The following is a 72,089-nucleotide window of genomic DNA, read 5'->3' as shown; positions in this document are numbered from 1 at the left end:
TAATAATAATAATAATAATAATAATAATAATAATAATAATAATAATAATAATAATAATAATAATAATAAAACTGTGTGAGAAGCACAATAGGCCAAAGTAGATTAAGTAATCTGAATATAAAATCCATTCCCCAACTACCAAAACGAAAATATTCAGTAAACAGCCCAGACGTTACTTCAGCCGAACTGATGGGACATATAGACATGCGCGTTCTTCTGGGGATTATTTGAACTACTTTCAAAGTGAATACTAGATAGTCAGTGTTTCACGGAGTAGTGTTAGGCACATAGGTCACATTTTCAAATTAAACCGAAGTTTTACATTTTAGGCACTTTGGATTTTATATGCAGTCTACAAATGTGGACGAAGCTGAAAATAAATGGATATACAGGAATTTGTAAAGGATTTTGCCGACAGGAAAGCAAGAAAGAAACCATTCAATTAATTCCTGCTACTCTTCATGAAGACTGACGTCACTGACTGCAAAGAGGTAAGTCCATTTTCCATTTTGAAGCCCAATGAATAAATTATATGTATAACAAAGTGGTTTCCATTTATGAATATTTAGGCGTAGTGGTTGTGCATATAACTCATTAATCACAGATACAGGGAAGTATGGTTATTTATTATGTTACCTATCATTGCACAAAAAGTGTTGTTAAGTCTTGGGCCCTGGATATTCACTTGCGAGGGATCCATAAAACATAGTTACGCCAGAATCCAGGCTATGACAGATATTACTATAAACTTTCAAAAAATATATAAATAGTATCTTCAATTATTTTTGTCACTCAAGAAACTGGAAAACGCGCTAGTTTTGTATAATATACTTCACAAGATGTACTGTTTAATAAAGTGTTAAGCGATATTGTTCGTTATTCAAATCCACAATATTCACTTGACATGTTTCTTGCTTGGCATACATTTCGCTAAATGTAGGGAGAGACTGTTGGCAATTTAGAATACGTAAAATACGTGTCTTAAGGTAGGAAGAGGAGTTCAAAATTTAAAGTATCTCAGAAACGCCTCAAGTTGGTGAATAGTTTCCTAAGGTAGGAAGGGGAGTTCAAAATTTAAAGTATCTCAGAAACACCTCAAGTTGGTGAATACCGTCCAGTCTGTTAAGGGAACCGACACTTACGCTGGTTCTTGATATGATTGACAATTCATTTAATACAGACTAGGCAAAATCTTTTGGCAACACTGTGGATACAGTTCCGTTACATGCTCCTGCTATACGTTGTCAGAAGATGTCTGTCGTATTGTTAAATTTAAGTTCGAGAATAATAAAAAAAGAAGAAAAAGGAAATACAAACATAAAAAGATGGAGGGATTGAAAGCACATTATACAAAAATATGGAAGAAAAAGAAGAAAAATCAATTCTTTTTCCTATTTTCTTCGACATATTTTTTCGTATATTTCCCCCCCTTTTTCTTCGATATTCTGTCGGAGACTGAACTGAGCTTACATATAGGAAGCCTTATGAAATGTCAAGTTTATGAGTAATATGAAGGAGGGTGAAAATTGTAGAAGCTATAAATTAATGCTGTTTTATTATGCCAGTGGTATTGTTTTACATTCTTCAGGATTTTTTCCAACCATTTGCATGGAATTTAATTTCGTTTAAAATGTTCCTCTTTGTGGTTAAATAATGGAAATAGAAAGAGAAAGAATGTGTGTGTGTTAGTGTGAGGGAGAGAGAGAGAGAGAGAAAGAGAAAGAGACCAGAAGAAAAAGATATTTCCAATCCCTATCTTACACAAACTCAACTCTATCTGAAGGCATGGTATAGATGAATTCTTTCTCGGAATAGAAATCAGTTGGAGAAAGTTCAGCTAACATCAATACTATATTGTATATACGTGTTTCCTTACACGTTGATTTGTCAGGAAGTCAGGGTATCTGTTTGCGTTCTTATTTCTAATTAGATAGATTTCGGGTTCGAATCTGGGATTGTGACCAACAATTCGGGATGGGATTTTCCATTAGTTCTATCATACGAATTTCGGAATGGTGTCTTCAAGTACACGATCTGATCGACTTTCTTGCACTTTATTTCTCATTGTTGTTCTTGCTGTTATATTTTTGGTACTTAAAGATTGCAGCATCGGATATTTCCTTTAGAATTCCTAAGGAATACAATGCCTCAGTTGTATTGAACTCAACTGTTTCTAATTTGATACTTGACTAAATTTCCTTGTAGTAAACATAATCATTTCCGTGGGTTTTCTCATAGCTCCCCTGTTTTCTCCTACTAATTCTTTCGTCGGCTCCTGCCCTCTTTCTATTTTCTTCTATCAATTCTTTTTCTCCTACTATTTCTCTACATCAACTCCTTTCTCCTACTACTTCTTTCCTCAATTCTTCTCTAACTACTTCCTTTCATCAACTTTTCTCGCTATTAGTTCCTTCTATATACTATTTGCTTCTGTTTCTTCTTTCCATAAACTTCTTTCCTCCTATTACTTTCATTCATTAACTTTTTCCAAGAGCGTCTCTGTCAGGAGGCAAGGGGATGCATCCCCCACCATTTTACCTAGAAGAGGAAATAGGAGAAATACATGAGTGTTATAAGACTTTTTACAAAGAGTTAATACTTCATTAGCTAAAAGAAATCTAACTAAATATATGAGAACTATAGAACTATACTGGTGCATTCAAGAACACCAGACAGGAATTGACGGAACTGGTAGAAAATTACCCTTGATAAAGCTTAGGCCTGGAGACCTAGATGGCTAGAGCAGATGGCGTATACGGCGAAGGGTATAGGGACGCACGATATGCTACGGGAAAATGGAGTTCACAAAGTATCCAAATAAGTTTGGACGACGACATCACGGATACATAACGTGCTAATCATATTCTCTTGAATGAAAACCTGCGACCTGGATCAAATGTTATAAAGTGAAATTTACACAGAACCATCCCTATACCTAAGATAGAAACTACTCTCATCGTTGAATTTGCCACCGTAGTCTCTTCCAATACAATGCAAAACTTTCTTGGTTATGATAACGTGTCAGGAGAATTTTGCGAAAGTAACTTAGGATGATAGATCAATATTCAATAATCGACTTTTAGTGTTTGTGCGCTCACTGTGTTTCGTGTTTGAAGAACTGAGAACTATGATGTCCACTGTCCTGTCAGTTAGAGTGGGCTGAGTTATCCTTCTTTCCAGGAACACTTCGGTACGTCGCTGAAGCACTGAAGAGGGCATGTCGGTTAAGGAAAACCTTTGCTTACCATCGTGTAACAACCAGTGAACCACTAAACGTTATAAACGAAAGAGCAATTCAACGAACGATGATATGACTTCTCATGCCTCAGCATATTGTTACACTCAAAGATACTTAATTGCACAATGCATGTTCGCTGGCGTTGTCCTCGGAATGTTTCACAATTAATTACATTCATCTTGTCTGACAACCTTTGTACCAGTAACAGCATGGTCTGTACAAACACTACGATCAGTCTCCGTTTACGGTTCCCGGTGTGCTGGAACCTTCAAACGTACATGAGCAAATCACCTGGGTATACATATTTTGTGGCACGAATTTCGTTCGAAAAGGGTAACGTACTGTATACTGGCAGATCTATAATATGTTAATACCTGTAACTTAGTTAACAATCATACGGAGCAAACAAAAAATCCTCTTCAAATATGAAAAATATTATATGGACAAAGAAGTAAAAGAGTTGAGCAGTTATGATTTGGAAGAGACAGCACAAAGATGCAATTAGTCTCCATCGAAACGTAGATGAGATCATCGCAGACAAAAAGAATTGTTGATTTAGAAAAGGCTTCTAAGTGTTTAAAGGTAGTCTGAAAGACGCTTGCGCTAAAATGGAATATCAGAGTCGGTGGAGGCTCATATACGAACCAACCATTAAAAGTTGGAGTACAAGACCTAACATAGGATAGTGATTTTGGAAGAGATCTTCGTAAAAAATTTTGCTTTTGAGTGACATTATTTATTATCTAGAACATCGAAGGAGAGTTTGATCAGGGAGCAAGTTAATTTGATAGGAACCGGAAGGACTAATATATTTGCTTTTCAGACGATATAGATGTGGATTCATTGCGGAATCTGAAGTGAAAATTAATATGGTGTCATTGAAGATAAATAAAATTGTGAAAATGTGAAAAGAAACTGGAAATAAATCAATTACTAATCAAGACGTCGCAGGAAACCTGCAAGGCACCCATAGGATGGTTTCCACCACACAATCACCTAATCCGTATATTTACCTGTTTCTGCTATACTTAAAGGTGAGGAAAGTATGTGGATATTGCAACTAGATTATTAATTTTTCTTTCATTTTTATCAAACTACTTTTTTGATCTAATGACTAACGTCATAAACATCTAAGTCCTCATATATCAAAAGGTCAATTTAGCGGACAAATAATATGAAAAAAAAAATGAAATATAAGGTTGGAAATGTTATATTTTACAGGAAAGAGATGAAGTTTTATTACAGACTTTTTAGGCTTCCATTTTAGTTTCTTTCGCAGAGCCACTAGTCGTCGTTGAAACTCAACAAAAGTTGAAAAAAATCGAAAAAAAAGAGAAGGCTTGGCACCATTTTAGTGCAACGTTCTCAGTCTTAGAGATAGTTATCAATTATTCTAAAGCTGTCTGGTTACTCTTAGAAAAGACGTCATCGCGCTTAAAACTAGAGGAACTTTTATGTAGAATTTATTTGGAGTGGAAGTGCAAGTATATATATATATATACGCTTTCTTCAGTTGCATTTAATGTCCTCTCTTTTTACCTTCCTTTTACTGAGTTAAAAGTAGAACTACGAGAGTTCTACCTTCTTTGTTGTCCATCGCCGGAGGAAATTGTACACTAATGATACTTCCTCAAAACAAACACATACCCATATATACTGTATATATATATCGAGAAAGAGAGAGAGAGAGAGAGAGAGAGAGAGAGGAAGAAACAGAAACAAGAAAAGGAGCTAGATAAAGATGGAAAGAGAAAGAAAGATAGAAAGCTATGCCAAATATAAAGCTGTTTAGTGCTACTTGCAAACTTCGCCCCAGAAAGTTATTCCAACTGGAAAATAGTTCTAGTAAAGTAAAATCTTCAGTTCAGTTTAAGCGACAGCGATATGTAGCAAACAATTACAACGGAAAAGGTCTAATTTTTAAAGCAATAAGTAGCACACAATTACAATTGAAAGGGTCTAATTTTCAATAGCAATATGTAACACACAACTACAATGGAAAAGGTTTAATTTTCAATAACAATATGTAGCGCATACTTACAAAAAGAAAAGGCGTTTAATTTTTAACGCCAGTATGTGGTACATAATTACTAACAGATACCAATTTTCAACAGCAATATGTGTTTTCCGTGGTAACGGATCTGAAATTATTTGTTAAGTATCAAAATATAAGATCGAGCACATATTGAATTGCTCATAAGAATGAAAATGATAGAAAGAATTTATTATCGAGTAAGTGATTATAGTCGTTGGCTGTTCTGTTGTTTTGCTTTTCTGTAAGAAGGGGAATGAAATAAATACTAAATTTTTAAGAAAAATGAAATGAAATCTTTGAGTTTTACGTCCCACAGTTATGCCGGTTAGGCTAAAGGAGACGGTGATTATGAGAAATGAATGAAATGGTGGAATGAAGAAAGTGGGAGGAAACGGGAGCACCCCGAGAAAACCCACGAGCACGGTGTTTGTCCACCACAAAGTCCACACGGCGCGAACTGGGATCGAACCAGGGACCCCAAGCACCGGAGCTGAACGCTCTACCACTGAGCCACCGCGCACCCCTAAATTTTTAAGAAAACTAAAATCAAACGTTGGAGACTGGTCAATGATGGATTAAGCGAGAGTTCCCTACTTATGAGTAGTATTTGGTGCATAAATTTTGTGTTGTTAGTTTTAAGTTTCTTATGTTGTATGTATATTTATGTCTTGTTTCGAAACCATGGCAACCAATAGCCAAACTGTTGTTAAACAAAGCGAACTTGAAGTACCATGTACACAGTGTACATTAAGCGGTAAGGAAAAAAGATCCCGCGTTTCCCGTAGGCTGGTAAGATGCCACGAGTGAGGGACAAAATGGACCCATTTTACTTGTACCAATTTAGATGACACACTAGAAAATGAAGAAAAATCAAGAACCGAGAAGTAGTGAAATATTGCAATGACTATGTCGAAAAATTAAACCAGTCTCGCTACCCGATGGATGCTTTGACTGTAAGAGAAACCGAGCATCCTGATTCTGATGGGGAACGAGAGTATATCACGCCAAAGAATCGAGGCCAGATATCTCCGTTGGACATATCCTACCTCGAAGATAATGAAAAGTACGGGGATCATATCGGAAACTTTCCGCATAACCTGGGTAGTGACGGAACCGTAACAGGTCAGAAAGAATATGTTGGTCCCTCGGGCGGAATCGATATGTCGGTTTTGACGAATTTGTTTGATAACTTTGAAAGAAAACTTGACCATATGAATAGTAGTATGAACGAAAAACTTTTAGATAAGCACATTTATGGTTAAATTCGCACAACTTATGAAATAAACAAGAAACGAGAATTTCTCAAGTCCAGAAGGATCTTCGACGGGGAGAGCACGATTACAGAAGTATTAGAAACACTAGTTGAGTTTTAGAATTCGTAAAGGAGGGATGGAATCAGAATGTAATTATACAGTAGGATTTCAGTTTACTGGTGTGAGGATAGATTTAGTAATACATTAGGGTTACGTTGACCTGTCTTAAACCCATGCTGCATGCAGTTAGTGTAATACAGCTAATGTTAATTTTTACATATGTTACTCAAGAGTGTCACACAGATTGAAAAGAATATCCAACACTCAGTGGTATTTTCTAACATTTACATTTTATATTTATCGGATATTTCGGAACCGTGGCAACCAAGGACTGTTCAGGGTAATGTACTAAGACCCTTTATACATATTTAACTACTCACTTCAATATTATACATTTTATTTCAATATTATATTCACATTCCACACATATTCATATCTCAACACACACACACACACACACACACACACACACACACACATACATACATATATATATATATATATATATATATATATATATATATATATATATATATATTCATTAATTATTCAATCTTTCAAATTAATAAACCCGACAAATTGAATTTGTAAGTTGCAACACTTTACATACAAGATCCGTCCTATAGTACTAATTCAAATTAACTAATTTCCCGCGCATAACGATAAAATTCATATTTTCAAGTATTCTATTTAAAATAGTGGACATTCGATGTACAAGGCAGGTACGTAAACATAAAAATATAGATATAAATGAAGCTAAACATATTGATAATACTCTTGGGCCTAAACAACTACGACAACCATTACCTTGAGCGTTACCAATCGAAACAAAGGTAGGAATAGTTAATAATTTGTCGGAAGATTTTACACGGATGATAATGGAAGGAAACGAAAGCAAAATTAATTGTAGACTGGACCACCGCTCGCTATTGCAGTATCTCAATATGGTGGAAAACATCTACTTCATACTTCACATCAATGAATACCTCTACGAATCGTGTCTCGCGATGTCTCAGTTGGTAATTCAGGTTCAAACGATACATTTCAAATGATTGATATATTTCAAGTTCAAAACTCGGGGAGGGGGAAGATTAAAAATTTTAAAAAACCTTGAAGAAGAGAATAGAGGAATAGATAGAGAAGAGCGAGAGAAAAGCGGTGCCAAAGAAATAATCTAGGATACTAAAATTACAAAGATAAGTTGTCGAGTTTCAACATACAACAATCCACAGCCAAATATACTTTTATATGCCGAAAATGGTTGGCCTACTAAAATGCGTAGCATAAATAAATATCTCCAAACCCACAGCTAGACCGTGTCCAGAGCGACATTTTCACAAAGACAATGGTTTTGTGGAAATTTCACTTCGAGCTGTATCCGGCTGAGACCTTGGAGACTCCGACACTACCGGAAAGTCACTGTGATTTCTTTATTTAGGATTTAAGAAAAATATCCGACCTCTCAGAAACTGAGAAGAGTTCTGTGGAAAGTATGGAAAACTAGACTAAAGTCAATAAAACAGAAGAAATCCTAACAGGGATTTACCAAATCAAAAACTAAATGAAAATAGGTTTTGTACTAGTAAGTTGTCTGCCAAATCTTATTAGTAGCTACTAATCCGCAAGGGTGCCAACCTTGAGGCCTCAACTAATTCAAACACTATATACTAGGAATGAAAGAAGTGAAAATTTATGGGTATTTGGGTTTAGACACCTTGGTAAAGTAATATAAGAGTTTAGCCTACTTTAATAGATTTACAAGATTATTTGATCCTGTCCACTTTGCCACCTCTACAAACAATAATGAACTTGGTTTGGTCGGGTGACATGAAAAAAAATAAAGTTGCAGAGTATTATCATAGATGCAAGCCAAATACATACATTTAAACTGTACCAATTCTGCAAACAGCTATTCTGTTACGTCTTTAACTGCGAAATATCTGGGATCGTTTGCTATATGGCTATCGTTTGTATTGTCAGGCCGGTTGATCAATTAATCGGTATATTTACTATGGAAATGTCGAGCCACTAAGTGAAAATACCATCCATCGTTTTTACTTGTACGTATCGCACCACTCATATAAAATCCTAACGTGAGAATTAATGCATATATAATGTATAGTTCGTAGCAAACTTTACCACTGGGCACATATACACATGGGCATCCTATTGTTTAATCATACTCTTTACTATACACATTTATATATTAATAATATAATCATTATTCACTTATTTATTTATTTATTTATTTTTCTCTACGGCATCGCTTTATTTTTAGACACCCTATACTTTCTCCATAAGCCCAAGACTGTTCAAAGCAGTCTAACCAACTACTTTAAAATAAACAATTACCATAATTCATTAATTAACACGTGTGATCCTATATGAACTGAATATGAATTTCTTTTGTAACATACTACGGTATAATTCACTTCACAGCGTCAAAATTATTCTGTATGCAATGAAAGTTCAATGTTCTGAATAGCATGCAACTATCTATCAGAAAACTGTCAACAATGCAATTGCTCACAGAAAGCAACAGATAAAGATGATTCGCAAATGCAGCCTGGCGACAAAAATAATGTCATATAGACAAAACTTCGAGTTAAGTTGAAACGCGAAATTTATTATTATTAATATTCTGATTACTAAGTTATAAAATTATCCTGCTTTTTCAGAAAGGTAGCTTGCGATGTGAGTTACCTAAAAATCCATTTTTATGGGTTTAAACTAATATTTACTCATAGTTAATCGCAAAGGAAAAGTCAATTTCGTATAAACGAGATCACTAAGTATTAGAGTAACAGAACACTAGCAACGAATAATATTAAATTCGGACGCGGTGGCGCTAGTAGTACGAAAACAACCTGTGCACAACTGAATATTCTTTGCACTGCTAATCATGTTTTTGCACTATTATTGTTAAATTTAAGCCATGTACTATGTAATTACAATACGGAAATACTATGAAATTCTTCACTAAGGAGTAACGTACTTATTATGACGGACCAAAGATATAAATAAAGAAAGAATAATACACTGTCCATCAATAAATATAACATACTTTCACTCACACCTTACTCCTAAAAGTCTACATACTCAATTATACACATGCACATTGCATTCCACATACCCAAGAACGCAAATACTAATACATATTATCACACCATTTAACTATATATGAACCAAACAAGATTTTTGAATTTCACCCAATCGGCTCTATGAACTAAAAAGGGGTAAACGAAATAATCAGAGCCAAGTAGCCCTTCTACCAACTAAATCATGTTTTCAGGATACTATTAATGTTACTGAAAGTACATATCAAAACTGCTAATGGCAAGGGTCCCTTTCCTGAAGGGTAAGAACCCTAACGAAAAATCGTTCAACCCATTTCGGTTGGAGGCTTGAGTCAATTCAGGAGTAAATGAGAGCCCCCTTTTTACGTTTACACTACCATAATAATAATTACCCTAACTACAGTAAAATTATATACCACCATGTTAAAAAAATCACATATATGACGCACAAATATATACACTACCCAGATATATAAATGCACACGCTGTGGCAACCCTAAACTGAACTTTGGGAGGGGAGAAAGGGAGATTTAAATGTTTTAAATTACTGAAACATAGATTTTGAAGATTCGCAACACTAAAATCCAAGCGCTTTAATGCTACTCCTGTCCACAACTATTCATATCGACAAACATGGCGTCTTCTGAATCGAATTCTCTATCTTAATATCTCTGACTGTTTTCACTGTTTTGCTGCTGAAATTAACTATTTCGAGCTCCCTTCTGCTTCCTCAATTGTTCATTTCTTAAATAAATCTAGTTTTACCTGGTTTTTGCTGCTTTTCCTGCTAAATATCCCAAAAGTTGAACGAGCTGAGAATACGTGCTGTGGCTTGGTGCATGTCCGGGTTGAGAATGAGGATTATCGCGTCTTGATATGAAAGCATCAGAAAATAGTTCAATCAGAACAGAGAGATTTGGCGGCGGAAAATTACAAAGCGAATGAAAAATAGCAAAAACTGGATAAAATCGGATCTTGGTAGGATATGGGCATCTCAGAGGGACGAAGGGGGTCTAAATTATTCTCCCGAAAATCAGATTGGTGGATAATTTCAAGAATTTCTGTCCAATTGTGGGCCTATATTTTCGTATAGCATTAAGATGATAATTTCAATACTCATCCATCTGAAATGTCCATATACAGGACTCATAATAAAATAATGTATAAATAAAGATATTATCCCCCAAAATATAATTTCTACTAGATTATTCAAAGCTTCCTCATTAATTTTGGTTTGAATAAGGGATAAATGAATATACTACACGGACCGAAGTTATATTTACAAAATCACATAGTACAGTGGGTTCAAAAATTATTAGACCCCTAGAAACAAAATTTCCATTATCTGTAATAGTACATTACATATGTAGCACACAATTATAACAGAAAAGATCTAATTTTGAACTATTATCTTGTATTTAATAATAGTAAAACCAATAATTCTTTCTAGTCATTAAGTATCGTCCTACGTGTGATATTACGAACATGAGAATAAAGTAAAAGTAATGAAAGTAGTGTTTCGCAAACCAGTTGACATTCATATTTATTAATACATATGCAAATTACCATTACCATTGTTATTATTTATTACAACTTGCTGTCACGCTTATGGCGTCACAATATTTGGTTACAAAAGAAACAATTGTCTCAAACCTGAAGACAAACAAGGTAAGTCGTTATTACCTCAGACATTTAGAAAAATAAAGGCAAGAATTTATAACAGTTTCACAGCTTGTTACCATTTTTGTTCAAAAATACCATTGTGACCATATCACTAATCACAAAGAAGAAAACAGCAGGTTATGGAATAGGATATGGAATAGTAGTTTATTCCCCTGTGTTGTGTGCTGTACTCTTGCGGGGATAAGCGAAACTATGTTCTCGAAGAAGCTTCATGACGTGGCAGTATTGCGCTAGTTGTTACTGGTGGATATCTCGCTGCAGTTCATCTCTTTTAAATTTGCGCATCCGAAAAACTTTTGCAGGTAAGTTTTCGTTACTTTTTTTCGTAGAATGATTTTGCAAATTAAATGCCGAATTCTATAGTAGTGTGTGCGCCTTATGTTGTGTTTCTAGGGAACAGAACGAAATGTCTCGTTGTGTGTACGATTTATTTGATGTGTGTGTTTTACAAAATGGCCATGAGAGGGGGTTATGGGATACTTCTATTATTCATAATTAATGTCCGGATTTGTATGTAATTACATATTTTTTCCTTCATATGTAGATTCGTCAAATCCTTAAACGTTTGTGATTCACACCTGTAGGGTGCTTCAACTCAAGTTTCATATTACATATTTTAACATATTTTGACCAATATTACATATTTCTGTGGTTTCTACAGTTATTTTACATAAAACTGCCTTAAAATGTTGCGTTTACTGAAATTTTAATTTAAAATAAAAAAACTCTCCAATTGTGCAAGGCTTACATCTAGATTCAATTTTGTCATGTCTATCTTTTCGTTTCTTTACCGAAAGAGAAATCTCTCTCTCTCTCTCTCTTTTATTTGTGAAACCATGATCACAGAATTTTCGCCGATAACAAAAGAAATATAAGAAGAAACGTAAAAATCCTCCCTCTGGAGTATATTAACAGCGCCCTTTATTCTCAACACTGGAGGAAGACAGATTACGTGCCTGAGAGGTGACTGGCCAGGAAATTCCTAAAATGAAGTCTATTTGATTGTTATCGGAGGTCGGACGGGGAAAAAGATGAAAGCAAACACTGCAATTCATGTTAAAACTGTATGCTAGTGTGCTCTCAGGAATTTACTGCAAGAGTTCATTCCAAGAAGCTGGCGACAATGGTAATATCCTAGCATTTAACCTAAGCTTTCAAAGAACTTCGATTGTTCAACTGAATGACAGGAGGACAGTACTGTAGTATTGCAGTTGGAAAACGCACGTGTTCTGTATTGATCGTAGAAGTTAGAAATGGCTCCGGTTGGCTCAACTTTATCCGCAAAATTGCGGTCGTGGGTAACTATCTATTAGGCGTTTATTACGGACGGTTGGCGTTGTGCCAAGTGTGTGATAAAAAAAATGTTCAATGAGATCTCAGTTAGAACAACGTGTACAAAGTGCACTCCATGCAACAAATAAAAATTTTCGAACTGCAAGAAAACAAGTACCCTTGACACAAATGCATCAAGATACTTCAGTGAGTGAGTTTTTCAAAGACTTGTGCCAAGCAATGATAGCAGCAAGCATTCCTTGAAACAAAGTTCAAGTGCCAAAATACCATGCTTTTCCGGAGAAGTACTGCGGGCGTCGAATTCCTGACGAATCCGTTATAGGGACGCTATAGATACCATTAGGGCAGAAATAGGTAGTTCAAATATATTTGGATTTCTGTGGACGAAACAACAGATGTTTTAGGACGTTATGTAGCAAATTTAATGATTGGAAAGTTAAGTGAAGACGCTCCATCTAAATCCTATCTTATTGCGAGTAAATTGCTGGAACGCACGAATCATTCCACGATTGCTCGCTTTGTAAATGATGGTCTTAAAGTGTTGTGGCCGGGAGGAGTTCAGGAAGAAAAAGTCCTTGTTCTCTATTCAGACAGTGCAGCGTACATGTTAAAAGCGGCTAGAGCACTTACAGTTTTTTTTACCCTCACTTAATTCATTTCACCTGTATGGCCCAGCTCTTCAGTGTGTTGCTAAAGAGGTGAGAGACAACTTTTGCGAAGTAAATCAACTAGTTCCTTCCACGAAAAAATGTTTGTTAAAGCGCCACAAAGTGTTCAAGTTTACAGAGATCAACTGTCAAACGTGCCACTTCCTCCGGAGCCTGTGCTAACGCGATGGGGCACTTGGATACAGGCAGTACATTTCTACAACGAATATTTTCAAAAAATTAAGCCTGTTGTTCATTCATTTCCATCGGAGTCTGCTGTGTCGGTTGGCATTAATCAGAAACTGTTTAATGACTCAAAAGTAGCATGTGATATCGCATACATAGACAACAATTTTGGTTGGCTACCTACAAGCATTAGAAAGCTAGAGACTGTTGGGCGGCCTCTTCCGGAATCCATGGAAATCATAGAGAATGCAAAGAGACTGCTGCAAGGTGTGTGTGGAGATGTGGGAGAAAACGTTCGAAAGATACTAAATGCAGTGCTGGAAAGAAACGCGTGTTACGACAGCCTATTGGCAGTGTGAGATTCTCAGTGATGACACAAGAACCTCCTGAAGATATTTCCCCCAACTACATCTCCCTGTTGAAATACGCTCCTCTTACCCCATGCGATGTGGAGAAATCATTCTCTGCATACAAGAATATTTTATCCGATCGCAGACAAAATTTTACTTCTGATCATTTGGAAATGTACCTTGTAACCCATTGTGCAACAACACACAGTTGAAATGCAGGCACACCTTTTGTAAGTACTTTATTTCAAATTAAAAATGTTCATTAGTGGAAATATTCTTCAATATTAGTTCAGCTGGTATTGTTTAAAAGATATAGAACTGCTTTCCCCTGTATGAAATAAATATATATAAAACAATACATTTCGTCTTAAGTTGCTTTTAGTATTTAAATTTGTATATTGCATATAATTCATTTTAAGATTGGGCTGTGGTGACGGATGCGCATTTAGTGTAAAAGGTTCTAGATTTGAAACGGGACCACACCACACCACATGAGATTTCTGACGTACCAATGCCGTATGCATTGCTTTTCTCGGGGCTTTCCTATTTCTCTCTAGCCGATTCACACCTTCCTTCATTCGCGTCTGATTTTTATTATCCTGCAATCAGTCACGTCAGTGACGCATGGCTGTCTCAGCTGTTGAAGCATTTCACTTCATTGGGAGACTTGCATTAAGCAGGATAAAGTGTAGTAGATTTTCCTTTTTATTTTCATAATTCATTTAAATATTGCATAGTCATACGCGTGTTAATATTACGTTTTCATAAATATGTAACATATGTAATATTACATATTCTTATATAATATTACATATTTCTTACATTTTTAAACGATTTTTGTTACATATTTAGGGGGTTGATATTACATAAAAATCCGGATTCTATTCATAATCCATACTCATCCCTGCTGTATGAAATGGATAGGCATAATAATAGACCTCAGCATAGGTTTGTGAGTCCAGTACGACATTGTAAAGAAATTAAGATGATGAATAATCTAATAGTATATATGAATAGATCTATTACAGCTAAATCAGTGCAATGTTTATTAGAATTTATACTCAAACGAAAAGAGGTTCCACTGGTTTTGTTTCTGCAGATCACGAAGTTATATCCACGTCCGTTGGGTGTCCTCCTCTGCAAGATAGTTCGGAGCAGACGACAATGAACCTGATGCGGCAGAACCGATTCCAGGTTAGTAGATAAAATAGAGTAGTCTCGGTCTAGTTTAGAAAGACTAGATATAATAGAGGTTTATATATTGCCTTCAGCCATTTCATAGAAACATACAGCTGTAATTTATTAGTATAGACGTTGTTTTCTTCATGCCAGGAAACCTTTTGCAACATAAAACTGGCAATTGCCAAGGACAAAATCGGCTCACAGTTTAACTTGGATTTCAACAAAATGTGAACTTTACAGTAGGTAGCTATTCTACATATTTCTGGATGTATAGATTATAGACTAGTCTAGTAGAAACAGTAAATTAGATTGGATTATTTTGGTCGTTAAAACTGCTCATGAACAGTTTACTCACTAATGAATCACTTTGCTGAAAGCGATTCTCTCTTATTTATAGGACCATCGACAAGCTCATCTATTACTCCGTATGACATTTCACCACCATTATTGCAGAAAGACAAACTATCTATACGCGGACGTCCAAGGGTCTCAGTTCATGTTCTGACTTCTTCACCATACAAAGAACACGTAACACTTTCTCGTGAGGAACGAGAATCCAGGCGTGGCGCTAAGTGTCTTTCTAAATGGCGTGCTCCTCCGAAGAAGGCGCAGAAGTTAATGGAACTATCTTCATCTACTGACTCTAGTAGTGAATCTGGTAATCGGCATCTTCAAAATTCCAGTGATGGACAGGTCGTGGCTCCATGCATCAAAGCAGAAGGTGAAGATGTTAAGTTTATCTTTTGTGACAGTAGATTTTCGGATGATGTTCGTGGAGAAGTGTGGGTTAAGTGTGAGACTTCCACAATGTGGGCTCATTAAGAATGTTCTGAGTCCAATAAGGACATCTATATATGCGATTTCTGCAAGTGACAACGTGAAGAGTATATGAGTTGCAAAAACCTGCACAATGTATGCGTACTTTTTCTAGAAAGTCATCAATTTCTAATGGACTTCGCTACTATTCCATATACCCTCCTGTGTTCCATATCCCCTACCTTTTTCTACATTTAGTACTTTTACTTTTAGGTTCTTCCTATGTCTGTTAGGAACTTGTAGTTGTCCTATTATAATCCTCATTAAATATCCTTCAAGCCTATATAGCAACAATTTATTTAACATGCATCGTCGGACAGTTATTTTCACATATGTAAATGATATTCCATAACCCCCTGTTTTCCTCTACTATAATTTGGACGAAGTTGAAGCTGCTGTTTTAAGAAAAGACTAGGCAAATAGTCTAAGAATGAAATAAAATGCAGTTGTTAACTATGATGGAGGCCATCATTCTCGTCTCTTTAATCTAAAGCTGTAGACAGATGATTAAAACACAAGTACTGCTTTCCACATCCGAAGTGATGATTTAAAACGGAAGTGAAGACAGTGTTACGTAACACTACACCTTTTATACTAAGTGTTTATGTATGGCTTAGTGGGTCAATCTTAGATGTACGTATTCTCAGCAGGCACAAAAATATATGTCTAGCCTGCCCAATTCTTAGTCAGTCAATTAACTGCTAGAATTACTGTCCTTAAGCAAAAAGATGCCTCTTTATGTAGGCAAAGAGACTACAAAAAGTGAAATAGTGAAAACTCGCTTTCGTCACCTGTAAAGTGATTTTCATATTTTCTTTATCTTAAATTAATATTTTATTTCCATTCTTTGTTATATTACAAAACAATCGGTACATACCAGAAAATATCATTAAGAGTCTTCATCCCGGCAAAATTAAAATACCGCTAATTTTACTGTAATTATGTGATATCTTCAAATAGATAAAAGATAATTGAAATATGGAACAAGAGTGCCCTAGACGGTTCATTCCCGTTGTGCCTACTTCCCGTTCTGCCTACAGACCCTCCAACACTTTAAAGAAAATATTTTTAATTATCTTATCTCTAGGCAGAACGGTAATTCCCGTTGTGCCTACTTCCCGTTGTGCCTACTCTTTCGAGACGGGGAATTATGTGCAGGGAGGAATTTTTGTAGGGAATATTTCTTTAGTATTTCTAAAAGCTTCTGTAAAAACAACCACCACCTCTACAAGTTTCATCATACATGGAAAATTGGTTGACTCAGTTGCTAGAATGTTAGACATTGTATGTGAAACAAACATTAAAAAAAAAAAAAAAAAAGATCTAATATCAAGCAAACTGTTTTTTTTTTCAACTGAATCAATTTTCCATTTTCCTGTAGGAATTAAAAAGAAATAATATTCATATTTACTAAAGTAGATGCAAACAACCCTGCTAATAACAGAACTATATCCCAGCAATTTTTCCCAGAAGAAAAAGTAGAATAACATCTAAAATTTATGATGAAACTTGAAGAAATAGTTATTCTTCTTACATAATTTCTTAGAATTACGAAACAGATTATTGCGAATGCAAGACAAAACCCATGGAAAATTTCTGATAAAACTGACAAAATTCAAGGAACAGAATCATAGTTGCAGTTTAATAAAGAGATTTTTTTTTTCAGCGGCCATGCATCTAACATGTTATATATAATTCTTCACTTTATTGAAATAACATTTTCTAAATACTGAAAACCCAACGAAACACATAAGACTGTTATAGTAATCAGATGCGTAGCTAGAGGGGAACGAGCGGGGCTGTTGCCCTGAGCGCTAATAGTAGGGGTCGCCGAACAAGCAAGAAGAAAGAAAAAATATGGGAAGTCAGTAAACGACGCGTCGCCCTGAAAACGTATTGGCGTCCGATTAAATCAATATTGTTAGTTTGCAAAGAAATAGATATGATAAAAATTTTCTTGCTTGCTCCGCTCGCAACATAAACGTTTCAATAAGAATCACAACAAGCTTTTACTTATTACGTTAAAAAGTTATTATATATGATTTGTTAGTGTCAGTGTGATAAGCAAGGTGCCTAGTAATGACTTATAGTCTACACAGGAGTGTTTTCAAAATCAGAAACGGTCAAAGTATGAAATACGTGTTCGGCGTTTTGTTGGTGATGAGTTTGCTTAGATAATCACGCTTCTCTACCCAATCGGATTACTCACGACGGTGAGAATGAAAACTCTGAGAAATTCGCAAAGAAGGCTCCTTCTGAATTTCCATTACATTTCACAGAATATTTTTACCGTAAAATAATCGAAATTAAAATGCTATTTGTGTGGTCACATACAGAATAAAATCACAGATATTTACGATTATTAGGAAGGCTGGAACCACGTGTAATAGGCTTGATGGCTTACATAGATGTGGTTGCATACTGTTTACATTTTGAACAACGATTATGAGATCTTTATTTAAATTACATTGGGTATATTGAAGATATGTGGTATTTAGTATTTACATTGACAGTATAAATGAAATGAAATGAAATTTTTAAGTTTTACGTCCTACGGTAATGCTGGCTAGGCTAAAGGAGACGGTGATGATGAGAAATGAATGAAATAGTGGAAAGTAGGAGAAAACGGTAGAACACCGAGAAAACCAACGCACACGGTGTTTGTCCACCACAAAGCTCACCTGGCTCGAGCTGGGATCGAACCATGGACCCCATGCACCAGAGGTGAACGCTCTACCCCTGAGCCATTGCGGTCCCATTTTTTTCTTTTTTTACAATATAAGTACGACATATTGCGTGTAATACAGAATCATGTATAGAGGACAAAGCACCTGATCATATATAGAGGTGATGCCGGAAAAAGATCTGTGATGTAGAAGACAAAGGCTTTTTTTAGAAAAAGAAAAGAGACCGAATTATGCATCTTCTTGCATTGTTTGTTTAATATATGGCCAAATATATTTTGAGGATGTGAACTGTAGCACCTATTACGTACTGCGAGCCTTAGAATGTTGGAGATGAACTACTGGAAAACTGAATAAAATTTTGTTGTGAAATGACTTGATATTAGACCGAAATAAGTTTATTTTCTTGTAACTGAATCAATTAATTTTCCATTTCTCTGTAAGTATTAAAAAAACACATCTCTACTAAAGTAGACGTGAATAACGCTGCTAATAACAAAACTGTACCTAGTCATTTTTTTCTGAGAAGAGCAAGTAAGATAACATTTAAAATATATGATGAAATTTAAAGGAATAGTTATTCTTCTTACAGAATCTATTAGAATTACTAAAGAAAAAATCCCTAGAAAAGATCCCTCCCTGCACATAATTCCCCGTCTCGAAAGAGTAGGCAGAACGGGAAGTAGGCACAACGGGAATTACCGTTCTGCCTACAGATAAGATCATTAAAAATATTTTCTACAAAGTGCTGGAGGGCCTGTAGGCATAACGGGAAGTAGGCACAACGGGAAGACAGTATTATTTTGCGTGAGGTACCGTTATCACAAGTCACCTAGTGGCTTTCCGTTTTCAGCTGTTTAGAAACGCGAAAATAAATGCCGATTTTCAAAATGGCTCGAAATCGAAAGCAGATAAGTGAGTCGTGATAACGGTTTCACATGTAAAATAATATTGTCTAGAGCGCTTTTGTTCGACATTTCGATTATCTTTTATCTATTTGAAGATATCACATAATTACTGTAAAATTAGCTGTATTTTAATTTCGCCGGGACTCTTAAGGAGCCTATTAGTGAAGATTTTTTTTTTTAATTTTTAAACAAAAATCGTCTTAAATTTTCATAAGAATGTACTCAACAAATTCCTGAAATTGGAAGAAAGCTATGTTTTTAATAGACTTTCAAGAGTTTCATTTCAGAGTGTGAAACTACAGTAAACTCCCAAAGTATGTGAATTCGATACTCAAATTTGAAGTGATACACCTATAACTACTGGTTGCAATAGAATAATAAGATCAACGATAGAACTTGTTTCTCGGATGTCAAATCCATATCAGGAAGCAATTACTCGCTAGCTGGTACAATTTGGGCTGTACGGAGATTAATATTGAAACCAGAAGTGCTAATTGATGTTTATCACTTATGGCCATAGTAAAGGAATAAAATCAGAGGTGAAATATATATTCTTGCGCTATTGAATTAGTATAAGAATTTGCTTGGCGACATCTATTTCCATTTTATTCACTCTGCGAACAGTATTGTAACCAGAAATCATAGATTTTAATAACCTCTGGTTTAAACACATAGATAAAAGTGAAAATACGTGTGCTTTACTAATCAACTGCAAAGTCCATACACCCCACTCTAATTATCTTCAAAATTTCTGCAAGACAACTTAATGAATATTGTTGCATTTTTTGTACTTATGTTTAATATATATAAATGATGAAAGTCAGAGAATGCCATCCCTGAATATATATTACTTACGTAAAAAAAAAAAAAAAAAAAAAAAAAAAAAAAAAAAAAAAAAAAACTGTGGTGTGTCTACAACCCACTGTGTGAATAGAGGGAGGGTTAGTGGTAGATAGTATAGGATTCATGGAAGAAAAATCAAATTTCCTCTTGGAAGTACAAACCACTTCCGAGGAAAGCATAGACGAAACCAAGTACGCTGTAACTATGTAAGCAGAGGCAGCTCCAGAGGGAAGTCACACTAATAAAAGTTACTTTTATCGCTTGAAATTATGTAATGGGAAATGAAAGAAATCTTTGACCTTTCCACAATTATGCCTATTAGGCTAAGGGAGACGATGATTAAGGAAAGTGAACGATAATGGAAGAATTGGTGGAATGAGAAAGTGGGAGGAAACGGGAGTACCCCGAGAAAACTCACGAGCATGATGTTGTCCACCACCAACTTACTTGGACGGGAATCGAACCAGGGACCCGACACAGCGGACGTACGCCCTCTACCGCTTGAAACTGAAGGAAGAAAGATTATCTTAAGTATTAATTGTTGTATTTCCACTTATTTTCCACTTTTAATTTCAAACGTAAAAACTTTACTTTTTATCTGTGTGACTTCCCTCATGAACCACCTCTGCATGCTAGACAGTATCAATGTGTACAAATCGTGGTCATGAAAATAACGCAGAGGAAGTACATGCATTATGAAGTAAGAAGGAAATCTGGAAGGAAATTATCTAAGAACTTACATTAGTAGCGGAAGATGTATATTTGTAGGGTGAGTTCGCCAATAGTCGACCGCTGAAAAAAAATCTTACTTCTAAACACTTACAAAAACGTGATGACTTCATAATATTTGACAAAAGTGAATTGTTTGCTTTGTTTGGATTCTTTTCTACCATATCATGTGTTGACTGTTACTTTTAAAATTTTGCAGTGACATAAAAGTACGTTTTACGAAAACTCATCAAAATTCCCACTTATCGACCATCGTCGCTCAGTAGTCGACCGACTTCATGCTATCAGTCGACCGCGCGCAATTTCTATCGTTTCTATTGCGTAGAAGGAATTGATTACCTCAGATGATGTTTGGAAATTGAATTATTCGTGAGATTTGAACTTAACAAAACGATTATACAGATTTTATTTAATTTTCTTTAAGGCTTTCTCCTTAGTGATTATAAATGAAAGAATCAGGCTATTAGGAATTGATGCACAGCTAACTTTATTTGGAACAATGGATTTGAATATTAAATGATTCTTCCACGTGAAACAAGACTTCTCTCCTGCGTTATCTTATCACTTATATTACGGCTTTACAAATTCTAAACAAAGTATTAGTCATTGATAATTCAGGAAAGCCTAAGTGTTCACGTTTCCCTCATGTGAAATAGATTTCTCTCTGTGTTACTTGCGCACATTGTTAGGTTTCACTTATGAGTTACTTGAGCACACTGAGTTATTTTCTCATGTAATAACAGTAAATTTCCTGATTGTTTGTTCAAATAATTTATATGGTACAATCCACACACAGAAACAGCTTACCTGCACGAACTTGCCATATAGCCAGATAAATCGGTACGTCGAAGATGGAACCATTTATCTCACTGATCGCAACCCACTGGTTTATCCCCACTTTTCAAGGCAGAATCGTTAATTATCACTCCATCTTGCGCATATGGCTCCATTGCCATAGTCAATTACATCTTCTTCATTGTGATGTTCTCCTACAACAGTAGTGGTCGTCTTCTTCGATCTTTGGATTTTCCACCTTGTTCCTCTTTTTTGCAGTTCTTTAATCTCTTTTGTGTCTCTTTCCCTCCTCTAGTTTCTTATGCTCTTGTTTAGCAGTCGGTATTCAGCGATACTCTTCTGAGCTAATTGCAAACGGTATCTTCTCTACTTTCCTCTTAGGCTTTTTGACTGGACTCTTGGGATAACACATATATTTTTTAAAAGTTGTCGTTAGTTTTAGTCTGATAGTTTTAGGTGTTGTTGCGATGTTCTTCTGACTTGATTCAGTTGGTCCAGCAACAGCATCGCTTTCAATGTCCTTTGTTTTTTGCTGTGCTTCTGATATAAAAACTAGAGCTTCAGTAGGGTTTTTTTTGGGAGGGGGGGAGAATAAGTATGTAGCAGAATATCCTTAATAGGTTCACTTTCATTCATTGGAGTTAATGTGTTACCTTTCTTCTCATTTGATGGCACAAAATCTGGAATAGAAGCTTCCTTTCTCAGAATAATTAAAAGCCTCTTTAATTCTGTTGTTGGAGCAGACATAACTAATTCTTGGTTTGGAACAATATTGATTTCCTCTTTCTTCTGTGCTGCAATGGCTTCGGATTCCTCAGGTCTCGTTGGTAGAATATGTACTATATTCACTCTGTTTTCAGTTGTTACGCTTGGATTGGCTTCAGCAGCCAATGACTGCAGATGATCACTTAGTCTATCCGTCCTAACACTAAGAGTAGCTTGAGACACGTATTCATTGTTATCATCAACAACAGGGATTTCACCAACTACAACTTCGTCATCTACTGGTAAACTGGTACTTTTATCATCAGTTTGTAGTGCTTCGTCCATTGGCTCTTCTCCTGGAAGTTTCAAAACTTCAAGTACTGTGTTGAAGTCAACCGTTGCCTTTTGAAGTTCATCCTTGTACACAGTAATAACATTTCTTGCAATAAGGAGATCTTTACTAACGTTTAGCTGAGTGGAAGTACTCTATGTTTTTGCACACACTTTTGATGCATTTTGTGTAGTTACCGGCGTCCGGATTGAAAGGATACAGTCCACATTTGCGAAATTAATTCTTTATTCTGGACGGTGTCTCTGCAATAATTGGTGGAAACTGAACTCTTGTAATGGAAGATAAATTATATTCCATTAGATAGCTGCGGATAACGAATTTCCAATTTGTTTTTAACACCTTAAAGACGGACACATCGCATAGTTGCAAATAGTGATGCACACGAGACGAGTCGAGACAGGATTTTCCTGACAAAATTAGAGTCGAGACACGGCTCTTCCAATAGAAAAATATACATTTTTCGAGTCGAGACAGAACTTTTACAGCACATTTTCGAGACGAGGCAGCCACAAATCTTGTCTCGTGCGCATCCCTAGTTGCAAAATATGTGTTGCAAGAGGGCACAGCGCATACAATATGATCTCTTTATTGTCACAACATTTGCTTACTTCATAATTTAAGTGAGTTTTGTGACCATCGATGAAAAGTATTACAGGCTTAGTACACCGTAATCTAATAGCAATTTATTGAAAGTATTGGCGACCCACTCAAAGGATGTCTCGCAAATTATTAGCACAGATTCGGATCGCTCTATCACAATCGACCAGGGAATATTTGACACAACATTTCTGGGTGCTCGCGACTTGTATGGATAAACAATCACTGAGTAACTGTTTCTCCCGGAGCACTAAATGTCCCTAGAAAAGTAAGAGTTTCCTTTTCCTTATCTTGAACCTCATAAATATTTTCCCAGCCTTTTGGTCCCAAAATTTTCCCAGATGATGGAAATTGAAAAGAATATTCATACGCATTAAAAATTCTACGTGGATCTTCTAAAATGAAAAGATTATTCGTACTGTTAAGGTAGGTCTTACAATCATGGCACGCGTGCAAGCCATTAGACCAGCGAGGAAGGCTTCTTGTTCTCGCGTAAAAAACTTGGTTTCACATTGAAATAGAAAATTTGTCAGAAAAAGAAACTTTCACTAATGTTACTGAACAAATTCCAGTTAGCAAAACGCGAAACACGGTATGAAACAGTGTGGTCGACATGTGGCAAGAAATATTCCAATAGTCGACCAACATGAGAAACAGGCGATCAATTTTTAGAATATGTCACGAAATCAAAAATGTTATATATGTATGTTGAAATACAGACCTTAATACCATACTGGGAATAATTTGAAGCAATTTGGAGCACTCTCAAATAATCCAATAATCGACCACCCTTGATCAACAATTGGTTTGTATAGGAAAGAAAAAATGCCAAATTCCTACCACATTTTAACGCGTATTCTTTCATTTAATACTTTCCAGTTATTGACAAATTATGCTGATACAGCTTCTAGACTAACTTAGTTATGTAACAAAAACATTTCTTACCTCACGCACTATCTATAACCTCAGAAAAACGAAAAGCAACAGGAAACAAGATTCTCATTACACGCTGTCGCAAACTGCGCACTTGAATCGAAATTCTACAGATACGTCGGAATCTATTGGTCAAAGACGACCAGCTAGCCAAGGGAAAGTGAAACAATGAATGCCTTTGGTAGTGTATGATGCAAGCTTTATCATGAATTACTTTTCGCTCCAAAAGACCATTAGATATATTTTATATACACAATAATAAGCAAAAATGGTCGACTATTGGATGGCGGTCGACTAGTGGCGAAATCACCCTATGTTATTTTCTCCCTCCACAATTCTTGTAAACAAGTATTTCATAAATGCTAATCACTAAATCCATATCACTAATACGCACCTAGAAAAAAAATGTATAGGCAAGTGGTTTGAGGATTCCAGTCATTGAATTGGTGATTCAGTATATGGGATACTAGAGATATGAGAAAGCGTTATTCCTTGTTTCTATGCATGCAGTATTTTTTCCTGCTTTCATAAGCTTTCTTCCATCAATACAACGCTTCCTGTTACACTTTACGGAACCTGAACAAAACCTGTTTGGCAAGTTCTGGACGTTGCCAAGTTTCAGCAAAGTTTCTGCGAAGTGTTAAGGTTTCTCAGTGTCACTGTTCATGGCCAACAGACCTCAAACATGAAAAAGAAAATAATATAAAAAAGAGAGAATATCTACAAAACTTGGTCCAGAACTTTTGGCGTCAGTTGCAAAACCTGCTGCAAGAGTTTCAACCCTTTCTCTCTCTCCTTCCGACGTACAAAACCGAAGAGTCATTCCAACTTTCTGGTTCAGGATCGTTTCACCCTTCTATTGAAACGACAACCACTACCGGAAAAGGACAAGCAAGCTCTTTTCTTCTTTCCCTAGAAACAAAACTTCAATTTTCTTTGAGATGTGCCGACGTGTCACCTGCTTTTAAGTTTACGCCATAGTAAAGGACAGAAGGTGAAGATATTTTGTTTTACCACAACGAATTCTAACGAATTTTTAAAATTATTATTATTATTATTTCTATTTATTATTATTATTATTATTATTATTATTATTATTATTATTATTATTATTATTATTATTATTATTATTATTATTATTATTATTATTATTATTATTATTATGTACAGTACAAAATCTTCGTTTTATATGACAATGAATATCTCTTACAGGTTCACAAATAACGATTGTTGAGTTTTCGCTTTAGCTACTGTGGTTAATTATTTGAGTATAAAACCTATCCTGTGGAGAAGAATAAAAGATATTTATCGTATGTTATTCTCAATGATTTACTTTCGAACAGTTATGCAATGGAGCTAATAGCAAGTATCCATATGTCAATAAGAAAATATATTCCACGACGTTTCTGAGAAACACACTACAAACTAAATAGTACATAATAGCAATTCTCTTTCATATTCAAACAGAATACGATTCTAGAAGTACTTATTCTATTTATGCTTAGTACTCATATAAACGTTATTTACTGCAAAATATTCACATTTAGCGTCAAAAATAAATCTCATGCACAACGTTGCTGAGACACTACAAATTGAATACTGTCTCATAGGAATCATGTTGATTTTTTTTTTCAGTTGCCGCCATTATTATTCAATTTTGTCCTGGAATACGCTATAAAGAAAATCAAAGATAGCAACCAGGTCCTAGAGTTGAATGTTATTCACCAGGTTATGGCGTGTGAGGATGATGTAAATTTAATAGGGGATGATAGGAGAACAAAAGAAAGAAATGCAGAGCTCTTATTAAACGCTTGCAGGGACATGGGTTTAGAAGAAATGCTGAGGAAACTAAATACATTGAAGTTCGTCTGGATCGTAATACGGCAAATGATGAATGCGCTAAAATATCATATAATACTTTTGGTGAAGTAAATACGTTCAAATATCTAGGATCAATATTTACAGATGAAACCCATATTCACGAAGAAATTAAATGTCGACTAAAAGCAGGGAATTCATGTTATTATTCAGTTCAAAATCTCTTGTCGCGAATTCTGTCTAGGATTTTGTAACTTAAAATATAAATAAAACGATAATCATGCCTGTTGTTCTGTATAGTTGCGAAACATGGTCACTTACTCTGAGGGAAGAACGTAGACTGAAAGTGTTTGAGAACAAGATCCTGAGACAAATATTCGGACCCAAGTGAAACGGAAATGGGAAATGGCGGAAACTTCATAACGAGGAACTACATAATTTATACAGTTTACCAAACGTTGTTAGGGTCATCAAGTCTAGGAGGCTCAGGTAGGCTTTCAAAGTTTTAACTTGAAGACCAATGGCAAAACGACCAATAGGAAGACCTAGGCGCAGATGGGAGGATAATGTTAACATGGATCTCGCAGATATAGGAATACAAAGTAGAAACTGGGTCCAATAGAAGTCAATGGAGAGCTTTCGTGATCGCGGCATTGAACCTCCGGATTCCATAGGCCATAGACTTAGTTATTTATTTTCCACACAATCATCAAACTTAAAATTAAAAATTGTATGCAACTCCTACTTATAATTTGACACTTCCACTTATACATGTGTCTTCCTAATAAATAACTTTCATTAGGAAGAATGGACGTTTCGACGTAAAGATTGGTATATCTAGACCGAACCAGCTTCACACATAAATATCCTTATACGAAACGCCCGTTCACGGAAACAATCGTATCCCCTACCAGGGTTATTATTGTTCTTATTGCGTTGAAATGAAAATACGATAAATGAGACTCCTCTGATGTTACTTTCTATCACATCTTCCCTCCCTCTCTTACTTTCTATCATATTTTCAAATCATTCCCTACTTTTCATAACATCTTTTCCTCTTCTTTTACTTTCTATAACAGCTTTTCCTTCTCTTTTACTTTCTATCACATCTTCCCTTTCTCTCTTACTTTCTACCTTATTTCCAACTAATGTCCTACTTTCTCTAACATCTTCTCCCTCTCTTTTGCTTTCTATAACAGCTTTCCCCCCTCTTTTACCTTTCTACCATATCTTCTCTTCCTCTCTTACTTTCTGCAATATCTTCAACTGATTTCCTACATCCTATAACATCTTATTCTCCTCTTTTACTTTCTATAATAGCTTTTCCTCCTCTTTTATTTTTTATCACATCTTCCCTTCCTCTCATACTTTCTACCGTATCTTCAAATCATTTCCTACTTTCTATAATATCTTCTCCTCTTTTACTTTCTATAATAGTTTTTTCTCCGGTTTTACTTTCTATCACATCTTCCCTTCCTCTCTTACTTTCTACCTTATCTTCAACTCATTTCCTACTTTCTATAACATCTTCTCTTGCTCTTCTACTTTCTATATTAGTGTTTCCTTCTCTTTTCCTTTCCATCACATCTTCCCTTTCTCTCTTACTTTTTACCATATCTTCAATTCATTTCATACTTTGTATAACATATTCCCCTTCTCGTTTACTTTCTATAAAAGGTTTTTCTCCTTTATTACTTGCTATCACAACTTCTCTTCGTTTCTTACTTTCTGTAACTTCTTCCTCTCTTCCCTTACTTTCCATATTACATCCCTAATGAAACAATTTCTTTAGTAATACTCTAACAATTTCTCCTCTTTTAAACTGTTTCAAATATTCCTCTCTTCTATCCCCAACTTTGCTAGAACTTCCCCATTGATACTTTCCCCTGTATTCTTCATCACACTAATATTACTCATATTTTTTCTTTTACATTTATTAGAACTACGACTGATAACCTCCGGAAATCCTTGAGGTTAAGTTCCAGTCCTTGGCAGGGTTTCTTTAATCTTAATCAGTATTATAATATAAATCATTTTTATAGCTGTTATTTTTTTACTACAATTTCAATTAACTATCATTTAATTTATTATTAATTTTACATTATCTTTCATCAAGAAGACACATACATAATACAACCTAATGACGTAATATGATTATGATAGATGGCTCTTCACACAAGCTTTCGCTTGTGAGTGAGAAACCATCTTCATAAAGTATATATGATTGAAATTTTATCATTTTTTCCTCTTTTTTCTCTTTTTCTTCCTTCTCTCCTCCATTTCTTTTTTTAAATAAACCCCCCAGTAGTTGTAGATAAGCATTTTTCAAGTGACGTTAGTCGATTATTTACTAATTTAATACGTTAACGCTCTTAAGTCATCATTCTTTATTTTCTTTAACCAATTAGTTATTAGTATTTTTAATCTATGCATTTTTCCTTCTTCCCTAATTTCTTTCGGAGTATTATTATAAAGTTTCGGAGCCAAATAATATGTTTGATTTTGTGATATACCCTTATTTACTTTTATTGTTTCAAGATCTTTTTGGGTTACTTTTCTTGTTCCATACCCATGAGAAATTTTATTCTATTCATTTTCATGTTTTTTTTTTACATAGAGTAGGACTGCTTTTATATATAATTTTTCAATAGTTAAGACTGAAAATTCTCTATGCAGGTTTTCTAGACTGTCTTCTTTGTTTTTATTTAAACATATTCTTATAATATTATTTTGCTGAACTTTTAAAGGTCTTATATGCGTCTCATAGGCCGATCCCCAACTTAAGATACCATACTGTAATATATTTTGTGTTAGTGCATAATATACCATACGTAAAACTTTTAATTCTAAACACCCTCTTAATTGTACAAATTTATACAGCAATTTTCTTAATGTCTTGGCTACATGTTGAATATGCGATGTCCACTTTAAATGTTTATCAATTTTCACTCCTAAATAATTTTGTTCAGTTACTTTATTTATTGTATTACAGTTACAGTCTAAAGTATTAATACAGTTATGATATTTTAAGACAAAATTTTGTGGCTGTCCAGTTATTGTTGGTGAGAAAGCAATATAATTGGTTTTCGTTAAGTTTAGTACCAAGGAATTTTGTTCAAGCCATTGTTTTACTTTCTTTAATGTTATTTCCGCTTTTTTTATAAGTTTCTTCCCACTTTTTCCCTGTTATTGTTATAGTGGTGTCGTCTGCAAAAGATTGAATATAGCCTATATTGTACAAATCATTTATATAAATTATAAATAAAATTGGACCTAATACTGATCCTTGTGGTACTCCATAGCTAACCTGTGTTAAGTCACTCATAAAATTTCCAATTTTAACAGCTTGCAATCTATTACTTAAATAACTAGTAAACCACGAGAGTACTACACCTCTTACTCCATAATGTTCTCGCTTAGTTAACAATATATTATGAGATATTGTATCGAATGCTTTGGTTAAGTCCAAAAATATTGTTATCACTTTTTCATTATGATCCATGTAATTTGTTGTTTTTTCCGTTCGTTTATAAATCGCATCAGATGTACTTCTCTCTTTTCTGAAACTAAACTGGTTTAATGCAAGTATGTTATTAGTTTCAAGAAAGGAAACTAATTTCTTTTTAATACATTTTTCTAATATTTTAGCACAATTACTAAGTAGCGATATTGGTCTATAGTTATTGAGATCCTTTCTTGACCCTTTTTTCTATACTGGTTTCACGAGTGCTAGTTTAAGTTGATCAGGGAAAATACCTGTTTCTAAACTCATATTATATATATGCAACAGTGGTTTAGTTATTTCTTATTTTACATTTTTCAATATTTTAGCAGTTATTTAATCTAGTCCTGGAGCCGATTTTGCTTTTAGTTGGTATATGTAAAATGAGATTTCTTGTTCCGTAATAGGCGTAAAAAACATACTGTTTTTAGCTTTGTTTCCTAGATTTTCATTTATTTTGGTTAAATTTACATTTTTACTAACCTTTCACCTATATTGCAGAAATATTTGTTGAATGTGTCAACTACTAGTTTAGGATATTGCTGAAAGTTAATGTTACCCGTAGCCGTTTGTATTACTTTAATGTCCATGCTATTGTTTTCTTTTTTGTCAATAATGTTTGATATTACATTCCATAATTTACCTGTATTGTTTTCACAATTAACAATCTGCTTTTTATAGTACTCATTTTTTACCAGTTGAGTTACCTTATTTATATATTTTTATAGTGTTCTTTTATTTCTAGATTATCTTTATTTTTTATTACAAGTTTGCTTAATTTGTCTCTTTCTCGTATATGTAATAACAATTCGCCAGTTATCCATGGCTTTAACTTACGATATTTTGGGATAGTTTTTTCAATTTTTATTTGTGAAGTTTTAATACATTTTTGTAATGTCGAAATAAAAGCTGAAGTAGCTAAATTTACATCCAAACTTTGATACACATTCAACCAACTACACTTCTGTATTTCTTTTTTAGTCTTCGGTAATCTATAATAGTTCGATTTTTGTTTGTTATTGATTTATCGGCAATTTCCATATTTAAGTTAACACTAGTAATATAATGATCTGTAATTGCCGTATGCAATGTTGCTGCAGTGACATTTTGATTATATTTTTACCTTAAAAAGATATGATCTATACATGTTTTAGTTGTTTCAGTTACTCTTGTATAATTATTTATACATGAAATATACCCGTTTTTATGAAGTATGTTTAAGTAGTTGTCTACATTTTCGTCGTACCTATTACTTAATATGTCAAAATTTAAGTCTCCAATAACCAACCCATTTGTTTTGATATTTTTAAGTTCATTTTCGAAGGAGCGTAAGAATTCTCCTTCATTACCACTTGGCGTTCTATAAATACACATTAAGTTTTAGTTTTCTTTGCCATATGAAATATTTAAACTTAGGCCATAAGCATCATTTAATTCTTATTCTGTAATATTCTCAATACTAACATTATTATTTATAAATACCATTACACCATCTGCTTTATTTAGAGATCGTTTTGTGAAGAAATAATGATAATTTTTTAAATTTATTTCATATTGATTATGCCATGTTTCGGAGAGAACTAATACATGCAAATTAAATTCTAAATTTTGTAATAAAATTAAAAGCTCATCCCAATTTTTACGAACACTTCTATATTAAGATTCAAGATGTTGATACCAATTTTATCTTTAAACACATTATTAAATAAAGTAACAGTTTGGCATACATTAGTTTCGATATTTTGTTGAGTATTTATATCTTCAATTATAGAACAAGTTTCAAACATTTATTTAACCCTTCCTACAATTCTTACTACCTTTTTTTGCTGAAAATTACGCCAATTTATCAACATCTTCTAGGCTACGTAATATAAAAACATCTTTATCTCCCTCTCTTTTACGCAACTTTATGCTACCTGTACTATGTACCCACAGGAAGGCATAATTCTTTTCGCTTTTAATTTTCCTGGCTTTTCCAAATACCTTTCTGCGGTTTAGAGTTGGACTTTGATTGATATAGATGGGTTCATTATGGTTATATTCTAAGTGGGTACAATTGAGATTCCTCTTTACTTTACGTTTCTGGAGGAAATTTTCTTTAACCTCTCTCCGAACAAACTTAACCATTATTGTTCCTGATGTTTGGTGAGGAGCTTTCTTTACTCTATGGCATACATCTATCATTTCTCTTTCAATGTTTAAGTCTAAAACACGGCCCAACTGTTTTACAACTTCATATGTATCTTCGTTCGTTTTTTCTGGTACACACTGTATTTCTAGCGTGTTTCGCCTTCCATACTGATCGAGCTCATCTAATCTCATCTCAGTGTTTAGTAGCTGCTTTTTGAGAGCGATGTTTTCTTCATTCAGCCATTCAATAGTAGCAAGGCACGCAGAAATGCTTTCTGATTGTTTTTTGATGATGTCTGCATTTTCATCCAGTTTCTGATGCGCCAGGTCAAGAGACTTTCCAAGTTCACGCTCAAGGTCGGTGTTGTTTTTCTTAATCACGGAGATATCATCTTTTAGTTCTTTTAACAGTTTATAAATGTCTTCGTTAGATGGAAGCACTTCATTCTGTTCTGAATTGGTATTACGCCTAGCTTTTATGCAACCTTTACACTTCGAAGGCAAATTTGATTGTTTCATATATTCCACGTCACTTTCTTTTAACTGCGAACATTTTAGGTGGGTCCAGTTTAGACACTCAGTGCACTGAATTTTGGAGGTAACGTCTTGTCTCAGAACAGGTTTGGAACACTCAATGCAGGAGCTCATAATGTTTGTTTATATCTTATGGTCGTACTCCTATTCAGGTATTTGATGTTTACGTGTCAATCAATTTATGATTTTTGCAACAGATAGTAAAGTCAGCGATATTATTTAACAAAATGTATCTAGTTAAATGTAAGAGTACTTACCGAATTCGTTATTCTTGTATCACTTCACTTACGTAAACAGTATCACTTAAATTTAAACTAAATATTAGGAGCACTTTATAATGTGTCTTTACACATCCATACCAGTGTTGCCAGATATTTTCAGTCGTATTTCATCAATCTTCCCCACTGTTCAGGTTTCTGCGCCATACAGGACAGGACTTTGTGCAAAAGATATCATGAGTCTTTTTCGTAATTTTATTTAACGAGCCTTTCCTATTAGTCTAGTAGTTAACGCGCGCATATATCTTTGATCCACGGGGTCTCATATTCAATTTTGGTTTGAGAGCATTGTAAAATTTAAACGGTGATTTGGATTCCTTTTTATATTGTAGGTCTAAGTTTCATATAGCCTCGGTGCTGAAAAGAGACGGCAAACTTCAATGACCAATCAAGTACTTCTATGTAACGACTCACTAAATATTCTTATTGCGAAAGGCTTATTTCGCCATTCTTATTATTAATCGGTTCTGATTTCCATTATTGTGGTTAATTACATTGGTTACAACATGGTCCGCATTTGAGTAACCATAGATGTAGGTTCATTGTTGACTATGCCTATGGGCGAAGAGTGGTAGAAGATGGAAGTGTTTCAGTGAGAGTAAGCAAATATGCAAATTTTTCAAAGTGTTAGAAGATATTTTCATATTATTTTCGTAGACTATAATCCTTTGCTACTCAAAAGAAAGAAATTACTACAATAAATGGCGGTGAACGGCCTCGTTTGTCACGTTTATGATTAATTTAATAGACTCCAAATTCAACTGATAAGTTGTTTCGATACAGCGAAAGAAGAAAATGTGGAACATCTTCCAATGGAAGGTATCAAGAAGTAGATATGGCAGAGGGAGAAGCTCAATCAATTGCAGTGCCTTCAGTTATAGAATTTGCTGCCATTTAGGAGTTAGTCGCTTTGCATGACCATATTGGAATTTTCCTTTTAATTTAGCTGTCACTACACAGAAGATATACCCCATCACTAGCACAGATATGGTGAATGTACTTGGCACTATTGCATCGGTAACTGGAAGGGAAGAAGCAGAGGCGGTTAAAACGTTGCAGAACGTAGCCAATGGTCTCAGTAGTTATGTGGCTTCAGTAGTAGGAATTATGGTCTTCCCTAGCGTCATGAATATGGTCACAGACCATCACAGACAACAGCCTGTCCTTCGAGATGATCACACGGATCCATGGTTCCAGTAAATTTTAGACAAAACGTGGAGGCACATATTACTCCGTCGGAAGAACTGGAAGGAATCTTAGAAGCAGCTCGCATGAAGATGGAAGAAATAGGCATTGTGCAAGCAGGGTAAAGAGAGAAAGTGAGGTTATAGTACATACTGGTGACCGTTTTTATTTGTCATCGATTGCTTTAGCTGCAGCATCTCTAACGTCTTGTTGTCTCAACAATACGAGAAGTGTTGCTTTCCGAGCATGCAGTATTACAGCCTCAGCAGCACGTAGTTTATGTGAATAATCAGAAAATTACACAATTGAAAGTGGGTATGTGCTGAAAGAAACGGGCATAAATGGTCTTCAAATTACAAGAGATTTCTTAGTGGTTCGGAAAACAGGGAAAAGAACTCCAAGAGTTCAGTGGCTGTTCTATGTTCCGCGAAAGGATGTTGGCTCTGACCTAAAGAGCAATTTGATATGGGACTACTTATATAAGAAGCGTTTTAATAGTTTTAAGTTTTGCTTTTGCATTGCATGGAAGCATCCAAGTTCGTTTTGGTTTTGTAAATACGGAAATATATAGCGATCAAATTTTAGTACTATATTTGTTGCTCCTAAATTAATTAGAATCCTGTAAATAAGTCAGTGATACGCAAGAACAAATGAAGGAACATTTTACATTTATTCTAATAGATCCTTGTAAATAGTCGTAGAAGTTAACGTAGTCTTAACAGAGGATAGCATCACAGGAAGACCATTATGAAGTTCTACTGGAGCACCTCCATTAAATTCTTGATACATAATTTTGTTCAAGTTTAGTATGTTAATTCACAAGAGTAGAAATTAAAAAACTTTCAGATTCACTAACATTTGTTAAATACGCTTAACAATTCTTTACTTAACAAATCTGTTTAAAAATTTTAACGCTCGGTAAGCTAAATCATTTATTCCTATTCTCTATGCGCAGAACTTTCCAACTTAAGTATTGCGGTACCTTGGGGTATCGCGAGATAAAAACAAATTATGAACTTGTGGTAAATTAATACTTAATTTTCTTGTTTTCATTTATTATCGTAAATGCGTGACCAAGATATTGATTTCTACCATTTTATGCGAGTAATGATTGTATGATATGTTATTAGATGTCTCTTAATGTTGTATGTTGACGATATAAATCGGTTCATGTCTTAATTTTTCAAACCCTGACACCACCCGCTTGGAAGAGTAATACTTCCGGAAGGAACTCTCTTCGCCTTAGCCAGCTGTTTTACGCGATACCGTAGCCAGCTGTTTTAGGTTGGTTACAAAATTTATATTATGGAGGTCAAAGTGGAACAAAACGAGCCCTGGGGGGCTTCCAACACCTTCCAACTACTACTACTACTACTTATCTGCACAAAAGTAAGTAAATCACTTTTTTAAGTATTATCTTCATCTTTTTTTTAATGGAAAAAGTGTTATTATTAAGTATTATTATGAAGTATTCTGCCTTTTGGCAGTTCCTGGGACTAATGTGGATTTTTTTTTTCAATTTTAGATTTGGGCCTGGAAATGTTTCTTCCACTTTTGTCGGTCTTCAGCTTCCTCTTTTAACTCTAATATTTTCTCCTATCTTTCAAATCATGATCAGCTGTGTTCTTCTTCTTCCTATTCCTAGCTTTCCTTCCATCTTTCCTTCTATGGCTGCATGAAGAAGACAATTGCTTTGCAAGATGTGTCCAATCCAATTGGCCTTTCTACAAAGGATGGTTGATAGAAGTGTCCTCTTCTCTCCTATCCGATTTAAAACATATTCGTTTGTTGTTCTCTCTGTCCATATTATCTTATCCATCTTCCTCCAACACCACATTTCGAAGCTCTCTAAATATTTCTTCTCTAACTTCCGTAATGTCCAAGTCTCTGAACCATACAGTCCAATGCTCCATATATAATACTTGACCAACTTCTTCTTAAGTTCAATATTGAGCCTGCTAGTTAAGAGTGATCTTTTCTTGTTGAATGCTTCTTTAGCTATGGCAATTCTTGACCTGATCTCTTTGGTGAAGTAAGCGTCTCTCGTCCCAGATACTTGAAATTATCGACCTCTTCAAGTTCTCGTTGTTCTACTCTGATCCGTAAGGGCGTATTTCCACGGGATATTCTCATGGCTTTCGACTTTTCGATGTTAATTTCCATTCCATACAGTTTTCTAGTGTCAACTATTTTGTCAATTCTCCTATAGTCTTCCTTCGGTTTTAGCTATTATAACCGTATCATCTGCATACCTGATATTGTTAATGATTTGCCCTCCAATCTTGAAATCTCCAATTCCCATTAATGCTTCCTTCATTAAACATTCACTGTAGATGTTGAATAATTGGGGCGACAAACTACATCCTTGTCTGACTCCTCTTCCAATCTCCTCTACTTCATTCAAGCGCAACTTCACTCGTTGTCCTATGTACACCTTGTCTCAAAAAGGTTGAGCGCATTCTTTATTGCTGTTTCGAGGCAAAAATTTTCGGACTTTAGTCCAACTTCGGGTATGTTCGGGAAAAAGTAAACCAGGTTCGAACCTCGAAGCCAACCTTTGCAATCGGGAAAAATCTTGCAGATGTGTTTTTCTTCTTTTAAATATAATAAGACTTGTTACCAATTATATATAAAAAAGCAACATTGATTGAAATACTTAATGATACAATATTTCGAAACTGTATTAATGCCAGCACATGCTTGTTTGTCATTTTGCTCTCCATACTTAATGGAATATTTAGATACGTAAACGAATCTTTCCATATGTAAAAGAATGGAGAAAGTTAAGACATAGAACATTATTCTCTCCTGAGTACTAAAATAAAAGTCAAAGTAGAACAAAAACAGCGTTTGCAGTGGATATGAATGTAATTATTATCTCAAATACCGTTATATATCGCTAGAAGTATTATTCTTGGAGCGCTTGTGTTAGCTCAGTGGTACGCCGTTGGATTTCAAATCGTAAGGTCGAGGGTTCGATTGCCATCTGAGTCAATGTTTTTTTTTATGAAATTCTATTTTCCGCAATGCATGAAAAATTATATAAAATAATTACATTAAAATACGTCAGTTGTATATATATATAACATACAATCATTGCAGAACAAAGTGACTATTATGTTTAAAATATAACAGGTGTTCACAGTACGTTGGTATTCTATGATATATGTGAATGTTAAATACAAATTAAGAAAATAATATCATCGCAATAAATAAATTATGTAGTGTATTTATTTGCAGCTATTTGTCATATAGGGGTTACTTCTGAACATTCGTATTACAACATTGATATTGATATTCTTGAAAAATTATCCGAGGCATAAAAAGAGGGTATAAACAGAGAATCCAAAGTCGGAACGCTCGCAAGAAATTCATGAACCCCAAAGGTCACGTGAGCAGACTGGAATTGTTTTTATGAAGCATGCCACAGCAGAAGGTCTTTACATAGATTTTCAATTCAATACCTGATATATGCTTTTGCAATGTGGAAGTGGCGATGCCTTTGGTCGCTCTCTCTCACTTTCTCGCTCGCTCACTCTGTATTTATATATATGAAAGTGGATGTATGTGTGTGTTTCGACATAATTCTGATATGTCTAGAGCAATTTTAACCATATTTCTTACAATCTGGAAAAGAGTACTGTCGGGATATATATCAAAAATGCTAGAAAAGGATCGATATTAGTATCGAATGCATAGTTTCGTGGTCGCTTAGGTAAACAGTTCTACTTTCAATTCAAGTCAAAGTAAGCTCCCATTAGCACCCAGGGTGGTTACGTAGCGACAAAAAAATATCGAAATCAACCAATATTAGAGTCGAAGCGTAAGTTTTCAGTGCCGCATTTCCCATTAGTCCAACTAGGCCCGTGCCTAGAGGGCAACATATTTGAAGAGCGCAAAGTTTAAAATTTTAATTTTTTTTCGTATGAAAAATTTTAAAAATCGAGAGCAAATATACTATTTCACGAGCAGTCCTCTTTTACTATTCTAATATATTTAATGATAGCGCAAGAAATCTGAAAATAGTTCAGAACATGTTTCCCATTTATTTTTTGTTACGTAATTATAGCTGTAGCATCTAGTGAGTGGTATTTAACTGCAATAAATTCACTAATTAAGCATATTCGAATTAAGTTTTATTTGTAAGTTAGGGATCAAGGGACGGAGAAATGTGTAGTTATTGGGGGCGCCGAGAGCAAAAGTGCGTAGGGACGCCGAGCTTCTAAATGCAGCACTGTTCGCTAAATTAATTGGTAGAAATTTTAATGCCATTTAAGACCAAATTTAGTCCTAGCAGTGGCAGTATCCGTTTGCTGTCCTAGGAGGAATGAAAGGGACTGACATCAAAATTATAAAAAAAAAAACCTACATTAATGTCGAATCTATAATTTTGGGGGTCTCTTAGGTAAAGATTGGAACTTCAGATGCCATGTAAGTTAAGCCCTCATTAACACAATGAAGGAGTTTGTGAAATTTGTGACATGTAGAAATAATTGAAAATAACCAATGTTAGTATACAACCCATATCTTTCGTGGTCGCCAAGTTCATTGGGAGCAGTTCTGATGACCTTTAAGTTTAAGTTCAACTTCCAGTAAGAGTAAGATCCCCCAGCACATCTAATAAGGAGAGCGTAGTTCTGGAATGTCTGGGACAACCTTTACCAAACTTGGGAGACATATTACTTTCAATCTAAGAAGAAAATATTGTAGTAGTATGAAGTAATGGAAGTTGGGAGGTGTGACATGTAAAAATAATGTAAAACGACTGATCTTAGTGTTTTATCCATAATTTTCTCGGTCGTTGAGATGGATAGTGATGCTCCCAATGGAGGTTACATCCAAATTCATCCCCATCTTCACAGGATGATGGCCTGGAAGAGCTAAAAATAAAATCTCAAAAATTACTTAAATATTTGTCGAATTCATAGTTTTCGGTGTGAGAAAGCGTTTCTAATAACTTTGGAAGGTAATTTGTACCCACGTCAAGATGGGCTTTTTAATCATATCAATTTCTCACCTTAAGAAGAAATTACCATTACAATAAGCCAACCTTCGCAATCGATGAAAAAATTATGTGGATGTATGTTTCGTCTTTTAAATGAAACAAGACATGTTAAAATCAAAGATGGAGTGGGTCAGTGGGTCGGTTGGTAAGTGGGTGAAATGGGTCAATATTTGTGAGTGGATCGTGGGTCAAAAGGACGTGACCTACTGCGAAACACCACTCACCGTGACTCACACTGGCCCACCCGGTGGCCACCCTTTTAGTCCAAAGATATTTCGTCCAAAGAACATTTCGTCCAGAGACATTTAATCCAAAGACATTTGGTCCAAAGGACAATTCGTCCAAATGACATTTCGTCCAAAATACAATTGGTCCAAAGGACATTTCGTCCAAAGGAGAATTGGTCCAAAGGACATTTCGTCCAGGGATGTTTAGTTCAAAGCACATTTCGTCCAAAGAACATTTGGTCCGGTAACGCTTGGGGGTCAAGGGTTTGTTTCTATTAGAAGAGTAAAAGTGATTCATATAACATTATGACTCAGTAGCTTCTTAGTTCTAAAGGAAATTTGAAATAGAGATTTATTCCGTAATTTTCATTTTGATAGAACAAATAATGCTGAGATATTCAGAAAAACGTAAACGCCTGGAAACAACATGGCCGAACAACAGGAGTGAGGGAAAGGTTGTAGTGTGAAATATGTTGCTGTAATAACTGCTAACATGGCATCTAAAATTTTCATGTTGTGAATGAAATAGTTCTAAAATAAGTACCGGTAACTAAAATTAATGGAGTTTAAATTTGAGTAAGTTAAATATTAGGTATTCAAACCCTTGTGTTAGAAAAGTGAAAAATTATGTGTCAAGTATCTTTGAAGAAATACTGAGAATAGAAAAGTACACATGTATGAAATATATTCTTAGTGTCCAAAGATAATGCTCTTAAACAGTCACATTCTTGGCTGCAACATTGTGAAAAGTGATTGACAAATATAAGATGAAAGTTGGAACATTTCGTGTAGAATATATGTATCTTTTCAGGTTAACCACAAGTCTGGTTTCTATTTGTAGACTATTGATAGTGTGTAACTTCGGCAGACGTTTCTACATAATTAGTGAGTTGTATGACAAACCAGAATTGTTAACTTGTCTTGTATTTTTATTTCAGTGTTACTCCTTATGCAAATATAGTATATAATTTTGCTTTCATATTAATTTTCTCGGTACAGCACAGTACATTTAAGATATCCATTGCAAAGTCTCAAACCAAATACAAAATTCACATGACCATGCGGAGGCAATGTTGTCCGCAAATGAAGAGGGAGTATGCTCTTCAAAGGGTTGTTTATCATTTTGGGAGGTGTATTCCTTAACCAACGAAGCTACAACTGTATTTCTGCGAAGCTAAAACTGTATTTTTAAAAAATTATTAATGAAAGCAAAGAAAGGTGGCCATTTAGTTTTCAGGCGTTTACGTTTTTTTCTGAATATCTCAACATATATTTGTTTTATCGAAAAGAAAATTGCGGAATAAATCTCTATTTCAAAATTTCCTTTAGAAATAAGAAGCTACACAAGTAACACTTCCCAAGTGTAACACTCCAATTTTGATAAAAAATTGGCAGGCAGATACTGCACATAAAATAAGTAAATACGTGTTTTTTTATTTTATGCGGAAAAACGGTTTTAGGGGGCAAAAGCCCCCACCCAAAATTTTGAAAGTTGCCGCCCGAAAGGCAAGAAGAAGTGGACCGAAATGAATGAAATCGTGCACAAATATTGTAGACGAAAAATGAGGGAATACGGGTTTCGTGTTTTTCTAGAAAGAATGGTTGGGTGGGGCGCGGACCCCTCCAAACCTTTGCTCATGAAATATCAAAAGTGCTAGTAACAGTATGTCAGAAGTGCCTAAATTTACATGAAGAATTGCAACGAAACTTTGTGTATGGACAATATGCAAAAAATAAATGAACACGGGTTTTTTATTTTCTGCGAAAAAAGGGTTATAGGGTGCAAAAACTCCCACCCAATTTTGAAAGTTGAAGCCCGAAAGCCAAGAAGAAGTGGACCGAAGTGAATGAAATTGTATGTAGATATTGGATACGTAAAATAAGGCCTTTCGTGTTTCACAAGTGTCTCCATTTGATTTCTTCAAATTTGGCAGATCAACAAGCACAAACAGTATAGTGTATTTTATAGCATTTCAGGAGGCACCTTTAACCCTTACAATGTTTCTCCGCATAAACAAAAACACGTGTCGATTAATTTCCTGTTTGCTGTTGATGTGCCAAATTTGAAGCAAAACGGATAGGGATACTTCAGAAACACGAAAGACCTTATTTTACATAGGGTCTCTAAAATGTCTACCCACAATTTAATTTGCTTTGGTCCACTACTTCCTGCGCTATTACGGTAATATTTACTTTTTTTCGGAGGAGGCCTAGGCCCCAACACTGTTTTTCCGCACAAATTAAAACACGTTTCGTTTATTGTTTGGCGAATTGTCCCTAAACGAGGTTTCGTTGCAATTCTCTATACTCTTTAAGAATCTCTGACGTATGGTTATTTGCACGTTTGACATTTCGTAATCAACAGTTTAAAAGGTCCGTGATATACGCAACCGTTTTTTCTAAAGGAAACTACGAAACCCAATTACCTCAATTTACGTCTACAATATCTGTGCACAGTTTCATTCAATTCTGTACACCTCTTCTTGCCTTTTAGGCCTCAAATTTCAAAATTTTTGGTGGGGGATTTTGTCCCTTAAAACCGTTTTTCCTCAGAAAATAAACTCGCATTCGTTTATTTTTTGCGTATTGTCCCTACACAATATGTCGTTCCAATTCTTCATGTGCTTTAAGCACTTCTGACATACTGTTATTCGCACTTTTAATGTTTCACGATCAAAGTTTTGTAGGGGTCTGTGTCCCACCCAAACCTTTTTCTTTTTTTCAGGAAAATACGAAACCAGTATTCCCTCATTTTATGTCTTCAATATCTCTCCACAATTTCATTCACTTTGGTTCATTTCTTGTGACCTTTCGGGCCTCAAGTTTCAAACTTTTGGATGGGGGCTTTTGCCCCCTAAAACCGTTCTTTCGCAGAAAATAAAAAAAACGTATTTATTTATTTTTTGCGTATTGTCCCTACTCATAGTTTCGTTGCAATTCTTCATGTTCTTTACACACATCTGACATACTGTTATTAGTACTTTTGATATTTCGTGATCAAAGGTTTGGAGGGGTCTGTGCCCCACGTAACCATTTTTTTTCAGGAAAATACGAAACACGTATTCCCTCATTTTACGTCTGCAATATCTGTGCACAATTTCGTTCACTTCGGTCCACCTCTTCTTGCCTTACGGGCGTCAACTTTCAAAATTTTGAGTAGGGGCTTTTGCCCCCCTAAAACCACTTTTCCACTGAAAAACACGTATTCGTTTATTTTGTGTGTAGTATCTACCTGCCTATTTTTTCAAAATCGGAGTGTTACACTTGGGAGGTATTACTTGTGAGTCATAATGTTATATTCATCACTTTTACTCTTCTAATAGAAGCAAACCCTTGACTCCCAAGCGTTACCGGACCAAATGTTCTTTGGACGAAATGTGCTTTGAACTAAACATCCCTGGACGAAATGTCCCTTGGACCAATTATCTTTTGGACGAAATGCCCTTTGGACCAATTGTGTTTTGGACGAAATGCCCTTTGGACCAATTGTCTTTTGCACCAATTGTGTTTTGGACGAAATGTCCTTTGGACGAAATGTCCCTGGATCAAATGTGTTTGGACTAAATGTCTCTGGACGAAAATCCTTTGGACGAAATGTTCTTTGGACCAATTGGCTTTTAGACGAAATGTCCTTTGGACCAATTGGCTTTTGGACGAAATGTCCTTTGGACGAAATGTTCTTTAAACAAATTGTGTTTTGGACGAAATGTCCCTTGGATCAAATGTCTTTTGGACGAAATGTCCTTTGAACCAATTGTCTTCTGGAGAAAATGTTCTTTGGAGAAATTGCCCTTTGGACCAAATGTCCCTGGACCAAATGTGTTTGGGCTAAATGTCTCTGGACGAAAATCCTTTGGACGAAATATCTTTGGACGAAACGACCCCCAACTACCCACCGTCCCATTCTGTTCTGCGCATTGTAGACAGCATCTTCTGAACACTGGTGAGCTTGTCTACGTTTTACTTTCAATATCTCCATTTTTCTTCTTCTGAATCTCCATTTCTAATGAAAAAAGCTCAGGCATTTTTGGATTTTGATATTTGCAATTGTAAGAGTGGCAATAGCAATAGGAGGTCAATTTTGAGATACAGCTTGTGAGCTTTTAGAGGAGCTAACTGCTGGAAAAAAATTTTGAATCACCTATAATATATGAATTATTATACCTAGTATAAAAAACTGAAAGTAACTATGTCTGCGTGATTATCACGGTCAAATTGCAAAGTCAAATGAAATGACATTTGGTATATAATCAGGCCCCAATCCCAACTGGGAAGTTATCATACGCATATCACTTTCATTATAACACATATCCTTAGTGGGGAGTAGGTGTCCGAATTTTTGCGAAAAACTGAGTATCTTACAAGCCGTTCAACTTAGAGAGCTTAAACTCAGTATATAACTCTCTACTAAAAATAAACAGAACGTGTCCTGGCATTTTTAAAAATGTGTTTTATGAGCGGGGGGGGGGGATTTTCTATATATTGGAAATTGGTAGTGGGTTGATTTGGAAAAAATTATCGAAAACGATTGATATTAGTTGAGAAACTAATTGAGGAATGAAAACTACAGTCCTTTGCATTTTATATCCACTGCTTTCTAATATAATAATTGCTGAAGCTGGTGTTTAATATATGGATCGTTCAGAGCATAAGGCAATCAAACCATAAAGTTGTGAGAAAAATAGACATAACATTTGTATTCCAAGCTTAATTTCATGAGCATTTTAAATTAGTACGGCATGCTTAATTATATGGAAAACTAGTTTTTCTTTCTTTTCTTCTTACGTTGGTCTACTTTATCTTGATTTGATACTTTCAAATTTCATCCTGTTTTCTACTGAAATGTATATGTAAGCCAAGAAAGAAATAATTATATATGATAAATTTAAATTCATCTTAATTTGGAGAGATTACTTTACCATTGTATATCGTAAAGGTCAGGTCCACCGGTATTGTAACACAGCGGTGCTTTTGCGATTGACGGTAGGAATTCAAACTCCGATAAGTGAAAATTTCACAGTCTTGTTTTATTTCAAGTGTAACCTCTTTAGTCAATGGAGAGAAGGACGTGGAACATGGGTCAAGTTGATTACGTTGGTGGGTCGGAGTTGGTCACAATGGTTTAGAGTGGTTCATAGTTGGTTGTGGGTCAATTCTGTATTCTACCATTAATTTCATAATTCGCAATCACCCTGTCCTTTAGCTTAAAGACACAATCGTGGAACATAGAATTTAATATTAGTGATGTAATAAACCCATAATGGGTCGCTTCTTGTTTTACCTTGGTGCATTATACTTTTGCAATGGTAAGACAAGTGTTTACCTCTTCTGGGTAGTTTCACAGTTTCACATTTGTAGAGGTGGTCAAGGAGTTTTCAATGAAGGATTTATTACCATCTTGAACGCTCGCTATTTTGCACAAGTTAGCATAAAGACTCGGGACTCTTACCATTTTTTAAATTTTAGTAATACTTTTAAATGACATACTACTTGATTCCCCTTACCATTTTCAAATTTTGAGTTGCACCCCTCCTGAGACCCACCGGGGAACCTTGGGGCAAATCTTTTTCCTCGACACGGGGTACCTTTGAAATTATAAAATACATGTTTTCCGGTGTTGACATCTGTTTCATCGTTTCAGACTTTTATTAGTGTCAACGGGCTTCATGGATACCATGCTTCTTTATTCTCTTAGTTTTCAGATACAAGCCCCTATGTCGTAAGCGTCAGTGGACCACCGATGCGCAACTGGCGACATTTCGCTAAAAGTTGGTGATCCCGCAGCTACGATCCGTGGTGGCCCTACTTCGGTTTTGAAAATTATACCACCAGCGGCAGAGACTCAACGAAACGCCAACGAACCATAAAATTTCTCCCCAAAATATGTTAAATCGCCCATATGCTTGATTTGTTTATATTCAGGTGAGTGTAAAAACACTAGGGGAAAAAAGCAAGTATCCCAAGGTGGGCGCGAACCTTCAACCTTAAGTTTACTTGCCGCATATTCTTCTGACTTCGCCACGGAAACGATGAAGAAAATCTCGCTTGTAGAAGGATAAATTATTGAGGTCTTAATTTAGCCAATCAAACAAATCCCTCTATCTCGAGTTCTGTGAGATGGTACTGTGAACCGTTTGGAGATTTATTGCTTTCTGGTGGAGTACTATCTATGTGCAAAATTTGAGAAAATCGCCGACGCGCACCTTCGGAAACTCCTCTTTAGTGCAATGTTGACAAGAGATTTTTGTGGGTCAATGAAACCTTGATCCACAAAATACTGACCCACTACACATCGTGACCCACAATGACTCAACACCCAACGTGACCCATTCACCCACCATAACCCACTCTGACCCACCACCAACTATAAACAACTGAACCATTGTGACCAACTCCGACCCACTAAAATACATCGTCATTAAGTTTGATCCATTATCCACGCCATCCTCTCTACTGACTTAAGAGGTTATATTTGTAATAAACCAATTTTTTCCAGTAGTTAGCTCCTCTAAAAACTCAGCCTGCATCTCAAAAGCCAAGCAGTAAGTCCTATTGCCATTGTTACAACTGGAAATATCAAAATCCAAAAGAGCCTGAACTTCTTTCTTCATTACAACCAAATGAAAAAAAGAAGAAAAATGGAGGTCTTGAAAGTAAAACGTAGACAAAGTTGCCAGTGTTCAGAAAATGCTATCTAGAAGGCACTGAGCAGAATGGGTTGGTGGGTCAATGGGTCAGTGTGAGTCACAGTGATGGTGTTTCGCAGTGGGTCACGCCTTCCTGACCTACGATCCACTGACCCACTCATAAATCTTGACCCATTTGACCCACCGACCAACTCAATCTCTCTAATTTTACATTTACTATATCATTTACGAAACATACATCTACACAATTTTTTCTCGATTGCGAAGGCTAGCTTGATACATATACTAGTTGAGATGGTAATTTCTTCTTAAGTTGAGAAATTGATATGATTAAAGAGCCCATCTTGAAGTGGTTACAAACTACATTCCAAAGTTATTAGAAACGCTTTCGCGACCCCAGAAAACTATTACTTCGACAAATATTTAAGTAAGTTTTTACATTTTATTAATCATATCTCCAAGCCCCTCTTCCTGTAAAGATGGGGATGAATTTGGATATAACGCCATTGAGTGCCTCACTACTCATCTCAACGACCGAGTAAACAATGGATAACACTCTACAATCAGTCATTTTACACTATTTTTACATGCCACTCTTCCCAATTTCAATCCCTTGAGATATCTGAATTCCACAATATTTTTTTCCTTAGATTGAAAATAATATGTCTCCCATGTTAGGTAAAAGTTCCTCCAGACATTCCGGAGTTTCGCTGGAATATACACGTATACATACATCAAAACATTTAGAGCTGTGTGAGCAATGCTTTTGATGTTGCTCCTGTAAATTTAAAATCCAGGAGGCATAGTCGCTCATACCAAAACGTGGCATTAAATGACATTGTATTTGTAACAGTGTCACGAACTCAAACTATGGATTTGACACTAATCTCAGTCACTTGAGATATTTTATTTTCATCCTTTATCGCCCGCCATAATAATGGGTTTTGAATCAATTGAATTGATTTTGAGTTTAACGTCCCGTCAGCAGTGAGGCTATATGAGACGTAGACCTACTAACTAACGTGAACTACATGAGCTCTCGCTGGGGGCCGAATCTGGGTCTCCCACACCGAAAGCGTGTACGCTATATGCTTAACCACAAAGGAGCTTTACGATAAGAGTTAAATTTGGACTTTAACGCTTTCGGAGTTGTAATTATTAATTTCTGCAACAACGAGAACTATGGATTCAACACTAATATCGATCGCTTTTACTTTATATATATTGGCGGAGAGAAAGGAACCACATCCATATACAAAAGCCTTGCAGATTATTGAACTGAAATCCTTTGGAAAGAAATCCTATTCTGCCTTCTTTCTCGAGTATAAATAAGTCTCTTAGACATGACTTCGCGTTCGTAAATATCCTGTTTACATAGTTTTGGGGATCGGGAGTTTTGTGTCTGTAACGAAGATTGGAGTTTGTATAATAATTTATGTTTATACCCGAATAGTCTCTTTACCTTTCAGAAAGGGTAAATCACTTGCTGTAATGAGAAAATTCAGAAGTAACTTCCGATGACAATAGCTCCAAATAAGTACACTACATAATTTATTTATTGCGATGATATTATTTTCTTAATTTGTATTTAACATTCACATATATCATAGAATATCAACGTACTGTGAACACCTGTTATATTTTAAACATAATAGTCACTTTGTTCTGCAATGATTGTATGTTATATATATATACAACTGACGTATTTTAATGTAATTATTTTATATAATTTTTCATGCATTGCGGAAAATAGAATTTCATAAAAAACATTGACTCAGATGGCAATCGAACCCTCGACCTTACGATTTGAAATCCAACGACGTACCACTGAGCTAACACAAGCGCTCCACGAATAATACTTCTAGCGATATATAACGGTATTTAAGATAATAATTACATTCATATCCACTGCAAACGCTGTTTTTGTTCTACTTTGACTTTTATTTTAGTACTCAGGAGAGAATAATGTTCTATGTCTTAACTTTCTCCATTCTTTTACATATGGAAAGATTCGTTTACGTATCTAAATATTCCATTAAGTATGGAGAGCAAAATGACAAACAAGCATGTGCTGGCATTAATACAATTTCGAAATATTGTATCATTAAGTATTTCAATCAATGTTGCTTTTTTATATATAATTGGTAACAAGTCTTATTATATTTAAAAGAAGAAAAACACATCTGCAAGATTTTTCCCGATTGCAAAGGTTGGCTTCGAGGTTCGAACCTGGTTTACTTTTTCCCGAACATACCCGAAGTTGGACTTAGAAAATTTTTGCCTAAAACAGCAATAAAGAATGCGCTCAACCTTTTTGAGACAAGGTGTACAGGTTTTGAATGAGTCGTCGGTCTCTCCAGTTAACTCTGATTTCTTTAAGCATTTTCAGAAGTTTCGTCCAATTGACTCGATCGAATGTTTTTTGCCAGTTGATGAAGCACAAACACAACTGTTCTTTTACATCAAGAATTCATTCTGATATAATTCTCATCAATCCAGTAGCATCTCTGGTTCCTTTTCCTTTCCGGAATCTAAATTGATCTCCTTCTAACCTTTCATCCATCTTATTTTCCAGCCCCCTGTTAGTATGCATGCAATGATCTTTCCAGTGTGAGAAATCAGGATAACGGTTCTATGATCCTGCACTTCTTTGCTTACTTTTTCTTGGGCAATGCAATCATTGTAACATCAAGAAAATCCTTTGGCCATTTTCCACTCAGGTAGATCTTGTTAATAAGTGAAGTCAGTACTTTCATTGCGTTGTCTCCTAATCCCTTGAGCAAATCTACTGGTATGTCGTCGTCTCTAGTGGGCTTTCTCCTTCGCATGCCTTTGATTGCTTGTACTACTTCACTTTTCAATAAACTAGGTCCTTTTTCATCATCATCCACCTCTTCCTCTGTTTCGATTGCATATCTTTGGGGCAGTTCTTCTGATCATACAGATCTTTTATGTATTCCGCCCAAATTCTAAGGATTCTTTGATAGCCAGTGGTTACATTACCTTCTTGATCTTCGATGCCAACGTTCGTATACTTTTGTTAGCTTTCCCTCCTAACTCTTGGGCTTTCTGGTACATTAGATCATATCTGCCGCGCCGTTGAAGTTCCATTATTTCTTCACATATCTGCTCCATGCACATTTCTTTGGCTTTCTCTGTTTCTCTTCTCAATTCATCATTCAGCCTTCTGTATTCATTGATGTCCGTGTTTTTTGCCCTTCTGCGTTCTTCCATCATCTTAAGCATTGCTTCAGTTATCCATGGTTTTCTCGGCGCTCTTTCCATCCTGCCAATGTTATTGTGGAATGTGTCAAGTAGAATCTGTTTACTTTTCCCCAACTATTCTCTATAGTGTCAACCACATCGCACATTGCACATAATTTTTCTTCAATCTCTTCTTTCACATCATCGTCCATATTTCTTAGTCGCTCCAAGTTCCATTTTCGATTTCTCCTACCATTTTTCTTGATCGACTTTAACCAGGTTTGCACTTCCGCCACCAGGAGATTGTGACCCGAACAGTAGCGTAGAGTGCTATGAGACATTGAGACACTGTTTACTCTTTCAAATTAAAAGAACATAGCTTTAAAATTTCCTTATTAATAAGAACTAATATACATTTCATGTTGAAAAAAAATATAGAAATATTAGGGCCAGCGATAGCTTGGATAATAAGAATAGTAGCGGAGTCAAATTTGTAAATAATTTTACTTTTCAAAACGGGAAGAAAGGTCCTATCTCCGTCAAACAGGCTGCACAGAGACAACAAAAAATATGTCTCAACGCTGCTGAAACAAATCCACTTGAAAGCGGCGCGCGCAGGTGCCTGTAGGCTTCTCACTCGCTGAAACAACCTAGCAAAGAGACATCGTGCAAAACGTCTCAGTAGCAGTGACACCATACTTAGCGAAATGATACCATTTTAAATCCAGTATACTTTTCATTCTTCCTTTTAGATATTCAAACATATTTCAAGGAAAATTATTAAGAAATAGAAGGAAATAAAAACCTAAATTAATAAGTACCTTAAGAAGGTTTTATGGATACAGTAATTCATATAAATTTTTCAGGATCTGGGTTCACCTTCTGTTTAATCTCAATACTAGAGTGTATAAACACTGGGAAAGGCAAAACCAAGAGCAGGAGGTTTTGTAGTCTGTTATTTATTGTTGCTTTTAAAATTGTTAGGTAAATTTGTATTTGGATCTGTCTGAGTTATTTATTTATTATGTGCAAATCAAATGATTGGAAATAGATTTACTGCACCAGTTGTAATTAAATGGCAAAGCTTTTATATAAAAATTGGTATTTACTTTAAAAATAGCCAATTTATGAGTTTACTTTTTTAATCAGGAATCGTGCAAAGCTAATAGGAAGATTATACATAGAAGTCAATTATTAATTCAATTTAATGTATTTAGTGTATATACACACCGAGATTTGTCAGAATAAATTTATAGCGATATACTGGTTTAATTTAATCGCATAGGAGTGTGTTTATCGAAATTAAATGAAATGAAATCTTTAAGTTTTACGTCCCACGGTTATGCCGGTTAGGCTAAAGGAGACGGTGATGATGAGTAATGAATGAAATGGTGGAATGAAGAAAGTGGGAGGAAACGGGAGAACCCCGAGAAAACCCACGCACACGGTGTTTGTCCACCACAAAGTTCACTTGGCGGGGGCTGGGATCGAACCCGGGACCCCAAGCACCAGAGGTGAACGCTCTACCAGTGAGCCACCGCGGCCCCTTTATCGAAATTAGTTTTCAATATATTATATATAGTAGTGCAACCTTGCGAAAATAAATTTTTAGCGAAATTTTGTTAGGAGTTTCACATATATATACCTAGATATATGACGATGTAAAATTTGTTACATTGAAAATGTTCCTTTCGGAAATTATTATTAAAACAGAGTTCCTATAATTTTATTCACTCAGAGGTTTTCATCAGGAAGTAAAAACCTTAAACTCATTATTTTATTAGATTCTGGATATCGATGCTATATTTTGCACCATGTGTCTACTCTTTCTAATAATAGATTAAAAATGAAATGAAATCTTTGAGTTTTACGTTCCACGATTATGTCGGCTGAGCTAAAGGAGACGGTGATGATGAGAAATGAATGAAATGGTAGAATGAAGAAAGTGGGAGGAAACGGGAGAACCCCAAGAAAATCCCACACAGGGTGTTTGTCCACCACAAAGTTCACTTGGCATGAAATGGGATCGAACCAAAGACCCCATGCACCACTGAGCCACCACGGCCCCAAATAATAGATTATATAATTTATAATTTTCATATATTTGGATATATGTGGAGTATAAGCATGTAGATTTCAGGTTACAAGAGACGTCAGACTATCTCAATACTGATATGATGTTTTAAACTGCAAATAATTCCAAAATAAATAAAGAAAATGGTCGGGTTAAATCGAAAAGTCTAAAGCTATTGTTATTATGGGATAATGTAAATGAAAAAAATGTAACAAGTATTTAAACAGAAGCTTTGTTAGCTCAGTAGCAGAGCAGTCACCTCTGACCCGTAGAGTCCCTGGTTAGGTTCCAAATCCCACCAAGTTGGTTTTGTACGGGACATACACTGTGTGTGTAGATTTTCTCGAGATTCTCTCCCGTTCCCTCCCACTTTCGTCATTAACCACTATCATCCAACTCATCACCATTTGCCTTAGTCTCAGAGCATAATCGTGGAGCACTGAACTCTCTCTCTCTCTCTCTCTCTCTCTCTCTCTCTCTCTCTCTCTCTATATATATATATATATATATATATATATATATATATATATATATATATATATATATATATATATATATATATAGAGAGAGAGAGAGAGAGAGAGATCCTGTCTACCCATTGCGAAACTGAACGCTACGCTACTGGATCCGAATCAATGTCCGCTCCTGGCAATGTCTTCACGTCTCGTACACTATTCCTGAAACGTTGCTTCACAAGAATGTAATCGATTTGGTATCGTTTCTTATCTCCTGGACTTTTTCACGTGTACAGCTTGGTTTTTCTTTTCTTAAACCACGTATTCATCATCACCAGATCATGTTGCCTACATAAGTCGACAAGCATTTGACCTCGTTCGTTTTCTTTACCTAGTCCAAATGGTCTCACTACCTTATTCGCAGTTCCTTCTCCTACTACGCTGTTGAAGTCTCCCATTACTATGGCGTTAACTTACCTCTTCTTTCCTGATGCACTATGTCACTGATCTGATCATACACTACTTCTACTTCATTATCATCATGGTCGGTTGTTGGCATATACACTTGTATTATCACAATATCCACTGATTTTGCATGTAGTTTTACAAACATCGAGCGGTCACTGCAATATTCCACTTTAGTTACACTTCTTGCTACTTCGTTCTTCATTGCTATCGCGACACCATTCTCGGCCTTATCGCCACTCGAATAGTATATTCTGTAATTTTCCGATACTATCTCATCTTTCCCTGGCCATCTCACTTCACTCAAGCCCACTATGTCCATTTTACATTTGTTCTTTTCCACTTTTAAATTTTCAAGTATTCCCTCACGTCGTAGAGTTCGTACGTTCCAGGTTCCCATGCTGAAATGAAAGTTATTATTTTTTCCTCTGATGATTCTTCCCGGAGTAGTCCTCACCCGAAGATCCGAACGGGGGACTATTTTACCTCCGGAATTTTTTACCTCAGGAAAAAACATCATATTTATTTATTCTCCTCCTTCGTCCCTTCTGGGAAAAAGATAATGTGGTAGTATTCCCATTTCCTTTTCGCATCTCCATGCCGTTGACCATCTAATGGTTCATCCGCCTTTTAGGACAGTTTCCCCTCCTAAGGACAACAAGGTATCCTGACCTTCATCCGCTCTCCGAGAAGGCTGTTTGCACTTGGCAAAAGCTGACTCCTTATCCCGGAGTCGGTCGGTTCCCACCTACGTTAGCCGCCAAAGACGATGCCCGCTTTCTCCCGCGAGGAGGTGTAGGTTGGGATTTTCCCTGTGTACACACGCAAATCCAACAGACTTATTATGCTTGTAAACTGGCTTAAAATCTCTTAATGCTTTTGACGCGTAGACGTTAGTTCTTTAAGAAAATCAAGTGGATATAATTAAACATGAGTTAATAACTGATTCCTTGGAGTCATGTTTACTTAACGCAGCCAATTGGAGTATTTTTTATTTTTATTATTATTTTGTTACATTCTATTTTATGTGTCTTTAGCAGGGGCGGCTTGCCTATATGTGCTGCAGAGCTGCAGAACTACCAGCTATTTTAGTGGCACAAATGTATTTTCAATTGAGTTGAATTGTGTTTAATTTAATCAAGGTAATAATATAATGATGATATTTGGTCTAACGGTGTCTTGAAATTGTACTGCTGGATATGCTACATATCGTAGTATTACTGGAAACACCTTCTGAAGCTTAATAATATTGCAAGAGCTGTGCACAGATTGCCCTATGCTTTAGCATTGAAACCAAAATCTTCACCAGCCGCACTGTATGACGTTTTCCTTGTCTAGGATTTACTAGAGCTGCACTTCCAAAACTCACGAATACTTCCGAAGAAGCCGAAGACACACGACGTGATGTACATGAGGCTCGCTTCTCTTGTTTTTGATAACGGTGTTCAGTGTAATTGTTGTGCGCTTTGAAAGTAATAGTATTCCATGCTCAAGTTTGTGCAAATTTTCTGAACAAACACAATTTGTGTGACAATTTTAAGGAAACCGTAAACCTTTTGGAAATTCTTCAATTATCCCAACGACAATAGCTGAAGCAGAACGTTACTTCTCTAATTTTAAAATAGTTAAAACATTTTCGGGAAGCACAATATGTCAGGAAAGAATCAATGCTTTGGCTGCCTTATCAATCGAGCGTGATATCATATCCATCATGCCGAACTTTAATGATAGAGTAATAGGACATTTTGTACAGCAGAAGACACGTCGGATAGACTGTTTACAAACGATAAAATATTTATAATTCAGCAGTATTAATACAATTTCTACCTGTAGACATTACGTGAATCCGAAATTGTTATGGTATCTGAAAACAGTGTTTCTTACGATATGGGTATGGTATTTTTAAAGTTTGTTACACGCAACGGTGGCGTATTTAGAGAGGAGCTATAAGGCTCAAGATCCCCCGAAATTCATTTAAACTTGTAGGCATCCCAAAGGAAATATTAAGTGCTTATTCATATGTTGTGCATAGCTCCTCCCGGAACAAAATCCTAAATACGCCACTTACACCCAATAAGAAAAACAATAGTGTTTTGGTTGGGGTTAATTTCAATTACAATTGTCATTTACGTATAACGATTAGAGTGCTAAAAGATATGCGGTTCGTGTAGATTTTATAATTAATTACTGCAAACGGGAAATTTAATATACAAAAAACACACTGTGCAGAACTACCTCAGATTATGGTATCGAGCCGCTACTGGTCTTTAGTAAAGTGTTAACACTGAGTCAGAGGTGGAAAGGTACATTTACTTGAAGAGGAATAATTCAACTTTCACCTTTGATATCAAAAATCAAAATGCACCGTATACTAAAACATATTGCTAAGAGCGGTAATGACTAATTACTAATATTTATTAAAAGTGAACAATTTGCTTTTGTAACTTAAGCTGAAATCTGACTAGATTTACCAGGCACTCTTTGCGTCCGTGGAACGGAACTAACATCATCTCTTGCACGGTTGGCACATACTATGAGAAAAACCAAATCAACAAATGGCAAAGTGAATGTCTCGCGGTAGATAGGATATGTGCATAATTTGACATGAGAGAATATGTACATAGGTGATAATTGTTTGTTTTATGCACTAATGAACGTTGCTGAGATAAACTTTTATATTATGTTTCAATGAAACACTAATAAAGTGAAGTTATAATAGGACGGCAGTTCCACAAGGACTTAGAGCTGGCCATAGTTACTGAACAAATGACTTAGAATGCTGAGCTGCGTTATCAGTTGCAGTTGAATCGGCTGCAAAACTGTCAGGCTCTATACCAGAACCAAAAGAAGTCTCATTACTAAGAAAAAGAGAAAAATGTTACAAATCTAAAAACAACGGAACAAGTTGTGCAAGATGTAATTGTGCCTCAAACTCTGTAATATGATGTGCAAGGAATCCTTTGAGTACAATTGACATGGATGAAAATAACACATATTTCACTTGTCTCCAAGTAATACACGCAATATATCCCGGTTCCAGTAAGTTTTCCTTATCATAAACTAACATTATTCTTATTTTTTCTTGTTTATAATCATATGTTATTTCTTAAGTCATATTTTTATGCAAACTATGATTGTATGCATAATTCATGAGATGAAAAACACATTTGAGGGGGTAATTTGCATAAGGGCATAGCGACCTATTTCCGGTAAAATGAGATATACATATTTTCTGCAAGTTTGAGCATGTCCGTATGTGTCTAAGTGGTGTTGAGGTAATATCTCTGTTTCGTAGCGAACGCCTGTCTCCAGAAATATCGTGTCAATACGTTGGTTAATTGGATAAGGGCGTTTGTTTTTAATCTATCCTGAAAAATAGAAGAATTGCTAGTTACGCCCTTATCCAAATTTACCCCTCATTTTATATACAAGAAAGAACTCAAAAAATGAAGAGTTTAATGCTATCATAACTATTAATCTATTAAAATAAACACGTCTTTGTTCAAACAAATGAGTATTTTAAGTTCTTTTACGTATGGAAATGTAGGCGACAAACCCAGCATGTGTTCACCTTTAAACATAATGTAGTTTCAAAATACCAAATTATTATGTATTTCAATGAATGTTACTTTTTCGATACTTAATATAATTTCAACATTTCTTATTTCACTTAAAGCAGAAAAAAACATAAGTTCTCGACTGCAAAAGTTGGCTTGATACATATACTAACTGAGATATCCGTTCTTCGCATGGGGGAGAATAAGTTTATGAGAAATATTTGAATCCCCTTCCTCTTAGAATATTTATTTTAATGACAGTTTGATGAAAAAGATACAGAAGATACTCTAATTTGACATAAATATTGAGAAATCATACAAAGCCACAAAATACGCCTTTAATCAAATTTATATGATTTAAAATCCCAGCTTGAAGTAGGTAATAACTACCTTCTAGAAGTTATTAGAAACATGTCAGATGTTTTCCTTTCCCGAAAGCTATGAATTCGACAAAAAATTCAGTAATTTTTGACATTTGGTTTTTCAGATCCCTCATTCCTTCATCCTTTGTCGATGGGAATGAACTTAAACGCCATTGGAAGAGTCACTACCCATTTCAGCGAACCAGAAAACTATGGATAACACACTACCATCAGTAGTTTTGTATTATTTGTACATACCACTCCTCCCAATTTCCATTCTTTCGGGTGTCTTACTACCACAGTATAGTTTTTCTTAGATTGAAAGTCGTACGTCTACCACGTTCGGTTAAAGTTGCACCAGATGCTCAGCAGTTATGCTGGAATTGACATTTATACAAATACATTCAAATATTTACAGCTGTGCGAGCAACGCACTCAATGCTGCCCCTGTAAATGCCCAATCCAATTGAAATGCTCGTTTATGCCTAAACTTGGCATTAAATGTCTTTGTGATTGTATTCTAATACCTTGACGAACCCAAACTATGTATTCGACACAATCTCAATCATTTGAGACACTTTAATTGTAATTATAATTGTTATTATAAATCTCTGCGACATCGAGAACTATCGTTTTGACACTAATATCGGTTCTTTTGATTCTTTTTACATGTCAACTACTTCCCACCATCACAGTATACTAATGAAAACAAAACGTAGAAACTTGAACCGTATACAGAGTATTGGCAACCAACTTTTGGGCCCCGAAAACTATAGATTCGATACTAATATCGAACGTTTTTTTAAAATCCTCTTCATGTCACCATTCATCCAATACCTGGGATGCTAATGGAGTTGAACTTGGAATTAAAGGCATCAAAAGTGTTGCTACTCATCTCATCGACCCTGAAACAATGGACTCTATACTAATATCAGTCGTTTTTAATCGTTTATATGTTAATTACTTCCACTCTACCTAATTTTGCTACTGGGTCTTACACCTACTGGAAGCTAAACTTAAAGGTCATCGGAACTGCTCTCAATGAACTTAGGGAACATTAAAGTTATGGATTCGTTTCTAATATCGGTCATTTTCAATTATTTTTACACATACAATTTCACACACCACTTCAGGGTTCAAATGGAGACTCAACTTGAACTTAAACGGCGTCTAGAATGTCACTTTATCTAAGCAATCCCGAAGGATTCTACACCAATATCATCGTTATTTTATCATTTTTCTGCCTGCTCCTCCCATTCGCCAATTTGACTTAAACGGCATCAAAACTGCTTTCAATTTCCTAGGCAACGCTGAAAGCTTATGATTCAACACTAACATTGGTCGTCGATACTTCTACATCACCCTCCCGGGTGCACATGGGATCTTAAATTGGGGTTAAACTCAATCTTTTTCAGACTATGTAGGAAATTTATAAAAATTACTCCAGACATACCAGAGTTATGTTAGAACACACGCACATATACATACACATTACACCCTCCCCCATATATATATATACAGATAAGACACACACACACAGATCGATCAGAACGTCACAATTTCCATATACAAAACATTTTAAGAGTTCAACTGGAATCATTTAGAAGGAACTTTCGTCCTGCCTCTCACTAGAACACAATTTAGTCTCTTAAAGCGATGATTCCATAGTTGGACCTTGAATCTGGGGACCTGGACATGCAGTTTCCGATCACACTGGAAACCAAAAATATAACACCGGAAAACATTCTTGTTAGCTTTAATGTGTAAATAACACAGTAATAATACGTTTTCAAAACGAAAAATACGATTGTTTTGCAGATAGAAGAAATTTTTCCAAAACAAAAAGTGGGAGCGAAATCACCTGGCAAGACGTGATATATTTTTTTCATATTTTAGTAGAGATATTAAAATTGAAAACTAACAAAAGAGAAGGTAACTTTGAAACGAATGATGTAAAACATCTGTAAATTTTACAAAATATTGTATCATGCGAACAAAATGGAAGTTTAATAAACATTGTTTTTCCTTCGTATGTCTAAGGTTAAATAAGACGACTCATGATTTCAACCACTCTGTAGATACTAAATGATCTCCTTTTCCCGATTATTTATTCGTTGCCGAGGCATGGATTTTATTCTACTTCTTTTTGTTTGCTACACTGTCATCTTTTAAACAAACTATAGCATTTGGAGAACACCTTATTTAGTTCCCAACATAAAATCGTCACTACTTTGTTGGTTATCTAACGTTGAAGAATGTGAAAAATTGGATTGTGAATGCACTTTTGTTCGCTTTTACACAAATGGACTATTGCATTATTTTGTGAAAGCAACAATTGAGCTCTTGCTCTTGAAATTGAGCATGATTTTACGCTGAAAAATTACCTATATTTCGAGTTAAACTCAACTCACGCTCACTTTTTAAAACGAGTTAACTCATGATAAAACTCACCACAAACGAGCCCGCTGAAGTGAGTTAGTTCAAATTTGCGCTCTTATCTAAAACCTTGAGTGTCGACAATACTTTATTTACTTCTTCTTAGGGCCTAAATTATAATCCCCAGAGCTATGGTCCCCACACACAGAAAATGACAAAACATTCACAGAATCGATTATAACCCGCATACAAACGGACAAATCCTACCAAAACACGAACGACCATAACTCCTACACCTAGGAAATGTCAAAACGGTCACATAATACATCATAACAGCCACGCGTATAAACATAATCCCCATATACGAAAACGATGGAAATTAGGCTGTGGGGGCAATAACCCTTTCTGTGTTTTGGAGATGTGACCGTTTGTGTAGAAGTTCGGCCGAATGTGTGGCCGTTCTGATATTTTCTGAGTGTGCAGGTTATGGCTGTTGGAGTTATGACCGACTTCCGAAGCATATTCAGCTTTGACCTAGGTCTTCTTCTTCTATACATGATTTTTTTTGGGGGGGGGGGCAGATCCTTTCTGTCTCTCCTTCAGAGACGCCCCTGATAAAATAACTAAGGAGTATCATGCATCAAAGAGTGCATATAAAACTGCATCCAAAATATTATTTTTGTGTTACACTGTTATAGAAATAATTTTTAATTCAACACTATACACAAGCATATTAATTCTATGTTTAAATAATAATAATAATAATAATAATAATAATAATAATAATAATAATAATAATAATAATAATAATAATAATAAATAGGGAATTAAGAATATTTCCATGAATTAAATTTTGCAAGAAGTAAAGAAAAAGGAAACTAAACTAATGTTTAATCAAATGCTAACATATCTTGACAGATCCAATGACTCTCTCAAACAAACCATTATATTAAACATCTTGTGGTCTAGAAGTTTGTTTATTAAAGATAAATTTCAACGAGTAATTTTATACGGAAAGCAAGTAAACACGAAAAATGTTAAACAACGTTGTTGACATTTGCCGTACATTGCTAAATGCATGTTTTATAAAACTTTTCAACAGGCTGGAGATTCATTGCTCTCTCCGCTAATTACAAACTTTATGACAAGTTGTGCGACGACGTAGGGAAGGGGAACGGGCGTAGGGAACGTGGAGGGAACATCACTCACTACTTTTTTTAAAAAAATGTACAGAAAGGTACACGAACAGAACTAACTTCACAAATCATCCTCCTGTTGCTGTGGAACCAACATAAGACTCCCAAACTAATTTCTTGGATGTGAACTTTCTGAGATAAATGAACAACACAATGTTGTGAAGTTCTTGTAAGTAACGCAGAATTAAATATTAAAGTACTACCATACTAATTTCTGTTTTAAAAAAATGCAACTTGTGATTTTGTCTCGTCAACATTTATGATTTCTGGTATTTCCCAAAGAAAGTTTAATTTGATACTAAATAAAATTCTCGTTCTTCGCACGAGGGATAATGGACATACGGAAAGAAAAAGAACCCTCTTCCTTTGGAATACACGTTTCAATGAAAGTTCATGATAGTGATCCAGTTATCATCTTTCCCAGTGTCAATTTGAACCGTATAAAGTGACTTCTATTTATCTATTCTTGGGAAGTATCGTATAGTGGCGGATCAAGGAAATGATCAAGGGAGGGGCTAAACCATATTTTGCCGTTTTATCCAGTGTAAAGCAGGATTAAAGCCCATTTTATCCAGTGTATACCTGAGCGCTAAGGGGGCTTAGTACCTATACCTCTCCCTTGGATCCGCCACTGTATATCTATCTATCTATCTATCTATCTATCTATCTATCTATCTATCTATATCTATATCTATATCTATATCTATATCTATATATATATATATATATATATATATATATATATATATAGGATGTTCTAAATATGGCGCCAACGGAACACAAACCCTATTATATAGGCCAAATTAAAGCGAGGGTCTCCTTCAGCCGCTATTGGAGCCATTAGCATTACTCTACGAATACAACAAGCAGTTGAAATTTCTACATTAATAACTGATGAAATGATGCTAGTGTCAATCAATATTGACTTTAGCTACCATCTGGAAAGAATTGATATAACTGTTTGAGAGATTAGTAGATTTAATCTATGGTTCTTTATTGCGACGTTGCCACATAGTGAAATTTGTGTTTCCCTCTTATATAACTATATATAACAATTTTCACTCATCAATATCATTTTATTCAGTTCAACGAAGTCTAAAAGTTGACACATGCATCATCTTTGGAATTTTTTCGTTGCACATGGAAAGAAACTTGCCATCGTACCAATTATCAATTTTCTCCAGGTAGGCCTGCTAGGTAGATGAATTCCAGCTTATCTTCACACACAACAGCCCTGCCCCTCGCTACAACCCAAAACACAGACATACACAAAAAACCACTTTTACTCAAATGAGCTGTGTATATTTTCATGTATGGCTACTAGCTGTTTCTCACCTCTTTCAATCTGTCTAATAGTTAATCAAACGGTGAAATATTTGACACACACACCACACACACACACAAACACACACACACATATATATATATATATATATATATATATATATATATATATATATATATATATATATATACCTGTGTATGTATTTATGTATGTATAGACCACCACTAAATAAATAATGAACCATGTAATTACGTTCCCCATGAAATAACCGATAAACGAAAACAGTAATTTGTACATGGCCAATGCACATCATTAAAATAATTAATCCAATACTCAATGTAATGAAAAGCATCTGGAAATTATAACTTAATGGAAGCAACGAAATCAATATTATGTTTGTAATATTTTTAAAATGCATATTTAAAAAAAATACTTTTACTATGTTTATATTACCTGGACATATCCTCGCAACTGATTGATCATTAGCTATTGGTATTTTCAGACTTTTAGTTATTATACAAACCTTAATTATTATTGATGAGATTTTATGCTTTTAATGTTTTCACAAAACGCTTTTAAAACATCAATAGGATACTATAATTGGAATAACTGCTCAATAGACAGAACTTAATTATAATAATGGAGAAATAATTTCAATGTGGTTCAATCTGGAATAACTTTAATGAGGATCATTTTTGTTTTAGAGCAATTAAGTTACACAAATGTTCCTAAGCTAAAATTTATTTCTTTGTTTATTGAAGTAAAACTGAACAAGTTACTTACTCAATTTATCTTCCATAGCAAACTTAGAACAGTTATAGTTTTTATATCCTAATACTTTACAAATGTATTTTTTTGTAACTTTCGGGTTGGTTCCGATGTTAGATATTTTAAATTCCGTGTTCAAGAACTTGTAGGGCGTTAGCATAAATACCGACTTACTTCGACTTTCTATTAATTCATTGTGAGTTGCACTTATCTCTTATGTTGGTAACTCACCTAGCTTGTTCGTTAGTGGTTTTCTACAATAAAAGAAATTATATTTTTAAAAGCGTGTTTGTAGCAGTCTAGTTTGTTAGTAAATACTTTGTATGAGAATATCATGTCTTGTAATGTTCTTCTATGCTCAAGGGTTATTATTAAATTCTTTGTATAAGAATAACATGTCTTGTAATATCCTTCAATGCTTAAGGGTTATTATTGAATTCTTTCTATAAGAATAGCACATTTTGTAATGTTCTTCAATATTTAAGGGTTATTACTAAATACTTTGTATAAGAAAAGCAAATCTTGTAATGTTCTTCAAATACTAAGGATTATTATTAAATTCTTTGTACAAGAATAGTATGTCTTGTAATGTTCTTCAATGCTTAAGGGTTATTATTAAATTCTTTCTATAAGAATATCACGTCTGGTAATGCCCTTCAATATTTAAGAGTTATTGTTAAATTCTTTCTACAAGAATAGCATGTCTTGTAATGTTCCTCAAATACGTAAGGATTATTATTAAATATTTTGTAGAAGAATAGCATGTCTTGTAATGTCCTTCAATACTTAAGGATTATTATTAAATATTTTATATAAGAATAGCTCGTCTTGTAATATACTTCTATTCACAATTCTTGTTTCTGTTGAGTATTAATTTCTAGTTCTGGGAAAAAGTATTTCTTTGTGTATCAGACATATAAGAAACTTGGATTATTTTATTTGTGTCTGGGTTTCATACAAGGGTTGATTATTCAAACTTGAAGCGAATATAGATTTGATATGTTTTTAAAAAGCAACATATTTACTAAGCTCTCTATTAATTATTTCTTCGAACGAACCAAGATTTCTGTATACTTATTATGCTGCTAATGTGTTATAAATGTGAACTTTGAGTTGGTACAGTTCATTTTTAGGTATACCCGGAAGGATGTTGGGAGTACAGTTCATTTTTAAGTGTACCAGGGAGAATGTTGAGAATCAGTGGGTGCAGTTCATTTTTAGATGATACCTAATAATCAGACAAGGTGTTAAAAGTTAATGGAGCGGTTATATAAACAAATGATTAACGTTACCAAATTGTTAATACGTATGAAAGAGTTTTGAGATATAGTAATGCCAAGAGTGGCTTAAGTTATAAAAATAGTTATTTAAACACAGGAAGGTTCCTGTTAGTGTTGTCAATTATATTGAGAGACGATTAATTTGTAGTAGCTGTAAAGTCCAAATAAAATTTGGAGCTAAATGTAGTAAATAGGCTTCTGGAGTGAACTTAGTAATTTAAAGTTAGTTGTGGCAATACCTTTGCTTTTAATTATTTAGGAATACCTAACAAATCGCATATTGAAATTGGACCGTCTTCTTACGGTTTGTAAGTCATTTTACATTTACTAATTTTTTACACCAAGTAAACTATTTTTTACTACTTAATTACTGAAATTCTTCACATTCATGTCTTATTGAGGTTCATTACAGTCACTTATTAATTCGATAAATTTTATAAGTTTAAAGTCATCAGCATTTAGTACCAAAATTTATGAAGTTTCTCAAGCATTTAGATTTCTTCTAAATATTACAAATAATAAAAGTCCTAAATTTGACTCTTGATTAACTTCAGATGTTTAAGATATTCTAGCGATTTTGCATCTTGTATATACACACAACAGACTACCTCAAGAAAACTCACAATAGATCTATTAACTGTGTAAACAAATTAAATGACTGAGTTTGTCTATTAATACGAGTGTCTTGTGTTATCTATGTCAAATGCTTTCGTAAAATCTCTCAACAAACCATGCATTGACTTGATCTCCTTGACCTAATATATTTTTAACTAAACTAAGATTTTTTTTACTGTTGATCAACCTTGGATAAAACCATACTTGTATTCTTCAATTGACAGTTTTATTTAACAACTTTTTCAATACGTTTATGAAGGATAGATTTTTACAAAAATATTTAACATGAATAAATGTTTATAATTTTGAATATCATTACCATCATCAGATATGGAAATGGGTCAGAGTTTTGTTATTTTTTATTTGCAGTAGAATTTACAAGTTAAAATTTAAAAAAAAAATAAATATAATACAAAGGCGAAGTAAAACATTTCTTTATCATATAATCTGAATCAACATCTGATCCTATCGTTCACTTTTCGTTTAATCTTTCTATCGTGACAAAATAATTAACCCTTTCGCTCCCACCTTGATTTCAGTATCCCAACCCAATGTGCCACCTATACTTTTGCAACATTTAGCCTTTTGCAACAAACTAGCGACATCTAGCGAAAACCAAGCACACTAAAGAAAATGACAAGGCCAACACTGTATGCCATCAGAGTATAAAAGCTCTATACCTGCTAGTGGTCTGCACTGGCCGGAATTTTTAGCCCGGCCCCGGCCTGGCCCGTGAATTTATAATGTGAGGCCCGACCCGAGTCCGAAATACATTTTAGTATTTAGGCCCGAGCCCGGCCTGAGCTCGTGTGATAATCAAATGAACCGGAAATAAGCCCGAAATACAGAAACTTAACCGTTAATGCAAAATTATGTTTTTACATATATCAATTACAAGTTTACTGCAAATTTACAGCAATTACAAGTAACTGAATTTTGCAGTTGTGCTTTAAAAGTTCTCCAGAAAGAACAGTCCAATAATTGTCGTTGTGCTGTATATTTACAAAGTAAAGGCCGAGAACTATTGTTGTATATTTAAAAAATTACTGCCCGAACCCAGACCGGGCCCGAAGTGATATGTGCTTTGTAGGGCCGACTCCGCCCGCGGGCCGGGTCGGGCTTAGGCCCGAGGGCTCGGATTGAGCCCGTGCAGACCTCTAGTACCTGTGTGCCATTTTACAGAGAATGTCTACAATGAGAACTACCTCTTCACGCCAAATGGCGTCAATGGCGCACAGCAATAGGTATGAATGACACCACATGGCATCAAGTTGCAGCGAACAAGTTAAAAGAGACAAGATTCCGTCTATGTGACGGAAATTACTACAATTTACAAATTTGCATTATATGAACATAATCAAAATTCCTGAGACACGCCAGTAGATTCTAAACTTATTTCCATGTATCAATAAAAAGTATGTCCTTCCTCTTCCTAAGATCCTAGGTTCGATTTCTGGTGTTGCTGATGCTTTTCCTGAATAAGAAGCAAAATGAAGTTTGGATTATACAGGGTGTTCGGAATGGGACTGACGGTTTTTCAAAAGTGTATATTTTTAATATGGTCAGAGGTACAGAAGAAAAAAACATTCATATTGAAGGAAAACTGAAAAAGTTTTGTTCAGTAAATTTTCATACTTGAACTAGTATCGCCGATAAACAGAAATGGCGTCGGCAGTCGAAGAGGCACAATGCGTGTGGTGGTTTGCAGAGACACGTTCTCCTGATGTTATCCCCCTTCTACTTCTTCTTTGAGGGTATGTGAAAGATATTGTGTATTCTGGTGAAAAGGTACGTAACCTTGATAAACTGAAGAACCGTATTGGGAATGCGATTGCTTCAGTAACACCTCAGATGTTACAGAATACCTGGAGAGAGATTGAGTTCGGGCTAGGTATTGTAAGAGTTACAAATGAAACTCACGTGGAGTTACAGTGAGTTAGAATGACCTGTAAGTAAGACCAAATTAACTTTTTGATTTCTTTAAAATGCATGTTTTTTCTTCTTCTATCACTGGTCATATTAAAACTATACACTTTTAAAAACCATCAGTCCCATTCCGGTCACCCAGTATTTTGAGAAGCAGGCATTATTTCATATATCTTCAGTATAGAAAGGAGGAAATTAAAATTAAATTTATATTCAAATAATCATTCCAGAGATTTCTTTTTTAAAGTAGCTCCGATCATTTGTCGTTCTTTATGACATTACCCTATTGAATTTAAGCAAATGAGTGATCTATTTCTGATCTACAAAGTGAAAAGTTTTCTAGATAAAACTTCGTAACGTTACGTCCAGCTCTTTGAAATTTAAGGCCAAATGGTCGAAACCTATCTTCCAATCTTTAAGGGTTGAATTTCGGGGAACATATAAAAGAAACAGTCCTACGTCTTCCGAGGATACATAGATCAGTAAGTTAGTCAATATTGACCCGAAGAGGACAAATAAGAGAGGGACCACCGAGGGATCTGGCATTAGTCGACCAACTGATCGCAACCTATTCTAAACCTTGGAGGCTGTTATGAAGCTAAGTGGATCATCTTAAACAGCACCATACCTCGCAAAGGCTACTATGAGCTGAAGTTTCCTAGAACCGAATCCTTGAGAACCCTGAAGGCTGCTATGAAGCTAACGGGTTACCCGTACAAAACATTATAACCTGAAAACCTTGGTCGTTATAAAGAAACTTTGTTATTAGAACTTTTTGTAGACACAAAAGACTTAATTTTATAATAAAATAGATGAAGGAATAAATCTCGGTCCATCATTGACTACCTGTATATATATGAACGCACTATATATAAATGTGTTAAACGATCATTTAACATATATTATTGCTGCATTTTTCATTGTTCAGTCGTACATGCATTGAAAAATAGGTCACGTGGTTTGAGAAGAAGCTTGTCTAGTTGGTGGGGATCATGACGTAATTTATTTGGCATTCAAGAGTACAAAGCAAAAGGCTTATCCTGATCTCTTGTAAATGCTGTTCTAAAATGTTTTATGTCATCCAAGAACACATATACTGTATATGTCGTCGACATGACCATCAGTCAGACTATGTGTGTTAGTATGGATTCTTTCTTCCTTCTTCTTTCACGTTAACACAGAGCTGATGCAGAGGAGCCAAAACTTTTAAAAAATGTATTATTTTAAGAAAATATCCTAATTTTTCTCGAATTTCCCTTTCCAGCTGTACGATACGAACATGAGAATTGTACCGTTTAGAAAGTTGCTTTATTTTGAAGACAATAAGGTACGTACCACAATTCTAGGATAAATAGTGCTACAGTAGCTGCTTGACTGGAAGTCTAAAATTTATCTTTAAAATACAAAAAATGTAAGGTGTTCTAAAACATCTAAAACAGCGGCGATGTTGCCATCGATTTGGATTGTTGTTAGCCGACTACTGTGTTCGACCTCCTTTACTGACTCCCTACTCTCTCGAAACCATTTATACCACTCAAAACAGTTGCTTCGCTTTATGTTGCATCACTATAACTTTCTGAATTAATTTTTTAGCGTGTCTATGGCATACATACCAGCGTTACAGTAGAATTTAATCAGTACACATTGTTCGTCTTTCTAATCCATTTCGCACTTTAACACAGACTAATAACAGTTGTGTGAATCACACATCTTGTATTCTAAACTACTGCAACTACAAAATCGCGAAATTGCACTCTTCTTAAGTAGATCTAATAGTACGTAATTCAATAACTTTCCCACAAATAGTATTGGAAGGAATGGTGAAAAAATCAGTGGGATCTTATGGACCACACTGTGTATTCTCTCTCCATTCTAACATCTCTACTAAAACCGGAAGTAGTAGAAATCTGGTTTCAGACAAACCAAACTCATTTACGTGGTGTACACTAGGGATGGCCAAAAATTTTCGGATCCGGATATCCCGGATCCAGTGAGATCCGGATCCGGATCTTGCCGGATCCGGACCTAGATCCGGATCTCGGATCCGAATCTCAGATCCGGATCTCGGATCCGAACCTCAGATCCGGATCTCGGATCCGGATCCGAAATTCGGATCTCGGATCTGGGTCCGGATCTCGGATCTGGATCCGAAATTCGGATCTCGGATCTGGGTCCGGATCTCGGATCTGGATCCGAAATTCGGATCTCGGATCTGGGTCCGGATCTCGGATCTGGATCCGAAACTCGGATCTCGGATCTGGGTCCGGATCTCGAATCTGGATCCGAAACTCGGATCTCGGATCTGGATCCGAAATTCGGATCTCGGTTCTGGATCCGAATCTCAGATATTGATTCGTATCCAAACCTACATCTGAAATTGTGATGATAAAATTGAATATCTAAAATTCGTCAAACTTTTTTCAGATTCACTAATATAGTAGGATGCTGTGCTTTTAAATGTTTCCATAACACGTTTGTGCTACCTTTGTTCTTTATGTTATTTTAACCTTGCAATATTTACTTTCTTATATAAACTTTCTTATTTTCTCATATACAAATGAAATATCTTTTAGATAAGACCCTTCTAATCGCAGGAATACTGGACAAAACAAACTCTTTATTAATAGTAGTTTCTGACTCACTAGAGTCCAACCATCAACAAATCTTTCACTTCGAAGGTACAACAAAAAATATAGACTGGTTGGCGTGGAACAACAGTAGATCTTTAAACATATACACGAGAATTTCAGGAGAGCGATATGGTTGTGTAGTATTATTAGTATTAATAAAAGTGTTCGTTGTATGACTTTATTACCTAACTTATGGCTTGCCCTTCTGAGGTCAGGAGTTTGTTGAAGGAGTAAATATAAGAGATTTCTGTTATTTCTTCTTCACCCTCCAGGTTTCTTTAATCATACATTGCAGGACGTAACCAAAACATATCCATGCATCGTATCATTGAAGCGTTTTGTGTTTGTTCATGTGATCTCAGGTTCAATTCTCGGTGGAACATACATGAGAAAATTGAAAGCTGAAACAATATGAAAATAGTATTTAAAAGTCAGGAAATTAATATTAAAACTTTAGCTATCTATTGGGACTGTAAGGCTATAGTTAAATTAACCCACACGTTTCGTGAAGATATATTAAGTCGTTATTGTTTATTTACTATAAGCTACCAGATACATCCTCAGAGGCCACTTTACACTGTAATAATCAACAGATGAAAACATTGGGAAAGGAATGGAAGGAAGGTCTCCAGAGCCTTAGATCAAGGTACTAACCTAGCATTTGCCCAGTATAACTGAGGAACAACCCTGGAAAACCCTCAGTCAGGATAGCTGGTCTCCGAATTCGAACCCGGTATAATCCAATTGCGAAGCAAGAATCCTAACAAGTAGCCTGAGCTCACTCCGTATTATTATTATTATTTAATTAACGTAATGTTCTAAAATTAGTGCAAATTAAACCCTACTTTCTTTATTGCTGATGATATAGTTAATAAGCCTACATGAGACATCAGTCTCCCATTAAATAGGCCTTGCTTAAGAAAGAATACCAGAACTGGAATTCAGGAAGCGGGGGTGAAGAGATTAATGAGGATGAGGAAACTATGTGCGATGCAAAAACTGAGAAATTATGACTTCATCACAGATATATTCACTTACATACGTCAATTAATATTTCTCTGATACAATGCACTCTACTTTCTATAGTGGCAGAAAAATGGCCCGCTTTTGTAAACGAACACATTAAGCACGTGCATATAGGCGCAATAACCGTGCAAAGAAACATAGGTAAAACTAGAAAAAAAATAGGGAAAGCGAGGGGAAAGTGATAAAACGCCATTCAGTTTTTTAAAAAAAGCTGAAAATAACTTAGAGCTACGAAAGACGCGAGGCGAATTTTATTGAAATGATTGTTTTTCCTTAGTGATTAGTTGTGCTAACTATGAACATGAATTAAAAAGAAAACAAGTAGCTAGCTCTGAGTTTCGCAAACTGGTTGAAAAGAAAATATTGGATAAAATTTAATAATAAAGAAGGCATTTATGATAATTAAAACAAATTAAATTCTTGGCACGACAGTCCTTTGGTTCCTACCATCGGGCTTACGTTCATTTGAAGCGGGATTTGAATCCAAGACATTTACAGTAAAAGGATCCACAGCCTAATGCCGCAGACCACTCGACTATGGCTGTCGGGTTTTCTCGGCTAATCTGTAGCACATTTACAGTAACTGATTATTTTAAAAGTTGCTCCTAAATACTGACAATCTAAGTTTTATGTATCAAATATTTCCTGCGATAATACCATACACTCTCCGACTTCTATAGCGAAAAGCTATAGTTACCCACATTATCTAATACAGAAATAAGTTCTGATTCTCTAATAGCTGCTGATGGTGATAGTCAAGGTTCACCGAAGCATGATCCCAAACCCAAACTGAGATATTGATGTCACTGGAACGCCTGAAAAGTCATTGTGGGTAAGTGAATTACCCACTTGTCAGGATGAAGGGCGATGGTGATGTGAAATGCAGGGCTGTCAGAGGTACTACTTATAATAATTGGATTTGTAATATTCTATGTTGCCGTAAACCCTCTTCAAGAAGATAACTGTTAATTTTAGCTTTGAAAATGTTACATAAAGAGTTTTATTGCTATCATTAGGTTGCATATAAATCTCTTTATTCCGGAATTATCGGATTTATTTTACCGCTTAACTTTCAAATCTCTTCTGATTTAGGAATATTTAAATCACGATTATCCCCTTAAGGTCAATTAGTGATATTTTAACTTATTTCGAACCAACTATGTATATGGCTAGTCTTGTTATATGGGAATAATTGAGACTAGAAGCATTCTACAGGCTACGTTCAAAAGAATCTTGTCCGACCTCCTGATAAACCACGTCTTTCAGCAAGGTCAATTGTGGCAATCCGATACTAACATGAGGAAATCTTCCGGTTCAAATGAAAGCTTCCATAAGAATCAGCACCCTAATCAGTGGTATGTGCCTTGCTAATTTTTCTCCAATGTGAAAGTACCTAACTTTATTGTTAAAAATGAAAAGGTTTTTATTTCAAACAAGTTGTCATTACAGTTTTCATATTTGAACACAACACTCATGAAAAGTCATGTTAAAGCGCGACTTACTCCTGAAAAAGAATAATCTGTTTTTAATTTCTCGTGTTCCTCAAACTACATGCGGAATTAGTGCAAGTGCCTTCCGCTCGCATTACCTAGGTACAAACGCAATGGCGTATTTAGGGGAGAGGCTTCCGGGCTTAAGCCCCCCCCCCCGAAATCTTACTTACTATAGTAAACTATATGAAATATCTTGCAGAATTTTCACATTTTCAGGCAAAGCCTCCCCCCGAAAGTTAGCAAAGCCTCCCCCCGAAACAAAATCGTAAATACGCCACTGAACAAACGGCTACGATCTTGGTACTAGCACATGTTTCGGTTTCCAGATCTCAAATATTTATATTTCAGCCTGATTCTATGTATGAATCCGAAATTTCAAATCTAGATAAGAGGCACCAAAATTCATAGTTTATTCTCGGTGCTCATATTGTGATTTACTAAATAATTATTAAATCTAATTGTAGGGTATACATTTGATATTTTGAGCAGACTGAGCAAGATAATATACGTAAAAAGTAGTCAATACTTGTCTTAACTGTTTATGTTTTCTTAACTGTCAACGAAATAGATGCATTGAGGAATTTTAAATATTCATCTCGGTCCTGCAACCGAGTGGAACTAGATTCGACATTCGAACTCTCATCCGGATCATTTTTTTTTTCTTAAGTAAGCCAAACATTTGATCTTTAGAGTAGAATGAAGGAAACAAATAGACTTGTCAATATTCGTCTTAATTTTCTGTTCTCTTCTTCACTGTCAGGACTTCGTGAAATTACTTTCGGCGAATTTTAGATATTCAAGTTTATCATAATTTGGATGGGATGTGGGTTTGGATAAGAATCAAGATCCGAGATCCGGATTTCGGATCCAGATTCGAATTTCGAACCCAGATCCGAGATCCGAATCCAGATCCGAGATTCGAGATCCGGATCCAGATCCGAGATCCGGATCCAGATCCGAAATCCGAGATCCGGACCCAGATCCGAGATCCGGATCCAGATCCGAAATCCGAGATCCGGATCCAGATCCGAGATCCGGATCCAGATCCGAAATCCGAGATCCGGATCCAGATCCGAAATCCGATATCCGGACCCAGATCCGAGATCCGGATCCAGATCCGAAATCCGAGATCCGGACCCAGATCCGAGATCCGGACCCAGATCCGAAATCCGAGATCCGGATCCAGATCCGAGATCCGGATCCAAAGGATCCGGACCCAATCAGATCCGGATCTTCGGATCCGGCCAGATCCGGATCCGGCCATCCCTAGTGTACACGTGACTTTCCTATTTTTTTCATAGAGAGGAATTAAATTAATAGACATCTGGATGGTTTAATGCTTGATTCCATGTTAAATAGTTTTACTTATTCTTAAATGTTTAAGTTATTTTTTTATACAGGACAATTAAGTTAGCAGCCATTTAAATGCTTTAATGTTAAATCATGCCATGTTAAATAGATTACATATTCAGTTCAAACATATACAACTTCTCTCACACATACTTGAATAGGCTTAATATATCAATTTTGTTTTCTCTAAAAAGTTACGAAGGATATCTCGAGTAAAACCATTACCTTTGACAACACTGTCACATGTCTGATTCACTTGCAAATAACGAAATTAGTTCGCAATCTTGCCATCTGCAAAAGTATTTCGGACACGTAACATCAACATTCACTGCAAA

The sequence above is a fragment of the Thermobia domestica genome, chromosome 4 (assembly GCF_964235325.1).
Source record: "Thermobia domestica chromosome 4, izTheDome1.hap1.1, whole genome shotgun sequence".
NCBI lineage: Eukaryota > Metazoa > Arthropoda > Insecta > Zygentoma > Lepismatidae > Thermobia > Thermobia domestica.
The sequence above is the reverse complement of the archived record's forward strand: the minus strand, read 5'-3'. Positions refer to the sequence as shown.